Genomic DNA, 60948 nt, shown 5'->3' on the forward strand with positions numbered 1-60948 from the left:
CAAATCTTTAGAGACAAGTGGGGAAATACTCGGCTAAGGCACTACTCGCTCGAGTAATGTGCCTTAGCGAGTATACTCGCTCATCTCTAGTGGGAGCCCTATTATAAGATGACCAGAAATTTCCAGGGTCAAAGCGGGACAAAGGGGTGTGGTGCAGGACGGGGCTTATTACAGTGTATGATTTTACTTCCATTGTTATAAAAAGTACAGGGCCGGTTCAAATTCTCCAGTATTTCTGCCACGTGTAAACATACCCTAAGTCAGCTTGAGGTATGCTGCCATGTGCAGAGTGGCCTCAGTAGTAATAGTGTCCCCTATACCAGCCCCAGCAATAATAGTGACCCCCACAGTAGCCCCAGTAGAATTAGCACCCCCCCCCCTATACCAGCCCCAGCAATAATAGTAACACCCTACAGTAGCCCCAGCAATGATAGTGACCTCCCATAGTAGCCCCAGCAATAATAGTGACCCACCCCCCACAGTAGCCCCAGCAAGCAATAATAGTAACCCCCCACAGTAGCCCCACAGTAATATTGACCCTCCACAGTAGCGCCAGTAGTAATAGTGACCCTCTACAGTAGCCCCATAGTATTAGCGCTCCTCCTAAGACCCATATATTTACCTGTTGGTTTTCACAGCACTGCTGCTCCTCTCAGCGCTGCTGCCGGTGTCAGTGTGTGTGCCCGCAGCAGAGAAGAGATCAGGAGAAGAGGGGAGGAAGATCACAGATGCACACACTGTCGTGTATGCATCCGTCCCGCAGCGCTGCAGAGTGATTAACGGCCGGGGAGCTTCAGCAACCCGCCTGGTAATCACTATAATGGTGACCTGACGTCCACCAGGGCCACCAAGGGGAACATTATTAATACTTGGGGACACTAAGAGGGTCACTATTAATACTGGGGCCACAATTATTAGTTGTGACCACTAGAATAGCGGAGGTAAAAACATACGCTATGATAAGCCACGCCCCTAATCACACCTTTTACCTTTGCCATGATTTTTTATGACAAATGTGGCAACCCAAATCCCTGTCATGGCGCATCATCGCTGCTCACCTGCTCATGAGGTTGCAGTCCAATGCTGCTGCCGGTTACATGGTACACAGCACTCCTATGCTTCTGCTCGCCACTGAGTCTCTGCCTGCTGGGCTCGTTTGCACTGCTGCTCCCTCTCTTAAAGGGCTAGCGTGCACTCCCTAATCCTGTCCCCACCAATCACCAGCCAGCTTATGCTACATTAGTGATCTTCCCGCCACGGAGGATGCCTAAGCAATTAGTATCATAGCTGCTGTGACAAAGCCCCAGTTTCTGTATATGCATGTGTGCTGCCAGCCTTGACTTCAACTTGTTTCCTCACTACATCCCTGTTCAGACCTAGAGGTACCGCACCTGAGCCCAGTGCAGCTTCAGCAGCCTCATAACCAGGTGTATCGGTGTGTGTAACAGCTTGGGGACCCCGCAGCAAGGCCAGTATCCCAATCGAAGGGGTTAAACATGAAAAACAGAGTTTCCCGGATGCATTCACATCTGTCTGCTTGACAATCCCTTGCTTCACACAGCCAAATAGTTCATTGAAGGCTGACTCATACAGTTCCCATTTAGCTTAAATGGGTTATCCAGGTTGTAAAAATTGATGGCTTATCCTCAGTATAGGCCATCAATATTTGATTGGTGGGGGTCTGACTCTCAGAACCCCTACCGATTAACTATGGGAAGGGGCCATGGTGCTTATACATGCTCTATGGATTTTTCAATGTTTATACTTTACCTGCCTGTGATCCTGTTCTACCCAGAATGCTGTACTTTCATAATTGTCATTCTGAGTACTGCATTACTGTCTCATTTAAGTGAATGGGACACCATTGCAGTACTCAGAATAGCCTCTATGAAAAGCATGGCGCTCTGAGTACGAACCAGAATGAAAAGAGATAAAAACATCCAGGTGACCGAAGTGCTCACACAAGGGCCATGGTCCCTGCGAACAGCTGATTACTATGGGTCCTGTGAGTTGGATATCAGATATAGATGACCTATCATCAGTTTTGGTTCACACCAAACCAAACAATTTGCAAAAGTTCATCGAACCAACCGAACGGAACTTTTTAAAAATTCGCTCATCGCTAGTTATTAACATAGGGACCATTTTATATTAACATGTCCTTACTCCTGTCCTCATTTCCAATTCACTGTCTATAGTGCCAGTATTCATTTTCCAATGACCTTACCAAGACTGTTTTGGAAGTCAGCCTTCTCTGGCCAGCTCCAAAAGAAGACTATTGGAATGGATCAAATATTTCCTAATTGTACTCTTGTAAAAGCACATGTTCCGCTATAAGAAGGGAATCTGCTGCCAGCTCTGTCTTTCCCATAACAATTTCTCATTCACATTATATTAGCATCTTCATCTTATACAGTAGTGAACGTCTGACCACCTTACATGTTCAGTTGGCATCTACTGGTTGGGGAGAGAACATCCAATAACCAATGAGAACAAGGAAATGTTGACAGCCGCACAGAGTATATCATGTGATAAGCCAAATTATATTCTTAGTGAAATGACTTGTTCACTCAGTTCATTTGACATAGACAGTGTCATGGTGAGAAGAGAAGAAAGTAGACAAATGGCGAATCACAGGCAGAAATGGAAGCAGCTAAATAGCCCAGAAACATTCTAGTAGGAGAGAAAGATAAGTCAACTCACGTATATAGGAAGCCGTGGACTGAAAAGAAGGGATTCCAGGGGGCTGATGTAAAGCTGTATCTCTAATCCTAAACTCTTGACGTCAGGAGCCCTTGAACCCCCTAAAATTTCTCCCTCCTCTTGCACCCTATTAAGAACTTTTGGTTGGCACTTGGACAGTGTTAGGTTTGAGATTTTTTAATATATTGGCTCCTCAGGCATATGATAAAAGCGATAATATCATCTCAGTTATTTTAGACAGTTACAATGTTTTGTTGGGACTCTATTAAAGGGATATTAATGGTCTGGCTTTGCTACCTCCAAAAAGCCAAAAGGAGTCAGCAGAAGCCTAAGGATGCTTGCGGATCATGTCCCCATGCTAACAAGCACTGTTTGACAATGAGCATGTTGATCGTTGCTTTTTAATAATGTCTACACAATGATTTATCCACTCGTATGGCTATCATTGGTGGGCTTTACATCTCCCTGTTTTCAGCAGAAGATGTGCAGCCAACCAGAGAACATTTTTATGCTTATGTAAAAGACATAATCAGCTGCCGAGCAAGCATTTGTTCATTTGTTGGATGATTATGGGCATATTTCAATGACCTGATGATCAGACAGACAAATGTTGGGGTGAACATTCTTGCCTTATCATTAGGCTGTGTAAAGGGCCCTTAAGAAGTGCAGGGATGGAGAGCGTTTCCGGAAGAGGTTTTCTTTATACCCTGGAGAAGGAAGCTGCCGAACCGCAGATTTAGTCCAGTTTCGTTCGGGCATTGGGAGAGGTATTTCTGTCTGGGCCATAGCCTGGGTCGTCACTGGAATCATAGTACTTTTGTCCTCATAAGTGGGGAGTCCCTGTAGAAAACCCTCTGGCCAAATTGATTCAGTATTAGCACAAGATGTAGGTCTGAGATGAGGCAGTACGATGAAAACTTCTTGAAAGTACAGTGTAGAAACCAGAATCAGACATCTTGATGCTCAGTAACTATAATAACAAGTGTAAACAAGAAACAGCAGACATCACGGCAGTAATCAGGATGGCAGTTCTAAATGCTGTGAATCGGGTCTTCACAATGTTAACTGTAGTCCACAAACATTTCACTGATAAACCGGGGTTTAAATGTAGTGCAGTGTCCCGTAGGGTGCCCCCGGACACATGGCATATGCTGAGGAGCTGGGAGGGCAAGATGCTGGCCCGTCACGGCAGCATTTACCTTGCTTCCTCCTGGAGGGACACATGTAGCCAAGGCCAGGGCAGCGCTGGGCCTCTTCTGGACACCCCCCCCCCTTCCCCCCGCATTGGGGATGCCCAATAAACAGGATAACAGGTGTAGAGGGATTTGTCACAGGTGATGCCACCGTTCCGGTACACCCTGGCATGAACATCAGCGGGGAAAATAAATGAGCCACAGACAGTTTAAGTACCCCAGGTCCCCGGGAACAATCAGGGCCTGGAAATAACTTTACTGGAAACTTCAGCAATACAAGGCACACTTTGAAGAAGATACAGTGCAGGCAATTCAATAAAATTTACAGTAGTACCTCCACATGGTGACCCAGACTTCAGATCAACCAGTGCGTAACAGACAAAAGGGTGTACCTCTACACGGTGATCCAGACTTCAGACGTCCGCATAGGAAAATATAAAATGTATAGTACCTATGCACTGGGCCTTGATGCGCACTTGCTCACAACTGCTCTGGCTCTCACTCTTCTCAGGTGGGACTCACTTTCTTTTCATAAGTGCATTCGCAATTGGAAACCTCTACTCCTTTTCCATGCTTCACTACATAGGGGCTGAAGGTGCCCCCACATAGCTGGACCTCTTGACTACCACTCCTGAAGACATGGAACTCCTTTCCCACTCTCAATCACTCACATTTATAACCTCTCTCATACCACGTGACAAGATAAAATTGATACCTTACAAGCAGTCAGCTCATACTTTTCAGACATTAACCCATCACACACTGCAGCTGTGCAATACACTCAACAGAATGACAAGACATTTTCACAGTGTATCAAGACAAGACATTACATGTATGAAATTTATGGAGGGGGCCAGGGAAGCAGTTCTCCCGAAGTAACAAGAGTCAATCTACTTATATGACCCATTGTCAGGGTATCAGTATGGTTCAATCATTAAACAGTGAAGCTAATCAACTTTGAGGCACATTTGGGCACTGGTTTGGCGACCGCAGGAGCACCAGAGATAGCAGCAGTCTCTGTATTGCAGAAGCAGGACGTAGCGATAATGCTTGTAGGGCTTCACTGATGCAGTCCGTCCTCCATCCTGTCCATAGGGCTATCCGCACAGTATCAGACAGCCCATACACCCTATCTGCTCTGTTCTCTTTCCAGAGATTGAGCTCCAGGAGTCCACCGCTCCCTGAGTCCTCCCCCCTCTTAAAGAGACAGAGCATTATTAACACCATATCAGAAACTTACAAAACCGTAATACAGCAAACATGAATGCTGCCACTTCAATCAACAGTCGTCTGGTGTTTCAACATTTCAGTGTGCAATAATTAGCCATTGATTGCTTATCCTTATCATATGTCATTAATGTATTAATTGGAAAATAAACAATCATGTAATATGTAGTAATAGAAGAAAAAGTCAAATCTCAGCAATGTCAGCATCCATTGTAAAAGGTTCGGCTTTCTTAAATTTCTAAAACATCTGTGGAAAATATATATGAACAGTACACGGCTTGTGCATTTCAGGCATCAGAGCATATGTTGAGTAAGGACTTTGATGCCTGAAACATGTAAGCAGTATGCTGTTCATATGTATTTTACCCAGATACTAGAGATTTAACCCTTTGCAATCCAATTTTGGGTTCAGGGTTTCCTAGGGGGCTTTTTCTTTCTGCCATTATATAACGCTGCCATCTGCTGGCTAGAGCCAGTACTATGGTATGTGACATGCTGAAGAGGCCCCAGACAACAGAGCGGCCAGTAATATACAGTAAGAATACCCTGCCGGACATCTTCAGACATCGGAGCTGTACAGCCTTCAATCAGAATGTCTTCAGACGTCAGACAGTGGATTGGAAAGGGTTAATAAAGCTGAACCTTTTTCTATAGATGCTGGATTTTGACCTTTTCTCTTGGAATTACCAAAGGAAAGAGGCATTTGATGGCTATAATGGCAGTTAATAGGGCATCTAAAAGGGCATCAGCAAGATGGCCTGATTTAAAGGGACCATTAATGGGTACACCTATTTACTGTCACTTAATATTGGCATGATTTATTATGCAGATTGATTCAGAGATACAGGTAGATCATACCTGACAATGGGATATTATAAATACAGTATCTCGGAGGCTTAACCTTGTATGAACTGAACTGCGGTCAATTCCCCAACGTACTATTTCTAGGTTCTTTTGAAGTACATTTTTCTTTCGACAAATATTTTGCTTACAATTTTTCTAAAAAGTTCATGAACAAAAGATGATGTGACACAATGTTGACTGAGCAGTGTGATTTATTACAGGTATTTCATACAAGGACACTGTACTTGTACTTGACATGTCTAAACAATCTACTTTTTTTTTACTGGAAAGGAACATTCAAAACAACAAAGGTTTGCTTATTAATTCTCTTTTGCGTCTCCTGTTACCCGCTTGCTCCACCCAGTCTGGATAAACCTGTTCAGAACTGACCAGATGCCATTGTCTTTAATTCCAGCCTTCTCCAGCAATTAATCTGAAGAAACCAAAACAATTAAATAGAAAAAATATGTATTTATCTAAATTTACGAACAACCCTTACAAAGGCGCCACAGATACAAATTTTCACATCATTCTTCACTTTCCACACTTTAATGGAAGGTTTCATTAGTAATTCTCTGTTTAATGATATCTGTGCAGTAAGATTTCCGTTTCTCTTCTCTTTTTGGTTTTTCTATGAGATGCTGTAGAAATTGCTTCTTAGGGCTAATGTCCACGGGCGTTCTTTCACCGCATATTACGCACACGTGATACACGGTGAATGCAGACAATGACAGTTAATTGACTTTCATTCTTCCATGCACACCAGCGTGTTGATACGCACATGGAAAAAATGCGGCATGCTCTATTTTAGGCTGGGTTCACACAGGATGGAATCCTGGTGGAAATCTCACCGTTTTGGTGCAGTGAAAAACCGCAAGATTTCCGTCGGGAAAGCGCAGCTTCAAAAACCGTGGCATGTAGCCGCAGGTTTTGGAGTGGCTTGGCAGCATGCTTTTCCGCTGCGGCCGGCGATCCCATACAGAGGAGCGCGGCCACAACAGAAAAAACAAAAATAGACATGCTACGGCTGGGAAATCTGCCCCGCAGCATCCGCATCTGCAAACTTTGTTGCGACGGATGGGGCGTCCCATGTGGATGAGATTTTTGACAAATCTCATCCACATGGCTGGCTAACCCCGGGATTAGCGGTCGCAGGCGGATCTGCCGCAGTAAACCCAGCCTTACTGCATAATACACGTGTAGAGCCCCCATTGAACTCTATGAATGCATGTGAATACACAGAGCTTCTGCAACCCATTGTGTAAGCCTTGCATGTGAAATGCTTCTTGCCTAGCAAAATGCTAATTAATCACTGCATATGCTTATTTCCCAGCCTGCGTTTTTTTCATGCGCATATGGAAACACGGTTACATACACAGCCTCCCCACTGCGAGCCAACGATACTTGCTCCTATGCAACATTACGTGAGTGAGCACAGGCGTGGATGAGTGTCCGGCATCGTGTGCCCGAAAGCCGTCCCGTCTAAATGGGGCTTTAGAGGCAGACTCTATCACAGATTTTGCATTAGGGCCTACAAGCTTTAAGTTACACTTCTATCTATCTAATCTATCCATTCTATATCAGTGTTGATTCAGACGAGCGTATATCAGCCGCGTTTTCATGGCCGGCCGAGATATGCGACTATCTGAGACATTGGTTATCAATGCATTAGTTCAATTCAACCAGTGAATTTACAGCGTGTGAAAACATTGCACCATAAAAAACAGAACATACGGGACAGAAATCCATGCTGGCGATTATACGGTGGGTAAAAAGATAGTTCTGGTTCTATCTTTCGACCGATATACGTCGGTGTCTCCCATAGACTCCTATGGGAGCTGGGAGAAAAGGGAGGGGAGGCAGTTTAGCTGCGCCAAACGCTGTAAAAAGCTTACAAGTGTCTCTGTTTAGGCTTTTGAAGTCATTCCAGGGATTTAAGCTGAGTGAGCATTTTCCAAGTGGAGACGTGTTTTTTCACATAATTGTCAAGCCTGATCGTGTGAATGGATGAGAAAATGCTAATTATCTTTGCCCGTGATCGCGCAAAAACATCCATTCATGCGAATTTACGGCGTGGACGAGTGAACGTAAAAACGCATACACTTGTGTTAAGGAGCCCTCATATCTATGGGAGTCTACAGAAGCCGTTAGAAAAAGGGAGAGAGGAAGTTTAGAGGCAAGCACTGCTAAACACTGACAGGTGCCTCTAGTTGAGGCATTTAAAAGTCATTAAAGTAGTTCTGCCGACCGAAGGATTTCGGGTAGGGGCGTACTTAAAGGCTCAGGGACCCGGGTGCAAAGGTTTAGACTGCCCCCCCCCCCCCCGGACCCTTTTTTCCCCTCGCCCCGTATCTATGCCTGAGATCCGTGTGTCTTGCTGCCCTTAGGGATGCATTAGCATCAGTAGGGCAGCTAAAAGCATGTAGATGGGATTCCTTCACGGTTTGCGGGTCACACGCACAGGAAGAAATCGCAGCATGCTCCATTTTCCTCCGGATCTGTCACACGGACGACTCCTGTGGCTTCCATTGAAGCCTATGGAAGCCGTTCGTATCCGCGGCATAGCCGCAGCTGTTTTGTGCTGTGCCATGGATACGCGGGAGAACAGGAGATTTTTTAAAATATTGGTGCGCGTGCACGGGGCACGCTGCCGTTGTGCTGAGCACATCCGCTGACCGGAAGAAAGAAAATCCGGCCTGCACAGAGGGGAGCCCCGCAGCATCCGGAGAGGTAAGTATAATGTATTTTCTCTCTCCATGTCCGCGGGCATGCACGGATTTCACTGCGGGATTCAGCAGTGAAATCCGTGCATGCAAGTGGACAGGAGGCCTAATAGAGAGATAGATAGATAGATAGATAGATAGATAGATAGATAGATAGATAGATAGATAGACACACAGACAGGCAGACAAGCAGATAGATAGATACATACCCCCGGTGGCCGGACCACTTCGTTGGTGAGGAGAGCAGCTCAGCAGGAGGGAAGCAGCAGGGAGATGACATCATCATCCCTGGTCCACTCGATGCTGTGCTGTGCTGAGCCAGTGAGTCTGTGCCTGTGTCCTCTCTGCTCTTTCCCCTACCCCCTCCTCCTCCCCTGTCGTCTCTCCAAGTCCTCCCCCCTCCCTTCTCCTACTCTCCTCTCTGGCTCGTGCTGTCGGCCGGACCGCACTAAGCACGCGGCAGCCGGCAGTGCAGTGCAAAGTGTGTGGTGGAGGGTGGCCTCTGGGCCCCCTCAAGCGCAGGGGCCAGGTCGCCATTGCGACCCCGGCACCCCCTGCCGGTACGCCTATGATTTCAGGGCTGCAGTGTGTTTTCCCTGCAGCCAGCCGTGTAAATGAACAGAAAAATCACAAATAATAGCCACGACTTGGTTGTGGCTAATCTGTGTTCATCCGATTTTTGGGAGAGATAGTCGCGATTTATTTGCGCACCTCACTTTGCCGAGAAATAACATTCATGTGAGAGAAGGCCTAAAGATGTTCGGTGCGGAGCACTCATGTAACCTCGGTACACTGGAGCATTCCTGATCATTTAAGGCCTGTTACTACTCATTGCAGCCAATCAGCCATCAAAATGAGTACAGACTAAATAGCCTGGAGCTTTCATAGAGTTACAGACAAAATACTGCATTTTAAATGGAATATCTGTATAAACAACAATGTTCTTGGTGTAATGCAAATGCTGAATGATCAGTGGCATCTTTCCCAAGTGATGGAAGCTCAGATAGCATTTTGTAGAGTTTAAACCTCTTTACTTGTTTCACCTGGCTGCCCTTATATGCTTGAACTTATTGATCAATTCTCACACAGTTACATAGTTATGAGGTCGTTATTCATCATCATCACATGGAAAAATTAGGTTAAAAAAGATAAAATAATTGTGCTGACTGATTTCACAATATACCATTTTAATGGCTCTTTCACACAAGCACAACTGAAAATCATATTCAAGGGCGCACAAATCTGCTGCTTGTGCACCCGTTCAGACTGCCCGGGTCGGGCACATATTTGCCGTCGGGTGGGGGGGAGACAGTTTAGCGTTGCTAAACTGACTCCCCCTTTCCGCCCCCTCGCCGGCTATCGGCAAAGGGAAGGGGGCTGAAGCTAGTGTGCTAAGCTCCCACCTCCTCTCCACTCCTTGTCGGCTGCCAGCAATGGGATGGGGCGGGACGAGGCTGTAAAGGATATTGCGGGAGCTTAGCAACTAGACCTGCCCCGTACCATTGCAAACAGGGGAGAAGGAAGGGGTTGGGATTTTAGCAGACACGCTGCTAAACTCCCTCCCACCTACCTTCTCTGGCACCTGTCATAGGCTCCCATAGTAGTCTATTGGAACTGTCGCCATATTCCGGCCAAGAAGATAGTTCCTGAACTATCTTTCCTGCTACTTGCTTATCAAAGAGAGACTCAATAGAAAGTCTATTGGCCATGGTCTGGTCCATTGGCAAGGGAAGGCCAGTAATTGCTGGAAAAACTCTTGGTTGCACTTGTAGTTCTTGGCTCTGGCAGACCAAAATTCGTGCCTGTTTTAGCTGCATAAGGTCTCTGGATACAAGTCCAATAACCCCTTTTTATGCAGTAGGGGAAGGCACATTCATGGTGGTTGGGTGCTGAAGGAACAGAAGCTCTGTCAGCTTACTACTAATTCCGACATGATTCTGTCCACTAATATACAACACTAGCCCGTAACAATACTGATTGAGCCCGCTCACACGTGCGGTCAGCTCAGCATTTCTCGGCCAACTGCGCCCCTCACTATGGTGCTGTTGCTCTTCTACTTCCAGTCTTCCATCAGCAATCCCACACACCTGGTTTAAAGAGATACCATACATATAGTTACAATAGACAAAACAATATAGGGGTACACCCAGTCACATATGCACATACAGCACTCCATCATCTTAAAGCAAAACCACCCCTATTTAAATCTGTACTATACACGTAAAAACTGCAGGCGTTATGGGTTCCCCCTCCCAAATTCACGTCCCTCCTTGCTTAGGTCTCAGAATGGGGTCTTTCATCATCCCTTATCATCATCAATAGTAAAAAAAAAAAAAGGCTATTCCACCAAGAGAAGAAGGATACGATGACATTAGGCCCCCTAGGAGCTTATACACGTACTGGAATATTCTGGAACATGCAGCGGAAATCTACATGTCTAATATGCGCGGATTTGAAAATGGCTAAATTCTTCTGCAAATCTCCATCAAAATCCACATGTCATACATGCAGCTTCTGCATGGATTTCCACAGCAAATATTTTGCTGCGTGCTGTGGAATTTTCCGGTACGTGTGAAAGCACTCTTATGCTTATTGGCCTCATGATAGGGTCATTTTAGCTTACAAAGGCTTGGATTTTTTAAAAATAACACAACTATTTGGGTGGAGTCCTATAATATTCTTAACCTGTGACCTACATTGTCCTCCAACATGAAAAACAACTAATTTTTCACATTGTCAACAATTATTAAATTGGTATTTTTAGTCATCTTGAAGAAGGGGAAGTTGATTTCAAGGCTGGTTAAAGCACTTGAGTCATTTGCACTACATACAAGTAGATGTCCAGCCAGGAACCAGACACTATTGGCTATTTCCTAGCGGCGCGTTTTTGCGACCAAACGTATATACGTGACCATCTGAGGCAATGGTTTCGAATGTATTCGTTCACATGGGCGATTTTATGGCGCGTAAAAACGGCAATTCGAAAAAAAACGGAACATATGCGACCGAAATACGCGCCAACGCATATTCGATCGCCGAAAAGACCGTTTGCAAAGTAGGAACAAACGAAAATACGCTTTCTAGCTCTGGTCGTGATCGGTGAAAAACGATCGCTCGGGCGATTATACGTTGCGCTCGTGCGAACGTAAATACACCTACGCTCGTCTGCCCGCACCCTAAGAGTGAAGAACCATTGCAGGTGCAAGGTGGGGTTGCTTCATTGATAGGAGGAATGGCTTTAATGCAGACAGTGAAAGTTGTCTTGGGGGGTCGCGGATACAGATCTGTGTATGCGAGAACAGACAAGTGTACAATAAGACATTGGGGGCATTGACAAGAGTCTGCTGATTTGGAGCAGCATATAAAGAGATAGTAACAGTAAAAATTAAGAGTAAACTTGTCCTTTAGTACCATAAGTCATTTACTATTACATATATCTGGAAATACACTCTGTCAAAAAAAACTATTCCCTAGAAGGAGTTGTCAGAATGAAATTAAACTTTCTCTGTGTGATTGTTACGTTGATATGTGGGATTACAATATCAGGGTAATTTATTTGGAAAAATGGAACCCTTGTAGGGAGGCTCTAGTACCCTGCTGTACCGCCTCTAGCTTGGATGCAAGATGTGATACAGATGAGCAGGGAGGCTCTAGTACCCTGTTGTACTGCCACTAGCTTGGATACAAGACGGGATACAGCCAGCATGGAGGCTCTAGTACCCTGTTGTATCGCCTCTAGCTTGGATACAAGATGTGATACGGGCAGGCATGGAGGCTCTAGTACCCTGTTGTACCGCCTCTAGCTTGGATACAAGATGTGATACGGGTGGGCATGGAGGCTCTAGTACCCTGTTGTACCGCCTACAGCTTGGATGCACAATGTGATACTGTCGGGCATGGAGGCTCTAGTACCCTGTTGTACGCCTCTAGCTTGGATACAGGATGTGATACAGATGGGTATGGAGGCTCTAGTACCCTGTTGTACCGCCTCTAGCTTGAATACAAGATATGATATGGGCGGCATGGAGGCTCTAGTACCCTGTTGTACACCTCTAGCTTGGATACAAGATGTGATACAAATGGTATGGAGGCTCTACTACCCTGTTGTACCGCCTTTAGCTTGAATACAAGATGTGATATGGATGGGCATGGAGGCTTTAGTACCTTGTTGTACTGCCTCTAGCTTGGATATAAGATGTGATATGACTGGACATGGAGGCATACAGGGTCTGTATGGTATTCTGTGGCATATCGGTGCACATTTGCTGTAACTGAGCCTCCTGATCATGTAAACTCATAGGCTGTTGAAGTTTGCGTCCCAAATGGTCCCATACATGATCTTTTAGCAATAAATCTAGCGACCGGGCAGGTCACAGAAGTTTGACAATGTTGGAGACATTCCTGTGACCTCCTTGCTGTTTGTGGCTGAGCATCATCCTGCTGGAGTGTGCCACTCCACAGCACAGGCAGGATTGAGGTGCTGTTCCCTAGGTTTCCAGGCACACACGGCTGTCATCATTGTCCAGACTAAACTTGGATTCATCGCTAAAGACAACCTGGTTTCACTACATAGCAGTCCAATTTTGTTGTTCACAACACCATTGAATACACATAATGGACTCTGTGAGACCAAATGTCCTTCAGCCAGACACCTGGAAATGGTTCCGACAGGGAGCCTGTAATAATGGCACCACCTGTCCCTGGCTGGCGGACAACGAAAGAGTAGGAGGTACTCATGGTTGTTGGACAATCAGATGATCCTCTCTACTTCTGGTCTGTTGAGGGTGTCCTGGGCCCGGTCGCCTTGTGTTCCCTCACGCATCCACTGGTCCCAACACCTAATAGTCTGGTCAGAACAGCCCAGGTAATAGGCAATTCGTCAATACAACCATCCACGTTCTCCTACTCCAATAATGCGCCCCTCTCAAACTCTGTTAACTGGGCAAAATCTCTTTGACTGTGTCGCAGAGGCGTCTAGTGGTCAACAAGCTCTACAAAAGCGGAAAAAGAGATCAACTACACACAAGTAGTGTCAGAGAGCCTTTTTATAGGCCAAGGGTGGTCCACATTTAGGGCCTCAGGTGGCAAGACCGTTCATCTAATCACACCACAACTCTAATCATGTGCATGTCTGCCTGAGATGTAACTGCAGCAAAACGACAACTCCTTCTAGGTGCTTGATTGTTTTTTGACAAAGAGTGTATATGGAGTGCTCTTCGTCCTAAAGTGGTATTCAACCTCATGCTGACTTTATCACATTGTATAATAGTATTATTTATTATATTATTCAGAATACAATATTATAAATTTTGTATGACATATGGAAATAAGTTAAAGCAACACTCTAGGCAAAACATATGCATTGTGTTATGCCAAGGGCAGGGCTGTGGGGGTGGTGATGGACACAAGTGTTCTTTCTTTAATGTTACTTGAATCCTGTGTCATGCTCTGCCCCCTCCACCCCTGCCCTAGGCATAACACAGTTTATCCTTTCCCTTTATTATAGAATTGCAATGCCCTGTGCCGGCCTGTAGTCACACAGAGCACATCAGCTTCTCCTGCGGAAGTGAAAACATAACTTTCCTATCACTGTGGTTTGTGACTACCACAATTCTTAATATTTAGAAGTATTACAGTAGTTAAGTATTTGCAAGAGGGTCAGTTTTGTTTGGCCTTTGACCATTATTGTAGGGCCCAACTTGAGCAATGTGCAGTGAAAGGGGAGGACAAACAGCAACAAACTTGAATCAACTTTAGGCCTTTCACATGGGCTACAAAATCGCAAGATTTTGCAGCGATGCAGCATCACTACAAAACGAATGTATCTCGTGATTCTGTAGCCCATGTGAAAGCGACCTGAGGCCGCATCCACATGGGCGACTTTATCACAATTTTCTGGCTATGCGTCAATGCTACAAATCGCATGTATGTAGAGCCCATGCTTTCCTATGGGTTCTTCCACACAAGCGATGTTTTGTAGCCTGCTACATTGCAAGACTACAAAATCGTGGCATGCTCTAAACAGCCACAATTTTTAATATTTTTGTAGCCCAAGTTTCCCTATGGAGCCTTCCTTTCTGTTGCATCGCATAACACGAAAATGTGGTTTTCGTGCTGTGCAATGCAACTTTTAAAGTAGGAAATCCTATTGTAAAAGCCCTAATCAGAGCCAGCTCTTGATGAATGGCTGTGATTGGTTCATCGAGCGCTGTCTCTAATTGGCTAAGGATCACAGCACTCAGCCAATCAGAGTCAGCGCTTCCGGGAGGCGGGGAGTTTTCAATCCCCGGCCAGAAGAGATGATCAAAACCAGTACTGGTGACCGGGAAGAAGACGCAGCTGAGCCGGACAGTGCTTCTAAGGCAATGTATTCTTTTTTTTCTGCAGCTAGGGCTTATTTCTGAGGTATATGGCTTATATTTCAAGTAGCGACTTTGTATCGCCACAAAATCGCGGTATTGCCACAAGAAAACGTAGCAATATTGGCACGGACCACCAATGCGATATTGCTGCGATTTTCTCACGTCACTATCATGACGCCCGTGTGGATGTGGACTTAGCCTTACGCGTCTCGTGGAGTAAGGCCTCTTTCACACGGGCGACAGTGATATCGCTGCTATGGGAACACGATTTTATAGCATCTTTTTTCTTGGGAAAAATGTAGCTGTGTGTCGCTGCAACCCGCGATAAAATCATGCGATTTCATAGTGAGAAAGTTAATAAGACTCTCTAATGTTAAAATCGCATCACACGAAAATCACAAGTTTGTGCAATGCGATGCAATAAACAAGGAGGCTCCAAAGGGAAACATGGGCTACAAAACATAGCAAATCGTAGCTATATAGAGCATGCCACAATTGTATAGTCTCCCATTGTAGCAGCATACATAACATCACTCATGTGAAAGTACCCATTGGAAACCGTGGGCTTCACATAAATGCATTTTGTAGCACTGTTGCATCGTTACAAAATCATGCGATTTTGTAGCACGTGTGAGACAGGCCTAAGGTAGTGGACACACTTTATGTCTATACATCTTATGATGATATTGCAATTGAGGATATTGCACAGGACATCCAGAGCTGGCCAATTTTGGCAATGGTTGTATCAAGCAGTGGACAAACAGAAATTTGCTAGCTGAGGGCCAGGAGGTGAGATGAGCCATTTTCCCGGCATTTTACCCCAAGCAAGCACCAGGGTCCAACACTGGAACGTAACTTCTAACAGTGAAGATGTTTCTTTTCAGTCCACTTCTATCTGTAGTTAAAGGGGTATTCCCATCTAGGCTTTTCATGACGAAGATGGCAAAACCCGGAAGCTTTGTTCCAACTACTTGGTAGAAAGAGCTGAGCACTTAGCACAGTCCTGTTTCTATAGCTTCCATTGAAGTGAATGGGAACTATGGAAACAGCGTAGCATAGTACGCTATGCAGTTGTTGTAACTCTGGGGATTACGCTGTGCTACTCTATTTCCGTAATGCTCATTCACTTTAATGAAAGCTACAGAAACAGCAGTGCGCTAAGTGCTCCGCTCCTTCCATATTCTCCAGCCGGGTGCCTGGCAGCCATGGCAGCAGTTTCCCATCTTGGATATGAAAGGCCAAAATGAAAATACCCTTTTAAGTCATGTCTCAGGAACTATCATGATATAAGTAGCTTAGTTTAGGGTCAGGTAAGCTTCAGCCCTTTGCATCCGCAGCTAAGAACAGTACGTCGCTCTTCTAATACATGTAGACAGGTAGGAGGTCAGACAAGTTTTGGAGGTATTTTGATAATTTTTCCTGTGGCTACCTTCAATTCTGAGGCCGCTGACCTGGAAAAACCTTGAGAAGTCTTTACATACTAACATACAGATGCAGAAATTATTAACATGACTGACAAATTGTAATAACTCGACTTACAGCGTTGTAGTACATTGTAGTGAAGTTATCAGAACACATTCAATGTCAAGTTAAAGTTTGCTGCATCTGTACATTCAGTCAAATATCCCCTCTATCAAAGGAAGCAAACAACACTATTGTTGGCCCAAGATGAAGCATGGTTTAAAGGGAGAATCCAGCCCAAGTTATTTTCACATATGTCAAAGATACGTGTCAGAAAATCATTTCAATGATTCTACCTCCCACTGTCTCCATACTCTCAGCTCCCTCCTCAGGCTTTCTATGTTCCTTCTTGTCTGGGGCCCCAGATACCATCCTTGGGCCCCTTCTTCAACCGCAGCCCCTGCAGTGAAGAGACTGAATGGAGAGTCAGTCACGCAAGCGCACTGATGCTCCATTCACTTTCAATGGGACTGCAAGAGATACCCAAGCGGCAAGTGCTCGAGTATTTCCGTCAGCCCAATTCAAATGAATGGAGAGTCAACCATGCATGTTCAGCCAGCTCTCCACTCATTCTGATGTCACTGAGGGAAGAAGCACACGCCTGCAGTAACAGGCAGAGGGGGTCATGGTAAAACACCCACCAATCAGCAAGTTATCCTTTATCCTGTGGATAGGGTATAACTCGTAATATTAGTGCAACCCTTTTAAGAACAAAGGAGTCCATGCTCATTTCGCACAGAACGGCGACTTCAACAATATTCTAACCAAAGTGCAAATTATTGAAGTGTAGTGTCAGATTTCCAGTTTGGAAATTTCTGGAGGACCAAGAATAGACTCCACTGAAGTTTTCTTCAGATGAATCTCTCTGACTTGATGGAAGATCACTTTTGGGTAGACTGCCCCTTTGTGAACAATAGGTTCCAAAAGAAGCATTCACATGGACGATTGTTAGATGCGCTGAATCAGCGTGTCTAGCAAAGATAGGGCATGCGAGTGCCAACTCACATGTCGGCTCCAAGGTGTGCACAAAAAAAGTTCTATCTCTGCTGCGTGTTTTCCATAGACTCCTATAAGAGCCTTGAAAGCACGCAACACGCGCCTCAGATTGTGTAAACGCGCAACAGTGCAAAAACAGCGCTGGTCTAAACGAGCCCTTAAGCTGATCCAAATGGAATGTACTCACAAATTGTTCAAACAAAGCAAATAATTTATGTTTCCCACCAACATGTAGCCAAACAGTTCTGCAGCATGCTCACTATGTTATGTGGGAAGCCGGTGGATTTTCACAACACGTTTTAATTATCCTTTCAATTTTTTTAACAAAATCCATACGTAATACATGGTGAGATTTGCATTGGCATAAATTCTACCACAGCTGAACTTAACCTTACTACTTCCTCTACTTTTCTCTTTCCTTAAAGGATATGTCCAGCTTCACAAACATTTTTATTGCTCTGATGCACTTAAAAGCTTAGAGACGGCACACAAACTCTGTACAGTCTGATCCGGAAGGCATAGTGCCTTCCATGCTTATTGCACTTCTTGTTAATCTACTACATACATGTAAGGAAAACGAATGTGACAGATGGATCAGACTACACATTGTTTGCTTGTTGTCTGTTACCATGGAGATATGGTTCTTCATACGAACTCTACAGACGAGAGCTCTACAGACAAAAAGTAGGAGATTTTTAATGAAGGCTATTTGCAAAGTTGCTTCCTTTTTCCTTTTAGATGTATTATAGAAGTAAAAGAAAATTGGCTGTGAAGCTGGACTTTAAGACATTTCAATTGTCCATTTATAGAACTTCTTGGGAACATCTCACAAGCTTTACTGTTCACATAATGATTCATACTCCTTGCGCACATGATAAGAGTATATATTGGATCATTACAATATATTATTTCCAAATGAAGAGAATGATTTACTCTCCACGGTGAAGGACCTCTCTTTTGCTCTCTCTCTCTAGCGCGAGGTTCTTCCCAAGTTTTCTATGCCGGAGTCTAAAACATGTTCAATTAATTAGAGTTTTGGGGATCACTGCACAGACATAAAAAGCAGCGATAAAACGTTTGTGACTATGAGATATCCTTTAAAACGCTCAATGAAATGCCTCGCTCACACAGTTAAGAAAGTCTATTGTGAGAAGTGGTGACTATTTGTCTTTATTGGTGTCATAAAAGTGTATTTATGGTCGGGAGATATTAAGGGGAATGGTAAAAAATTGGAAGACGTAATTCGGTCTTTCAAGCATTTCTCTATTCCAATTTACTATGGTGAAAGGCTATGAGATATTGTCATTTAACCCTAATCCAAATAAAGAGATCACCCTATTAAAAAAAATATGAGTCATATTTTTTACAAGTTCTCAGATTTAACGCAGCCTTGGCCAAATGAAGCTCGGAAACATGCAGGGATTTGAATTCATTAATTCGCAGTAAGTGTATCATTTTTGTGCCCATCAGAGCTGAAACATTTAACCTAAGCATACCAGTCGAATAGCGGCTTGCATAAAATGACATGTTTACAGCAACTGTACCTAAGATTTACATTTTTCGGAAAAAATAATACAAAATACTTCTCTCTATTAGAAAGGAATCCCATACATTTCTGCTACAATGTTTGACCAGGTAGCGAAACACAATAAGCAACTGCAAGGTTCTCAAACCAGTCAAGGATACTGTACACAGCGGTTTCTAAAGAACAATATAGAAGATCTAGGCAACAAAAACAACATAAGTATGTTGAAAACTCAAATAAAATGTATCGGTAATGGGATGAGAACAACTAGCCTTAAAACTACCTCCTGTGTCAACCCATCGCATGAGTTCGTGGAAATGTACCTCTTTCTTATCCTATGCAGGAATGGTTGTCACTAGAGATGAGCGAACGTGTTCTTAACGAACACTTACGCACCCGGACACCGGCTTTTCCGAGGACTTCCGTGTTCGCGCGTAAGTATTCGGGGGGCGCCGGGGGGCGGGGAGAGGCGCGGCGGCGCGGGCGGCAGCAGCGGGGAACAGGGGGGAGCCCTCTCTCTCTCCCTCTCCCCCCCACTCCCCGCCGCAACCCCCCGCGCTGCCACGGCGACCCCCGAACTTTTTTCGCCCGAACACGGAATTCCTCGCGAAGTTCGGTGTCCGGGCGAAAAGGGGCGGAGCCGAACACGTTCGCTCATCTCTAGTTGTCACCTATGGTATATGTACCATGCAGATGTGTCCACCCTTAGTTTGAATTTCATTAGGTTATACAGTATAAACCATCACTTTTATACAATCTAATGCTGCCCAGTAAAAAAAGTATAAGTTAATGTAAACGTTTTTTTTAACACAAGAGCCTATGGGTGATAGATGGCTTTCAGAAGCCATCCATCAGAGGCATCCGTAACAGCCATCCAGTAAAAAATGTATACTTTAAATATATACGTTTTTAACATGGCAGTCTGGAGGGGCGGATGGCTGACAGATGGTATCGGTTGAGCTGTCTATTTGATGCGGATGGCTGACAGATGGTATCGGTTGAGGTGTCTATCCGATGCGGATGGCTGACAGATGGTATCGGTTGGTTGTCTATCCGATGCGGATGGCTGACAGATGGTATCAGTTCAGGTGTCTATCTGATGTGGATGGCTGACAGATGGTATCGGTTGAGCTGTCTATTTGATGCGGATGGCTGACAGATGGTATCGGTTCTTGTGTCTATCCGATGCGGATGGCTGACAGATGGTATCGGTTGGTTGTCTATCCGATGCGGATAGCTGACAGATGGTATCGGTTCAGGTGTCTATCCGATGCGGATGGCTGACAGATGGTAGCGGTTGGATGTCTATCCGATGTGGATGGCTGACAGATGGTATCGGTTGGTTGTCTATCCGATGCGGATGGCTGACAGATGGTATCGGTTGGTTGTCTATCCGATGCGGATGGCTGACAGATGGTATTGGTTGGTTGTCTATCTGATGTGGATGGCTGACAGATGGTATCGGTTGAGGTGTCTATCTGATGCGGATGGCTGACAGATGGTATCGGTTGGTTGTCTATCCGATGTGGATGGCTGACAGATGGTATCGGTTGAGGTGTCTATCCGATGTGGATGGCTGACAGATGGTATCGGTTGAGGTGTCTATCCGATGTGGATGGCTGACAGATGGTATCGGTTGGTTGTCTATCCGATGTGGATGGCTGACAGATGGTATCGGTTGAGGTGTCTATCCGATGTATAGATTTTGCTGTTGATTTCAGGATATATTGGGTTTAGCAGCCCATTAAGAAGGGACACATCCCTACATTTAGTCTTTAGTGGGGTTCCTTGGAGAAGGTAGCCAAGCTTATCTTGGTCCCACACCCTAATTCCCACTAGCAGATTGATCCAGAGAAAGGCTCCCCTTCTCCAGAGGTGCTGCAAGGATGATAAGGAATAGAGGGTGCAAGTGTGGACCATGCAAACAATGTAAATAACAGTGAAAAAACAGCATCTAAGGGTTGGGTGATATGATATCATAAACCAGTATCAGGGGTGTAACTAAAGGAACAGGGGCCCGGGTGTAAATGTTACCGCACCCATACCTAAACCGCTCAAGATACAGTTGCAAAACGAATTTACATACATGATCTAGCCCCTTTGCATAAACTTTCCAAACATGACTTATTTCCTGGACTATGTGAAAATTTGTTTATAGCCCCTTAGGCCGGGCTCACACGAGTACCGTGTATTACACGTGTGTTGTACATGCATTTGATACGCAGTAATTCACAGGCAATCAAATACGCAGTTCTGCTCACACCTGCAAGTAGAAATTGTGTACTATGCAAGCGTAAAAAAGAACACAGCATATTCTAATTTGCTGTGTGTTATGCGCGAGAGAGACCATTGTTCTCTATTGGCGCATAATCAACGCTACCCATATATAATTACATTGCGTATTAACAGCAACGGCCAAGGAAATATAGACAAAAAAAAAGAAAACTGGTGGACTGCGCATGACAGCGTGCGTCAGATATGCTGTCATGCGCAGTACACGTATCGCGATACACAGCGATAGATTCGGTAGCTCCACAGCCGTAAAGCGCTGCATGACCCACACAGCAGTCTATGCTTATGGACGTGTGAGCTCGGCATTAGCCTGTGTTCATGTGTTTTGTTTAATTTTTGAATCACAATTTAAAAAATGCATACAGTATTCAAAAACCCCATACTTTTGAAGAAACTGCATACACTAAAAATACACATGTGGATTTAAACAATACATGCGTTTTTTTTGGGGTTTTTTTAAAACCGCGTGCAGGTTTTGGTTGCATTTTTCAATTGTGTCTAAAGTGTGCAATCATATACAGGAGATACCTAGGTTATACCAGCATGGTGCATATCACTATAAACAGGGAGATGCATACATCAAAATACTGAAACTGGAAGAAAAAGTGCTGCATGCAGTGCTTTTACTTCCGTCCAAAAGCCGGGCAGCTGGGTAGAAAGCGGATGGACCCCATTATAGTTAACGAGGTCTGTCTGACGCTAATTGGTTCCATCTAGAGACAGAGCCGGTCGGCCGTGGGGATTCCCCTCCCCGCTCCCCGAATGGGCACCAATTCTTTTATGTAAACCACTGCAGGTTTGTGTAAACTTTTCATCTTATTCTAAGTGTTACCAAACAAGGGCCAATTAAGTGCTGAGCACCATTGTCTTAGATGTGATGGCATGGTGGTTTGAAACCATGTTATGGATTGGCTACCATTTAGAGTTTTGCCCTTGAGTACTGGCTTACAAAACCTTTATTGGGCTGTCACCTGACGTTTCGTGTCCTTAACATCATCATTACCAAATATGGCAGCGGAAAAAAAAGAATTATAGTCAATGAGTAAACTCTTTAAGTTGATCTTTATAAAGTGGTAGTTCTACTTTGCTATACCATTAGACATTACATTAAACAGTTTCCCAAGAGTGCCCCAGTTCTGTCTCTCTTTTGCAGCATATTAGCATATTAGAGTACTGATGCAGAACACCTTTGGGGAATCTGGAGATATAAGACTGAATACGAGCTGATGAATTTTCAGGTGAGATAGCTCAGCTACAATAAGTCATACAGTCAAGGCAAGAAGAAAATATCCATTGTAATGAATGGACCTTAAAGGGGTTTTGTAATTAGAAAAAAAAATCAATACTTACCTATTCCTCCCCAGGCAGTCTTCTTACCGTATCTTCTCCTCATCTATCTTCTCCTGGCTCCTTCGGTTCCCCGGGCTCACCTCACCGCAAGATGGACAGATCCTCTTCTTCTTGTGATGTAACGTCCATCCTTGGCATTCTGCTTCCTGCAGGTCAGTGTGATGTAGCGTTCTCTGCCTAGCAGGGAATGCCGAATCCTATGCCGAGCTATCATCGCGAGTGCACATGCACGCTGTCTCGCCGTGAGTGTTCGTATACCACTGCCACGAGACAGCGCGCATGCGCAATCCTGGCAATAGCCCAGCATAGGAGTCGGCATTTCCTGCTAGGCAGTGAGTGCTACGTCACTAGTGATGTAACGTACATTGACCTGCAGGAAGGAGATTGCCGAGAATTTACGTAACGTGACAGGTTGAAGAGGATCCAGCCAGCTGGAGGTGATATGACCCAGGAGACTGAAGGAGCCTGAAGATCGGTGAGGAGAAGATCTGGTAAGAAGACTGATTGGGGAGGAATAGGTAAGTATAGAATTATTTTTCTAATTACAGACCCCTTTAGACGTATCCCATGTTCTCTAACCTATGGTATAATAAATACTGGAATTTACTAAATTAAACTTGAGGTGCCTCATGACAAAAAACAATACTAATTCTATTTTGTCCAAATTAGGAACCAATTAGAAGATTTTACTCATTTTCTTTGCCATGATGTACAGATCATCAAGGTTTCTTGTGACCTGCTCCATTGAGATCATCGTACCATAATCAGCTATAAAAACAGTAATGATCTGCCTCATTCACTGTAGAAGAAAAGATATACTATACCACTCCATACAGGCCTCGTTGTGGTCATGAACCGGAGAACTCCAAGACCTTTGGGTCATTGGATACCAGGTAAGAAAGTGCTAGTTTTTAAAATGGATCTTTATGGGGAAGATCATAATGCCCTTAAAAATTGACTGACCAGTAGAGATTTTAGATGTCCATAAAGGCCAATTAAGATATTCTCTGACAATAGTCAAACACTTTTTCCTGACACAAATGAGCATAATAAACACTGACAGAAGGCAGCTGCTACGGGAAGCATCAATGTTCCATGTTGGTATACATCAATGGTCCATGTTGGTATATTCTTTGGTCATTATCTAGTTGCATACTTGAAAAGTTTTGTTTCAGTTCATGATGTTTTCCCCAGAACATCAACTGTCACAGGCCAACTGTCATGAGTGTAGTTGAAGATGGGGGGGGGCATAGATAGCAGTACCTGATCTTGGAGCCCGAGAGAGTTCCTTTGCCCTATAAGAAGGAACTAGTATTATAAGTGGTAGGTGGGAGTCCTGTTAATGATTTTACATTGATGTCTAGAAGTTACACTCCTGACTTTCTGAATGACAAGCTGGTCAGAAATTAGATGTCTAGTCTATAGCCACCTTACTTGTAGACTATGCTGCCTCCTAGTGCTAGACAACTGCAGATGTGCTGGGAGAAAAGAAGTGGATGTGTAAGGAGTGGAGGAGCCTTCATCAGTTAATAGAGGGCTGTCCCCATTTTATTGCTATATTATGTTATGCTATCTACTGCTTTGCTTTGTGTATAACTTTATTCTACTCATAATTTTTGGCAAAAAAGCCTTTTGTTTTTAACTCCTCTTGTTGCAGTGTTATGTAAGAGGGACCAATGTTGTGACATGTAGTTATTCTCAGGTGTGTAGTTAGTGACTATACTGCAACCAATATGGCGCTGGGAAATAATGGTCCCAGATGCCATAATTGATGGGGAACTCAATGATAGCTAGCCTCAACCAGTGTGAGAACACAAGGGTAAGAACATGCCCCATGGCTCATGTGGATCTGTAGCAAAGCTATTACGACATAAAAGAAGCATAGTTTCGCTAAGACATGGTTGTTACAAAAGTGTATAATGTTGACAGAGACACTGTAAAAAGCTGTGATAGGAGTGTGGCGCAATTAAACCCAGGAAGGATAGCTGGTACTCGCTGGCGTAACTATAGGGGATGCAGGGGATGTGGTTGCACCCGGGCCCAGGAGCCTTAGGGGGCCCATAAGGCCTTTCCTCTCCAAATAGGAAGCCCAGTACTATGAATAAAGCATTATAGTTGGGGGCCCTATTACAGATTTTGCATTGGGGCCCAGAAGCTTCAAGTTACACCTCTGATGCTACTGGAGCTGTCGTTCGGCAAACATCCTTGCCTAGAGCACCTTCTCTAGGATGAGAGATGCAGCAGAGTGGATCAGAAATATTGAAGCTGAAAGTAGATCTGCAAGTGTGGAGAGGTCAAATTTATCCAGATTGTGGCAGTGTGTCTGAGACAGTTGGGGACAAAGAGAGACCACCACCCAGACAGCAAGTAACTGGATGGAGTGGATGAGGGAAAATTCTATTGAACTGTTGCACTGAATACTGTCTGCATTGTAAGACTGTCCCTAAGTTTGTATATTACTGATGTATAAAGATTAGAGATTAGCGAGCACGCTCGGATAAAGAAGTTACTCGAGCGAGCATCGCTCTTCTCGAGTAACTGCTCATTGGTCCGAGCAGGCTCAGCGGGGTGGCGGGGTCGGGGGTGAGCGGAGGTTAGCGGGGGGGGGGGGGAGAGGGAGAGTGAGAGAGAGTGATAACTGCTTTATTCGAGCGTGCTCTCTAAAGACTGTCCTTAAGTGGCCGAAACAGATAAAGACTTCTTCCCAATGTTGGCTGTTTCATTCATTAAAGGAGTTGTCTGAGACCTATAAGTAATATTTATTCAGTTCCTAATGTTACCACTAAGACTTTCGTAGTATGGTTAGTATTAAGACTGGGTTCTGTATAGCAGATTCGCTTGATGGTCATGTACCTGGGCTGTCAAATTTCCAAAACTTCAGCACAACCAATGAGTCTTTGTGGCTTGGTGTGTACATCAGCAGCTATATCACTGGTGGTGAACTGCGCATGCACCAACATTCTTCTCAGGGCCTGCACATGAGCAGCTCGCCTCTAGTTATGTCCAGTTATGTAACTACTTAAGTACATGTACACAGCAAGCCACAAAGGCTCATCGGTTGTGTATGTGACGTCAGCGAAAGTTGGGGAAATTTGACAGCATAGTGGCGTTATCATCAAGCAAAGGATAGGGATCTATATTTAATGGTAAGTATATTGTAAAAATGTTAGTAGTAACATTAATAGTGGAATAATTACAATTTAAAGGCCTCAAACAACTAATTTAAGTAAAGCATGTTATAAAGAAAACATTCCCGGAGTCTTGTACCTCATTTTCCGATACTATTTCAGGTACTTGACCTGACTGGACTTTACCGAAGGATGGGAAGGGAATGAAATGGAAGGGAAAGGAAGGAGTGAATGAACATTTGGGTGCACTCCAAGGAACCCTCAAGGCCACGAACTATGAAATCTTCCCATAGAACTGTTTCCATTGAAAGACAGAATATTCAAAGATAGCTCAGGGCAGTCATTTGGACATCTCCCTTCCTTTATGAACTCGTTACACTTTTGGCACATATGAATAGCTTGAGCTCATCATCAGATCTAGTTCCTGCATATATTAGAGATGAAAATCTAAGCAACCTATTAATCAGGTCCACTGACATAACCATAGGCTTGTCTAAACCTTTGTACAATGCTCAAGCATGCCACCTAAACCGACGGTTCACATTTAAGCCAATAGCCCAATGCAAAAGGGATTTGGAGAAAGGCCAGAATAATCTAACTCAGAACATCTAGACATCAATTGATAATGATAATTATGAATCATTATTATTATTAAGACTGTTTTTGGAAAGCTTTTTCCCATAGGCATAAACTGGATTGTACAATTTCAAAAGATCTTTGTTTCACAATGCTTTCCTTATAAGTGCCGAGTAATTCAGTCAGTCTGTCCTGAATTTTTAATGAGATCATTGTATATTGTTTTCAGTTAGTCATGTCGACGGACAACCTTGTAGAGAATACAAACAGCAGAAGACTTTCATGTTGGTGAACCCTCACTACTATAATAGGGAGTTGCATATTAGGGGGTGGCAATTCCAAAATATGTCAAATAAATTAAGACAATAAGTGTCCTCATAATTAAGATTCCTACCCTTCACAAGAGGGCACATTTCAAGCTATGAGATATACAAATTCTTCTGCTGATGGATTCATAGATTAACACAGGGAAATTTCAACATGTCCATAGCATAGTTTCTCCAATATATTTTCTTAGCTTATTTTGATCACTCCTCCTCTAAAACTGACCACATATGTGAGATAATTAGAAATCTCCTCTAACTCCACTGTAAGCATATCCAACTGTGTTGTTCAAACGGTCATTAACCTTTTATGGTGACAGTGGAAAGACAGCTGCAAGGCACTTGCATCATGGAGAAAAAATAGGACTAGATGAGTTTAAAATCCAATTTGTCCAGTCATTGTTCCCAAAAACAAAGTCAGCATCAGTCAGTTGATCCTGCAAAAATTGGTGGATTCCCCTCAAAAAGCTCATGATTTTCAATATTACATTCATGGCCTATTCTATAACCTATCATAAGGGTAGACCGCCAATGTATGATCTGTGGTGGTCCTACATCTGAGACCCTCACCAATCAGCATAATGTAAGGGCAGTGGTGAATGCTGAAGCTCCATCGCCTCTCCACTTTAGTACCCAGCACAACAATACCCATCAGTGTGTCTGTTCCTGGTACTGAAGAGCAACGGACTGTAGTTAAGCTGCAGTACCAAGCACTGCCAAATACTGCAATGAAGGGGCCACTGTACTCCCTCTGCCTCTTTGTTCTGCTGATGGATGGAGTCCCGAAGATGGGATCCTCACTGATCATACATTGATGGTCTATCCTGGAAAATCCTGAGCCTATGGAGGAGAGCACAGCAATTAACCACACACTGCTCTAACTTTTAGGGTTGACAGGTAATACTGACAGTCGAAATGAGCGAACTTTTCAAACATTGAGTTTGGCCGATTCACTGAATTTTGGCAAAAAGCTTCGTTCAGTATGAATTAGTTTGAACCAGAACTTTACCAATACCTTTAAAGAACTGTGGGGGCGGCAGTCAATGTGGCTCAGTGGTTAGCACTGTTGGCTTGTAGTGCTGGGGTCCTAGATTCAAATCTGACCAAGGACAACATCTGCATGAAGTTTGCGCTCTCCCTGTGTTTGTGTGGGTTTTTCAAAATAATAATCACCACATATGGTTCATATACAGTATTTAGGGCTCGGTCAGACGAGCATTTTTTTTGCACACCAATAGGAGCGCAAAAAGAGGGTTTCTAAAAGAACCAATGGGTTCCTATAAAAGCACTCATATAGGAGAATGTTAGGTGTGTGAAACGGCGCGCACCTAACAAAGATACGATCTGATCTATCTTTGGTATGCTGCGCAGGAGTTTCCATTGACTCCTATGGGAGCAGGAGTTTAAGGAAACTACTGCGCGGAGAATAGATTCACCGCTGCACACAGCAGGACATTTAAAACATGATGGCCGGAAACACATTTTAAATGTCTCGCTGTAAACTCCTGTTAGTCCCCGCAGGGATAAGGGAATTCCCCGAGGGTTGCAATAATCCCCGCGGGGGCTTACAGGAATTCACAACGGGACAATTAAGATGTGCTTCTGGGCAGCACCTTTTAAATGCCCTGCTGTAAGCAGTGGGGTATTCCTCCTGCCTCGCTGCTGGGCAATTCCCCAGCAGCAAGGGGCAGTAGGGGACTTCTGTTCCCTCTCTCCACAAGGGATTTCCCTATAGTGGGGAGAAAGAGGGGGACGGGGTTACAGGGCTTTCCCACAAGGACTTCCCCTAAAGCCTGGTAGGAGGGGGCGGGGTAGAGGGATCTAACCTCTAGCCCCGCCACCCCTATATTTGCTATAGGGATTCTCTGTGAGAAGCCCTATAGCCCCATCCACTTTCTCTAGCCCCGCCCACTCTCTCTGTGCTATGGGGATATCCCTCTGAGATCCCCCTAGCAAAAAGAGAGTGGAGTTATGGGGAATTTTTCCATAGCAGGGAAAGAGGGCAAAGCTATAGGTTAATCCCCCATAGCTCCACTCTCTCCCTGCTATAGAGAAGTCCCAAAACCCTGCGGGGCTTGTTCGCTCTCTCCTCCTGGAGCAGCTGCACTTTTTAAAGCGCAACTGCTTCAGTGAATGAACGATTTTCATGCGCATGAAGTTCAGGTCTTCTGTGCATAAAACATTACCCAATCATGTTGTTTAAACACATGCGAGTGGCGATTTTTTTTCTGTACACCTATTGGTGCGCAAACAAAACGCCCGTCTGAGGCCTTATAGAAAAAAAGAAACACAAATGCGATGAAAGCCTACAAACTCCAGATGTTGTCCTTGGTCAGACTTGAACGTAGGACCCCAGCACTGCAAGGCAACAATGCCATACATTGAGCCACATTGGACCACCACCATCTTCTATTTATTTTAGCAGGTTCGCCTGGGACAAAACCCATGAGGGTTCACTCTAAACTGAACTTTTAGCAAAGTTTGACCTGAAACATAGTTCAACTGGTTCAGTTCGCTCAACACTAAGTGGCAGGCTTATTTTACATGAAGAATCAAACATGCAGCAAGACACTTTCAAAAACAGCTGCTACAACACTCATCATCCAGCACTAACATTTATCATCATCCTTAACTTTTTTATATAGTGGTGAAAAGTGGATTAAAGCAAGACGAGACTCCTACTGCATGAGAATATAATCTACATTATGTAAAGATTATTGTATAATGAAACAAAAACAACTGCATCACCATGACTCATGTTGTTATAATTCACTGGAGAGTGTCTGTCGTCGCTGCTGGCGAGGAGTCTCAGCTTTTACAAGACTCTTAAAATTACGCAAAACAAACAGAAGCTCTGGATTTCCAAGCAAGATTATATTCTGCTCCATCCTGTCCATTGACTGCAAGACAAGTCTGTTTCACAGCAGCTCTGTGCAGTATACCAGGGCAAAAGAAAACAATTTAAGGGGTTGTCTTACAACAGAGAACCCATGAAAACCCCAAGATTTCCTTAGAGGAAGATACATGAATAGTGCAAGTCTGTCAGCACAAGCAAGTTTAAGTTTGTTATCAGCTCTGGTTCATGACGAGATGACCCAAGGGGCGCCCCTCTATGATATCCATTGGCCCTAATAGGGCATAAAGACTGTGGTTTTATAATGGGACACCCGATTGGATTTAGGGTATTCTGATTTTCTTGTTTTTCTTTATAATTCTTTGCAGTTTCCAAGAACTCTGTTTGCTATCAATGCATGGGAATCTTCTGGGAGTATATGAATTGATCCTGATCGTGTATGATCACTTTGAATCGATAAGCACCCAGTAGAGAGACCCTTCCCAATGTAGTAGTGTCCAGTGATGGAGCTACACTTTCCCCTGGGATAGAAATTTAGTTTGCTGCCTTAGACCTGTGTTCAAATACTCCGGCCAAGGTAGTGTGTGTCATTGGTGCTACTTCAGGCACCCAGTGCCATTACCCAACAGCCCCGGCCCTAGCTACAACTAAAGGCACATACCTATACCACAAATGCGTCAGTAGGTCATGTTGTGGTTGCGAATGGATATTTTTAATGTAGATTAATAAAGTTTAGGATTTTAACTTTCCAAACTTGAAGACAGCCGGCTTTTTCTACGGCACATTCCACCCCTAGCTACACCTCTTGTAGAGTCCATCATACGAGTTCTGTTAAACCTGGAAACAAGAATAGAAGAAAGCCAAGGTGGTAAAATTGTGTCATTGGCCTTCTTCACATCCAATTGTAGCACTGCCCCCTACTAGGCTTCAATGTAGATGCATGGACTACCTCTTTATCAGAAACCCCTCTAAAAACTATATAAAAACTGATACTATGTTCCGTTTAGCAGCAATGCGTTAATGGGTTGAAATTTACAGATCCTAATCCAGGCCTTAGAAACCGTAAACATTCAAAAATCTGTAATTATGTGGTGCACACCTCATTAAAAAGTACCATAATTGTTGAAATATTTTATTGAAGTCCTTTTTATTTCCTTTACTTTTTTTCTATATTTTTATTTGCGACAGGTTTACTAGATGATAAAACTTGTCTTGTGGTTTTGCAGAGAGCTGCCAAACAGCTTGAAGCGAAGAACAGTGGGCGGGGTCAGCCGTGGACATGAAATACAGTGAAAGCATTCTTTACTGAAACCTCATTCTGAAGGCTTAAGTCAGGCTTCCTGCCAAAGCACTCCAGGCCAAGACAAATAGCCAATGTGGGTGTTTTATGCACAAATATGATTGAGGTTTTAGTTGAGCAGGATAGATATCTCTTGTGTTATCCTGTAGCTTAAAGCCTATTGCAGCTTTCAGGTACTAGCCGGGGCCAATGCTAGGTGTAATAAAAAAAAAAATCATGGTGGCCTAATGGGCTACCACTAACATTTTGGAAATGTAACGATACCAAGATACAACCGCTCATTACGGGGTCAATACATCAGTGGGTGAGTATATATGTTTGGAAGTGGTTATGTGGTTTAACATTGAAACTTTCGAAATCCTTCCACGAGGAGAACTCTTTAAGTAAACCACCAAGTAACCCTTACATTCGAAATAATTGGCTGTTTGCAGAGTAAATTGGTTACGTAAAGTCAGGGAGGTTGTTACAGTACATTACATAAATAGGTAAAAAATGTAAGTTTTATTTATTCTTTAATGTTTGACCTGCCAAACCTATTACTCGTAATTCTTACTTTGATTAATTTGTCTTAAAATATAGCTATAACACATTAATTACTCAGTTGATTACATGTCGGGAACACTTCCATCAAGGCTTTTATTCAAAATTAGTTTTCTTATATTGTTACTAATTATGAAAATATAGAAGGTATAGATTTTTTTCCCCCTTACCTATCCTACTGGGCAAATGGGCCTTAGCCCCTCCTGGTGCTATTTTGCCCTTTTCTCCCCTTTCTCAAAATAACTCCTCACTTATTTTATACCAAAAGATGTAGAAATGTCACAGACTGGAGCCACCATAGCTGCTTTTAGGTTCCATAGGTTTTATTTGTAGTTTGTAAAGATGGAGACACATAGATCTGCATAGGAACTGTATAGACAAATGGAAGAATATTTTTGCCAAATGACTTTATGAAAAAATTGGTTGCAAAGGTACATGAACATCAGAGGTACTTATGGACATATTAAAGGGGTTGTCCCGCGACAGCAAGTGGGGTTATACACTTCTGTATGGCCATATTAATGCACTTTGTAATATACATTGTGCATTAAATATTGGCCATACAGAAGTTATACACTTACCCCCCTCCGGTGCTGGCGTCCCCGTCTCCATGGCGACGATCAAACCTCTTCTCTGGTTGCACGAACAGTCGGGCTTGCGCAGGGAGGAATCCTCTGCTGGATGTGTCCGGGCTCACAAGCTGCGTCCTGGTTCCTCCCTCTTCTCCGCGTCATCGTAGCTCCGCCTCCATGACGTGGTGCCGATCAGCCAATGAGGTGGCTGTAATCGGCAGTGGAACGCAGACTGGAGAAGAACATCCACGGTGCACCATGGGAGAAGACCAGTGGCGCCATCTTTGAAAGAAGAATCTTCAAAGCTGCAGATCGGGGATCCAGGTAAGCGAATTTTTTTTTTTTTAAATAACAAATGGATGTAATTTAACTGTCTGCTAAGGTGGGGTCTGCGGGAAAAAAAATTTTAGGTTTCGGCGCGGGACAACCCCTTTAAGTACTGTATATACTCGAGTATAAGCCAAGTTTTTCAGCACATGTTTTTGTGCTGAAAAAGCCCCCTCGGCTTATACTCAAGTCAGGATTAAAAAAAAAACTCCATACTCACCTCCAAGCCGGCGTCTGTGTCCCCGGCGGTGGTGTGGCAAGCTGCTTTAAAATTCTCCCCGCTGTCATCTCTCTGCTCGGCTTTCAAATCCCCCGCCATCAGCGCTGTGAAATGAAGCGCTGTGATTGGATCGAGCGCCGACCAATCACAGCCTATCACAGCACTGATGGGGGGAAAGACAGAGCAGAGAAGAGAGCGAGGAGGTTTATAGCTACTTGCCGCACCGCCGCCGGGGACACAGACGCCATCTGGGAGGTGAGTATGGAGGTTTTTACCTAGTATATACTCGAGTATAGCTTGGCTTATACTCGAGTCAATAAGTTTTACCAGTTTTTTGTGGTAAAACGTATTGACTCGGCTTATACTCAGGTCGGGTAATACTAGAGTATATATGGTAGTTACTGGTTCAGTTTTATCCACACACACTCCCTATAAGGCTAATTCTACATGGGCGATCGTGATTTTGCCAGTAGAAAATTTTTATCTTTATTTATTGGGATTTGTGAGCCTCAGTGATGCTTTTTGTGGAAAATAATCTTGCATCACATCGCTGTTGCCCGTGATTAGATTGCGCAATTTTTTATTGTGCAAGTCAATGGGACTTCGTAATGTTAAAAGCGCATCGCAGCGTTGCGATAAAAAGAAGCCTCAATAGGAATACGTGGGAGATAAGAAATAACACATCGCAGAAAGATAGAGCATATCACGATTTTTTTATCCTCTCAACATCGCATCAGTAAAAACATCGCAGATGGGAATGAAACCATTGTAAATCATTGGTCCCATATTCTACTTTTTTACTATTGCAGCAGGTGAAAATTGTGTGACTTTCTCGCCCATGTGAAACCCCCCTAATTGTTACTTCCATTCAGTTTCTCATGGCAGTACTAACCTTGGTAATAGGTGGCAGTGTTAGAGATGAGCGAGCGTACTCGCTAAGGCAAACAACTCGAGCGAGTAGTGCCTTATGCGAGTACCTGCCCGCTTGTCTCAAAAGATTCGGGTGCCGGTGGGGAGCGGCGGGGGAGAGCAAGGAGGAATGGGGGGGAGATCTCTTTCTACTCTCTCTCCCCCGCTCCCCCCTGCTCACTCCTGCAACTCACCGCTTTCCCCCGCCGGCACCCGAATCTTTTGAGACGAGCGGGCAGGTACTCGCATAAGGCACTACTCGCTCGAGTAATTTGCCTTAGCGAGTACGCTCGCTTATCTATAGTGGCAGTACTTAGCCATATTTTCCTAAGGCCCAATCTTGAAATAAAGAGACAAAGTATCACTGCCAATGCTAAACAAATTCTTGAGCAATTTCAATACCAAGGTTGCTCCTAAGGCCTACAGGATTTTACTAGTGAAGATACATGGATGGCCCAAGTCTGCTAGAGATTTTTTGGCTGCTGTCCACTGGAGGTCCTGCACTCATGCAGAGGTTCTGAGGTCCTTAATCGGGCATATGGACTGCGGTTATCCGAATGGGCAACTCCTTTAGCTCATAAGGGTATTCTGTTTTACTTATTTTTCATAGTTTTTAAGATCTCTGTCAATGAAACTAAACCCTCTATTTTCTTCAGGGGGATACGATGGCCTTAAAATGGGAAAGCACTCAGTAGAAAGTGCCTTTGCCTATTGCGCCATTACCATTCTTGGTGGTGGGGCAATAGACAAACTGAGCCAATTGATAAGACATAAGTAGCTTACGTAAAACGAACTCTGTCATGATATTCAAAAATAGAGACTCCAGGTCTCCAATAGAAGCGAATAACAAAAAATGATGCAACCCTACTCACTCGTGTTGGGTATAATTCCACTGTTGCAATCACATGTCTGAAGACTTCAACAACAGACCGATAACCAATTGTTGCCTAGCTGACTATACCCTAAATTTTTGTCAATTTTTTGTAATCTTGAACATAATCCTTCAGCACAATCTACAAATGATATACTAAGTGTCTTTATGGAGAAGAAAAATCTTTAATCTTAGTATCCCTGTAATTTTCTTCATTTTTTCCTCCCCAGACTCTTACAAGAAGCCTCCAAACTGTGGAGATTTACATTTTGTGCAATTGTTATTCAGCTTCTGAAGCCAAGCGAGAAGATGGCTTCGCTGTGGTACAAATACACTGCCTTGATCATGGACAAGGAAATGCAGAGGGAGGAAAAAACAAATTCCATCAAATTTAAGACATAAATATGATGATGTCCTAAAATTAAATTGGTGAGCGGAGAGCGAGTCGCTGAAAGCTTTTTATTCTTTTGAACTATTATAAACGTAATATTATTCTCCGGGAATTTTCTGAACCTTGCGATGGATCAAAGAGTTTTTTTTTTCCGTGGCTGCAGTCAATACTATTTCGTTCTAAAATAGGTGCATATGAATGCGCTGGGCATAGAGCTTGTATTTGCTGTAACAAACGTTCTCTCGGAATATAATGCTACATTTATATTATTACGTATGTAGTTGTATTTTGCATACTGTTTGACTGTTTATGCTTTTTTGTGAAGAGCAAGCCATGAAATTTTTTATCATAACAAAAATCAGGTTTACTGGGCTTAGGGAAAAGCAGCAAGCAGTGTGATCCAGAGGAAGAGTTTTATTGTAGTACTCAACAGCCGGGTCAAGACAAGAGAAGCAAAAGATCAGGAACAGCAGTGACTGTAAGGAGTCCGAAAATTGCTGGGTGTAAACAACCTGAAGATTTTTGCTTGTGTGGTAGATAGGAATGTGTTTATAGAGATGAGAATAGTTGACAGTAAGGTGTCTTTCACATGGACGACAGCGATATTGCCGCGAGAAAATCGCAGCAATATCGCAGCTGTGTTCTGTGCAATATCGCTGCATGCCGATATCACAATTTTGTGGAGTTGTTGGACAGTATTTCGGGGGCACTTGAAATATAAGCCCTACCCCCAAAATAAGCCCTAGCTACCTTAGAAACCCTAAATAATACATTTCCTAACAGGCACTGTTTGCTCCACCGCACTTCTCCTCCGGCAGTTCTGCGGCACTTGTTTATAATCTTCAGCCACCGCTTCCTGGTCAGAGAGTTGAAAAATCCCACCTCCAGGAAGCGCTGGCTCTGATTGGTTCTTGAGTGCCGTGGCTCAGCCAGTCACTGCAGTGCTCCATGAACCAATCACTGCCATTCAATACGATAGCTCTGATTGGTACATCGAGCACTGCACTGATTGGCTAAGCCACGGCACTCAAAAACCAATCAGAGGCAGTGGTTCTTGGAGGTGGGATTTTTGAACCCCCTGACCAGGAAATGGTGGCTGAAGACTACAAACAAGTGCTGCGGAACTGCCGGAGGGAAAGTGCAGCAGAGCAGGTAGCGCCTGTCATATAATGCAGCTAGGGCTTATTTTAGGGACCAACACTAGGACTTCCTACTGTAAAAGTTGCATCGCACCACACAAAAACTGTGATTTTGTGCAAAGCAATGCAAAACAAAGGAAGGTTCCATAGGGAAACATGGGCTACAAAACATCGCAAATCGCCTCTGTATAGAGCATGCCATGATTTTTCTTTCTTGCAATGTAGCAGCCTACAAAACATTTGGAAAGCATGGGCTTCACATACATGCGATTTGTAGCACTGTTGCATCGCGAGAAAATCGTGCGATTTTGTTACCCATGTGAAAGCGACCTAAAGGAAAGGACGTTATGATCAGAGAGTGGAAGAGAGGAGTTTGCCAAGTCAGAAACAGAAAAAAGACAGAGGAAAATCAAACGTATCGCCATCTTTGTGTGGTGTGTCAGTTGTAAGAAGCCTATGGAGGAAGTTAGCGATGGGGAGGTTGGGTCATCAATAGAGATGAGAATTGGAATTTTACAGGATAAGAAGTGTGGGACCCAAGTGGTAAAAATTATCTGGACACAGGCTAGGAGTAACCAGAGGTTGGTGGATGACCACCTCTCGCATGGAGGGTGGACAAAAGAGTCTAAGAGTGTGAACCTCAAAAGAGGGGAATCTGAGCGAGGGCAACGCGAGGAACAGTGGAGTTCCTAGGTGAAGGAAGACTTAGTAGAGAAGGTGGTCTTCATGGGCATTATGTACTGCTTGATGAGCCCTTTATTTTACAAATCTATGGAGTTCCTTGCTCATGAAGGGCATCAGAAGACACATACAAACCCCTCAGCTCAGAGTTACAGGAAACTCCAAGTAGCACAGATGGTCATCATGAGCATTATGTACAGCAGAGAACCCTTGATGGTGTTCTGAGCTCATGGAGGACATCAGAAGACATGAGCAATAAGATTGGCCAACAAAGCACCTTTGGATAACTTTAGATTCATCTGTAAGTCAATCTTCATGCCCAAAAATACCACGCTCATCTCAAAATTTGTTGCAAAATTTAATAGGACCAGAACAATTACAGAGAGAACGGCTGCCGCTAAGCAATACTGAAAAACCACCCAGCCATATCAATCACAGCAATACTGTTTGCTTTGTGAGGGTTTTTGAGAACAACAAAGTTTTCTTTTTTTCTGTTTAGACTTAATCTGTGAAAGCCAAGGAAGGCTTGAGGGGGATTTTCTAGTCCTTTGTTTTTGCTGCTTACTTGTCTTTTATTTTTAAATTCTTACCACTGTTTCTCCAAGGTATCAATAGAATTGATCTACATCGATGTACACAGCACTTCCTGAAATCTAATATTCCCTTTGCAAAACTTTAAGGGAACCTCACCTGTAATGTTACAACATCAGCCGGAGGACACGAGTGAGTCTCATGGGCTACCGGAGCACTTTCCAGATCCTTATTAAAAATTTGCTTTATGTATATACTTCCCTTGAGTGTAGGAAAAGCAATAGCTGAAAAAAAAATCACAGAAAAAGAACAATGTTAAGTTTACAAATATATTGTATTGACGAGCTATGTGTTGTTAGGGTACACCTAGCTGTAGGAGCTCAATATTAAAAAGGAAGAAGTTGGTTGGTATTACAGCTGTTGTATACTGGAGGGGATAGGACTTTCATTTCGGAGGTGCACTTTAGTGTTGAACATCTGCAGTTCCGAAGCCACATCACGACCATTTCTTACCTGAAATGCTACATTATTAGGGATTTGAATTCATCCCAGTTACTTCTTTTCCAAACAATGGTAGCTCCATTGTTTGGACAAAATTGAAGTACATGTGTTATTACATTGTAAAAACTATTTGGGATTTTTTGGAGCGTGATTATATGAAATTTTGTAGGATATTGTGTAAGGCAGTTTAGGAGCTCCCTGTTCCCTCCACCCAAAAGACATGAGGTGGCTGCCTTGTGCACAGACACTTGGAGGGAAGCCCCACCTCCCCACAGCACATTTCTGTCCAAGAGCCTAATAAGAAATGATGCTGAACTCCTAGTTACCCAACTAGCGTGTCACCAGTGTCATCACCACTCTTTATGGGTTGTGTCGGATATTGCTACTCAGCCTCATTCAAGCAATCTTTGTTTGTTGTCAGAGGATTGGAATATTTTAGTTATATCCATTGTCTGCAAATAGTGGCCGCAAAGACATGCTTATATGGTGGCCACTAAGGGACATTAGACTAGGCCTCTGTGTTTTTTCAGGGAAGGGAATAGCCGAGGCTTAACTATCTATTAACAGATGGGCTCCTGTTCTAATGAACCGGAGCAGAGAAACCTCCAATCCTGCTATATAACTCCTTAAATCCCATGGTCAATAGTGACTCCAAAATGTAAGTGATTGACAGAGGGAGGGAATTCTTTTGGTTAAACTTTGGCCCCTTGCGATGCGATCACAGAGTGCAAGGGGGTTACCATGGCAACCAGAGGCTTGACGAAAGTATCTGGATCTGCATTATAACTCAGCCCATTAGACCCTGCCTCCAGCAAAGTCTACTAGGCTGCTGTTGTAGGCATACTACAGTGCACTATGCAAGTAGCGCAGTGTAGTATGCCAGCAATCAAATGATTATATCAAGACCTCTTGAGAGACTACAAAATTGTAGGGAAAAAAGTTAACGTTTAATTTAAGAAAATACAGAGTAACAAAAAAATAAAATTTTCCCACAAAACGCCTTTTTTTAATTGAAAAAAATAACAATAATTAAAAATAGACTGTAAACGGAAAAAAAAAAGAGAAAGAAACTCCCTGGGCTCAGAGTGTCCCAATGAGGCTTACATTACCAGGAGACAGTCATATATAAGTCAAACAGATTGTACGTATTGGAGGATTGTAGACACAATGAAAAAATGGTCAGAGAGATGCATAGATAAATACAAATGTATTTAGTGAAGGACAACGTAAAGTGCAACGCGTTTCGGAACTGACACGCTCCTTTTTCAAGCACATGACTACAGAGGAGTGAAACAAAGAATTGTGCATACATGAACAAATGAAAAGAGGAGGGAAGCTTTGTAACATTGACTGGGAATTGTAAGCCAAAGCCAGAAACCTGCTGCACACTGATGAGGGGCAATCATCCCATAACCGTTGTCTGTGCATGGTTATCTTTTACTTTTGGAGAAGATTCAGCTTTAGCTCACAATTTCCAGTCATTGTTACAAGGCTTTTTAAAAAGTCTAACATTGACTTGCAGGAATGCTACCTTCCAACAGGTGGTTCTGTAGATGTATTGTTCCATCTTCCCATTCACAAAGAGGATAGTCTAGGCTGGATAGAGAACAAACCATAATGTTCCTATTTACTGACAGTAAATGGTGAGATACACAAAGTACAATAGAAAGTAGCATAACTTTTAAAGGGGTTGTCCCATCTCGGACTTCACCCCCAAAGTTATGGCATCGATGGCCATGTATGTGCACTTCCATTCACTTCAAAGGGAAATAGTTGAGTGCTTGAATTTGGCAATCTCCGGTGGTTCTATTAAAGAGATTGGAGTGAAGGCGTACATGTGCAACCACAGCTGCCAAAATTTGGAATGTGCTGCTGAAACAGGTTCCATAGGTTTAGAGGATCTGTCCAGTTTGGAAGGAAAACGGCTAAGTGAGACATGACATACTTCCAGCATTCAGGGTTATCAGACGGGTGGGCTGTCACTTGCCTATAATACAGTCTGTCATTGGGTTACCGGAGAACGAGATAGCATACTGATGACAAGGCATAACAGAACCATACTTCAATGCTTGAACAAAACTTAATTTCTTATTCATGCCCAACTGGAAACGGGCAGTGCAGGTGGCAGATGTACAGAGACTAGCTTTTCCCTCTATTGGACCTTGTTATTATACACCGCAGCTATTCGTTTGTCCATCACTTCAACCAGTAGATCGGTTATCTCCTTGGAGAACTTTCATAGTGTTTGCGTGAACCTTACTTTGCCAATGCATATGGTGCCTTCTTCATCCTTACTCAGCCTCCATCCTTTACCAGTTGCATCACACACTGAAATGAATACTCGGCGCAGAAAAGCAAAACTCTCCTACTTATCATTTCGGAGCAGTCTATGTACATGTCCCTTATGACTTGTCTATTCTCGCACTCTGTAACCCACCACCAGTCCTACTTAAAGAAATATATCACTATTTTACTTTACGGCAATAACCAAAAATAAAGGAAATAACACAATAATGAACAAGGCTAGTTTACCCCTCTTATACTAGGGCTGAAATCCCGGGTTCCTACAATTCAGACCCCTACCAATTAGCAAGTTACCCTTTATGCTAACTTACTGAGATGGTAACACCCTGAAAGTATACAATAATGAAAGCTTTATTTTGATAAAACGTGATGATAATCTCGGTAACCTTAGCGGTGGTCATAGATCTACAACCACATACTGGTCCTTCGTTTCCCAATTTCTGTTACAGGCTATAAAGCGTTCTGGATGAGAAATGAGAAAAAATCCCCCATGACTTTTATATTTTCATCTACATAGCAGAATTTCCTACGGTTCATATAGTAATTCACACATGATCACAGTGCACAGTAAAAATATCTTGTAATATTCCCGGTGACTCCTGAATGTTGCTTGAAAAGCTCAGCTGGTAATATAAATGGTTGTAATTGTCAATGCATTGTCAATCCAGAAGAGTGCAAATTTAATTAAGAATGCCAAAGGCCTTCATTTGGGGCCAGGTAGCTGAGCTGTAAGCTTTTTGATCTCAACCTCTCCCTGTAGTAACGTCCACACTGGCACAAAGGCTTCAGGGCAGGAGAACAAAGGGAATTTTATGTGTCTGAATTCAGATTCTTTCCCTTTGAAATGAAGCGTCCAGAATGGGCAATAAAACTGTGAAAATGGATTTCTGGCCGCATTTGATGTTAAGCCTTTAGTGTCAAGAGCCAGATTTTTTTTTTTACTTTTTTTCTTTCAATGGTCTTGAGGGGGATTTGTCCTATAAATTATTTCTTACAGTTTGTGTTCTTACTGTCCCACCCAGTCTACGCGTCTGATCTGGGAGAGAGTAGAACAAGCGTCTGCTGCTCAAACATGCTCTCTTATTTTCTTTGAAACAAAACTTAGAAAATCGCAGCATTAAAGCATTCTGTAAAGATATTTTGTAACGTCTTTATCTGATCAGCGGCGAGAACGTGTTATTATAAAGTGTTATATATTATTTAAAGGGCCGGTGGAATATAACTTATTTCTGCAGGAAGACCCATATGCTATGGAAGGAAGGCCTCGGAGCAAAATGAAGATGGATCCTGTCCCCAATCTGAAATTGGGCTCATCCTTAGACTGCTAGAGGTAACTAACAAATACCCCAACTCTAAACTACTTGTTATACATGTCCTTAAAGGGGTTGTCTGGGAAAATAAACTTACCTGACTCCAGTTTGGGTCTAGCGGTACACCTCTAGTTCTGGCCTGACTCTGATAACAGGTTACATGATATAGCTCTTCCACCCCTCCCGAGGTCAGTGACGTACTTGTAGGGTGCTGGCTGCTTGGCTTATTTCGATAACAAAGCCTTTCTCTATGATGGCTGATGCAGAGAACAGGGCAGGCTTACTTGTTGAAATGAGCCAGTCAGCCAATCCCCTGCAAGTACGTCATCCACACCCGGAGGAAGGAGGAAAATATTTACCATATCACGTCTTCCGAAGTTGGAATCAGGATGAAATTGGAAGGGCCAGTAGGGTTATTTCCTTGGCAATGACTTTAAAGGGAGCCTTCCACTTTCATGGAAGTATTCATATTATAAAATTGGGGTGACATGCTGACAGAGTTATACTAGTGAGTGTAAATATATCTACTAAAGGGCCCCAAAAATACTGCATCAAATGATGGGACACGCAAAATAAAGAGCTTCCTCCTTCTGTTGAGCCATGTGGCATATCACATGATTGCACTCAAGTCTCACTATTAGGGATATTGTGACACATGGCATGACTCATCAGAAAAAAATGGAATCACATGATCAATCTCTGAACTACTGATTGGTTGAATGGGATCAAGTGATGCAGCATGTCAGTCCACAGAATCAGCATGGTTACATAGGGCTTCAGGTCAACCTACATCATCATCTAGCTTCACTTTTAGTGCATGTTCACATGGGATGGATTTGCTGTGGAAAATTCATGCAAATTTTCTACAGCAAATCCACAGGGGATTCCTCAGAGGAATTCCTACGTGCTCTATCACCTTTTTCGCTTGGCCTCGAGCGATGGCATCTCAACCCGTGTGACTGCTGAAGACAAGTTGGCTGCAGCGGTCACGTGTTTGTTCAACATGTCCTCACTGGAGGCCAGAATGCAGAGACTGGTGGGAACAAACAGGTGGATGTTGTTGTGATGGTGCGGTAGTAACACATAGCAGCGGAAACTGTTCACTGCAGCAAATAAATTTTTGCCTGAACAGCAAACACTTATTACATGATATTTATATGTAAACATTTATTTTATGATACAGTCTAAAACATTAAAGGCTGAAAGCAGACGTGAGCCTAAAGCCTGCTCTGGCCCTGTTTCATATACTGGGCTAATAGCCCCTAAAGGATTTATCTTTCTGTAGCCATAGCTCTTTTTACCCAACAACACCAACTCTAACTCGGTGGCAAGGTACCCACTTGGTAGGCCTTCTAGCACTCTCACCGGTCTCTCTCGTTTCTGGTCGCTTTTTTTCTCTATCTTGGTCTTTCTTTGTCACCGTTTTTGTTTCTGCAGAGGAGTCCAGATACATCTTAAGAGAACCCTGGTCAGCATACATATACTATTCGGGTCACTGAATATTTAATTTCTCACTTTTCTTGGATTGTGGAAGCTCTTCTCACCTCCTTCTCACTGTATAACACCCAGGGGCACCCTCTTGCTTGTCATATCTCACTTGTATCTGAGTTGCATCGGCAATGCAGAACTTTACAAGACACTTCAGTTCTGTGTCTATTGTTCTGTCCCTGGTGTCCAGGTTGGTATACACACACTGGCTGTCACGACACTCTTTCTCTTTCCAAGGTGTCTGCCAACATACAAACACTGGTCATCAACATATCTCAGAGGCTCGCATTTGGTAAGACACAGGAGCATTCACTATCTTACTGCTCACCGAGACTCACTGCTTCGTGTCACTTGTCTTCATTGCAGACCTTTACCAAACCCACTGCCTCTTGGTGACTAGGGAACAGCAGGGAGGGAGTCCCAAGTACCACATGCATCATCTTCAGTCACTGCTGGCCCCTTGACACTCCCCAGCATGGAAATATGACTTAGACCTCTCTCCTGTGTTGCAGCCGACCTCCGCTACTTCAACTCTGCTTTTTTTTAGTGCTGTATCTCAACTAAAATAAAAAGGCACTGTCAAGTGTTTTTATGCTATCTCTGACATGTCACAAGAAGGGCGGATCTTAGCCCCTTCTACTCTCCCTAATATGGGTCTTGTTCTTTTGGGCAGTGACAATCAAGCTGCTTCACCACTGCATTATAGTGAAGACGGGGCTTATTCAACTTGGGACATGGAGCTCCTCACAAGCTCTCTACCTGCCATGACTAGTGGGCGATAGAGAGCTTGTGAGGAGCTCTCTACCGCCCAGTAGTCATAGCAGGTAGAAAGCTTGTGAGGAGCTCCATGTGCCAAGTCCCGACAACCATCAAAGTGACAGCAGCCGCTGTCAGATTGGTGGACGAGCAAACGTGCTCCTCCACCTTCTTACAAAGAAATCAGATCTGAATCTGTATGGAATAAGGAGAAGATGGAGAAAGTGAGTAGAATGTTTTGGGTTTCTTAATTATTTTAGTTTCCTTTTTTTATTTCCTTACCTGCTTATATTGCTGCAGATTGGCAGGTAATCCTCTGTAAAATTTGCAACATTTTGGATCTGTTGTGGATTTTAACTTCAACATTGAACTTAATGGGGAAAATCTGTGACCAATCTGCAGCATAAATTGACATGCTGTGTATTTAAAATCTGCGTGACAGGTCAATTTATGGTGTAGATTTTTTTCTGCAGAGTGTGAATAAGATTTCTTGAAATCAACTTTGCTTGGACACTAATATGCCGCGTATTTTCCATATGCATGTCTGTGGCCAAATATCTTTGTAATATAGCTATATTTAATTTACTGTTGATAGATTGTTATTCATATTATGGGTCTCTGTTTAGTATTTGAGTTCATAATTAGATACAGTTGTAAATGAACTATGGTCTAATTAGCTTTATAAAATTAAAACAACAAAAAGGCCATAAAGATGTGTCCCACTGATGTTGGATTTTACATTAGCTGACTATAACGCCAAAGTCAGCGAATGTCAATCTGCTGTGTTATCTAGTTAAAGAGACTGCCTAGAAGCTAAGCATATGGACTCAAAGTAGCTGATATGCAGAGTCCGAGGATGTAAGTTTTAGACTTACCTTCCCCTCCATTCCCTTCGTATCAGTTGTCAAACCTGCCGCTGAATACTAGATGGTGTGCCGATGTAGTGTACCAGAAGCGTTCAGTGCTGGGTGTGACAGTTGACACTGGGGGAAACGGCAGGGAACGTAAGTATAAAACTTGCACCCCCGGACTCAGTGTGTCAGCTACTTAAAGCCCATAAGCTTAGCTTATAGGGCTCAAAGTAGCTGACAGATTCCCTTTAAATTAATCTCTGCTTCTTATAACATTAGCAGACAAAGTATACCATCATCGTAATGTATCTTCACTATGTTTACCTGGAAACCATCAACAAGATGACACTGACAGATCTTTGATTCTTATTATGTATCGCTACTTAGCATTCTTTGTGGAAAAAAACCAGAAAGCCAATACTAATCAAAGGTAAAGCTTCTCTTTATTGATTAATTCGGCTCTGCTACGTTTGTCCGTCAGGGCTTGGGAAATTAATAAACCAATTTGCATGTTTTTAGCTTAGGAAAGGAAACTAGAGAAGTCCATGAGTTAACCCAGAAGACAGATTCTATACTCTATAGTCCAAGTGCGCACTCCCATTGGCCGCCACAACTGGGTGTGTCGGCAAGATTATGGTCCCATTGGTGGTCACGGCTCCATATAAGGGAGCCAACATGATAAGACAATCCTACATAGCAGAGGCCTGATAAGGATACATTAGAGCAGGACCTATTGTAGGGTCATTTCCATTCCCCATGCACCCATATTCATAGTTAAAGCATAATATAGTATAACAGCCCTGGCTTCTCATTTTCTCAGCAAAGTGGATTGTGACACCAGGTGAAGAGAGTGACAGAAAAAAACATTTTTTTAACACTGAAGGTGTAGACTGTCCGGGATTATCAGAGGAGTCAGCTCCAGCCTTCTGATTATCTGTGATTTTTCCAATAGTTTGATTGACAGCACTAATCCACAATGGTGCCTCCTTGTCTACAGAGATTGCATTTATTAGAAGTCCCACGTTATTTGCAAGTTTATATATAGAGAACTTTGTAAACTTTCTAAAAACCCTTTATTATCCGTGGTATCAGTGTCTGAGCCTCCAACATGTCTGACCTTTGCTCAATAGCTAGAATTTTGTTTTTCATCTACACCCAAAATCAGTACTGTAATCATATACTTAAGAATATGTGGGCACTTATGCCACTTCTCCCCCAATATCTGGACCCCATACAGATAAATCCTTCAGCCCTTCTACACTGTCTATGCTTCCCGTTTGTACCCATTGTATACTTTTGGTGGGCATATCAAACACAGAGGCCCAAGTATCATGTGATCCGAGGAAAGGTGAAAAAACAATATTATGATAATTGAGGACTCTTTTGGCAGATCCATGGGAAAGGCAAATCTGAAGAGTAATCGGGCCACTCCTGATTCACTTAAAAAATGGGTTACACTTTCAAATAATGGAGCAGCTAGGTTTGTTCATTATTAAATTATGCAGGTCTTCTTGTGTAGTGATGAGTGGACATCAGATAAGAGCTTACAGTCAAGAGTCAGGGACAGATTGGGAACCCAAAGTGGCTCTAGAAAAAAATTATAAAGTAACCTCATCTTGTGGTGGTGTGAACACAAGTAGACAGGGGTCAGCAAACCAGCAGCCAAAGCTATATTGACATTATGGGGGAGAATCCTATGCACAGAAAACATACCTTATCAACATTGAGGCTAGGGATTGGCCACAGCGATCATGTGACACGATCATGCTACCCGAAAGTCAGTAGGGGACAGGAGCGGTGAAGACTGCAATGGCTGGGAGACACGTATAGGTCTTGTTTCTATTCTATTCAAAAGCCTATGCATCAGCCCAAGACCTGACCAGGCCATCACGTTTTCTCCAGGTGGATGCTATGGGCAATCCACCCCTGTCAAGGTTAGACCTTTTTGGGACTTTATTGATCACAGTCCTGGTGGTCTTCACAGCCGCATGAATCCAGCTCCGATAGGTCTGCACTAAACGGACAATCTTCAATTCAACAGTGATGCAGTAATTGAACCTAAAAGAATAATCTGGGAAAGGTGTAGGACAATTAAACAAGACCATGGTTACACTGTGACTGCCTAAGGGTGCCGCGGGGAGGAAGGAATCCTCTGCCACAGCTGTCACAGCTGTGGCAGAAGTCCGCAATGTACTCTCTATGTTTTCAATGGGGCTGGTGCTGCTGCCTCGGCCCCATTGAAAGCACTGAGCGATATCGCAGAGTTTTTTCTGCGCTGCGAGGCACTCGCTCTTGCATCGCAATAAAATATATCGCTAGTCGGTAGGCACCCTAATAAAGGGGTTGTCCAGGATTCAAAAAAACACAGCAGTAATATTAAGCAGTAGCTTCATATCTGTCCATGTCTGGCTCTGCACAGACTATTAAAAATATGTAGTAGTAATTTTTTTTATTTAAAGGAGAACTGCTCTTTAATTTTTCTGCCATGAAATTGGTATTTTGGGGATTTGCTGTAACTCATTTGTTGTCCAACTAGAAAATGGCCTCTGTTAAAGCAGTCCTGATTTCTAAGCAAATGGAGGCATCTCTGTTTATCCAGGTTACAGTTTAGATAATTAAACTTTAATCGTATTCTCTGCCAATATCCTCCAGCAGTGTAGGCTCAAGAAAAACACTGTTAACTTAAGCCTAGTGCCTAAGTCTCCCACTCCTCCTTTCCCTCCTCCTCAGATGACTAAATTTATTGCCAGCGTGTTAGGACACTGTGTTGGGAATGTCCCTGGAAGATGTTGTTGCCTGATTTGAACTCTCCATTTTGCTGTGGGCATTATCATTATATGTTATTTTAAAAAAAGGACAGGATGTACAGTGGCTCGTCGAGCAAAGCTATCAACTCGTGATGACTGGATCTCCACCAGCTTTAATAACAGATCCTTTGTGTCACTTCGTCTGCTTAAATCATGAGTCTATAACTTGGTATTGAAAAAGTTTTGCACCCGTACTATGGCCGCGGTCTTCCTAGGTTGTAATGATATAACGCGTAATATAATTTTTAGTGGTGCAGTAATCACGCCTTTAAGAGTTAAATCTTCACCTGTGCATGTCAAGGTGAAGCAGGAAGCTGGACACCAGCCAATTTCTTGCAAAGTACTACAGAATCAAGACTGAAAATATTGGCCGATGGCGAATTTCTTGCCTGTACTCAGTCCTGCCTTGTGTCATCCAGCAAACGAATATGCTGAGGAAAATGTAATAAATGCACATATTGTAATCCAAAGATACAATAATGCTGCATTATACTGTATACATACTATACCTATAGCATTCATTATTGCCTGTCAGTCATTATCAATGACCGATCCTGCCTGCGAAAAATCTAATTACCATGTAGCAGAGGTCTTCACTCCCGTTGTTGCTAAACTACAACTCCCAGCATACCCAGTTGCAAAACTACAACTCTCTGCACACCCTGAGAGTCTGTAGGGTTGTAGTTTTGCAGCAGCTGAAGATGCACAGGTTGGAGACCACCGCTATGTACTGTATTCCCCCTACAACTAGTGAGAAACTCTATTGTTAGTTACATCTGTTACATCAATGCATTCAGAGACATACTGAAGACTGGTAAAGCTGTCTGAACTGTAATGATGGTCACATTGGTCGTTACCAAGAATGTACATGCCATAGAGACCATGTGATTGTCATGAGGCCATTGGAGAAAGGGGGCTGTGTCCTGGTTGCTCTATTGAGCAGAACCCCTTCCCAGAAGAACTGCATTATTAGCAAGCAAGGAGATAGAGGGTTGACTCAAGGCTTAAAAGATGTTCACATCACAATAGAGCTTCCATCTAGAGGTTCCATCTTCGGTTAAGAGTAGGGATGAGCGAACGTGTCCGTTACGGACACATCTGCACCCGGACACCGGCTTTGCCGAACACTGCAGTGTTCGCGCGTAAGTGTCCGGGTGCCGCCGGGGGGCGGGGAGATGCGCGGCGGCGCGGGCGGCAGTAGCGGGGAACAGGGGGGAGCCCTCTCTCTCTCCCTCTCCCCCCCACTCCCCGCCGCACCCCCCCGCGCTGCCACGGCGGCCCCCGAACTTTTTCGCCCGAACACTGAAGTGTTCGCAAAGTTCGGTGTTCGGGCGAAAAAGGGGCGGAGCCGAACGTGTTCGCTCATCTCTAGTTAAGACCAAAATCCCCAAAACAGGATCAGGATGGAATCCCTGGATGGAAGCTCTCTTTTCTGTTCTCGAATGCTACTGAAAGTGAGATCAATAGGTCTTCATTTTGTCATGTTTTGGTTAGCTTCTGGCATTCTGTGCTGGAAAGAATAACATCGTTTACCAAAATGCTGGAAGTGAAGGGAAAACCTGGTGAGATGGAGCAATCTAGATGGAAACTCAAACATGGCGTGAACATATCCTTAGTATTAAAAACGGGTGGATTAGGGAAACAAACACCAGGCACTACTGTTACGGGTGACAAAACCAACCACCATAAGGAGGGCCCTCTGTCTTCCAAGTACAGTACACCACTCCGTGCCCCCCCCCACCCCCCACCCCCTTCCCAGCTTTTAGAAGAACAGACTCAGATATATACATTTTTGCAACATTTTATATAAAGTCATGACTAAGCATACAGCACTACCATATTTTATACTTTCTCACAAATTGTATCCGGGTTACTTGACTGCAATTATGTCTTTCATTCATTGAGCACAAATTAAAGGAACACCCAGAATTGTGTTTGGGGGCACGGTCTGGGGGGTCCACTATTGTTCCTGGCTTTTTATGACCACCTCAGCAGTTTGGATATTATGTTGCTGCAGCAGTTCAGAAAACCACAAGTCTTTATTATTTCATTTTTATTAGAATTTCAGGATTAAGAGGTTTTGCTTTTGGTGTTTATAATTGATTCCCCTTCCCCCTTCTCCAACTATAACTGCTGCGTACACCAGAACACAAGTCAAAAGGTTTCAGGCAGGATCATAAAATGAAGCATTTTGAGAGCAAATAAAGAGAACATTTTTGTGGCTTTGTGAGTTTTACTTTTTACTTATAGGGCATTGACCCCCAATCCACCAACATGGGGGTAACCAATAGACCTATAAGTAACTACATATAGATTGGAGACAGTATTAAGAGACAGTTATAATTAGTCGCTGCAAGCAACCGGAGTCTGAAATGAGTCTCCTGTCTCATCAATGGCTCATGCTTCATACTAAAGCTTTGCCTATTCCGACATGCACTAGCACAAACCAACCACAAGCTTTCTAGGAAGTCATTGCATGAAGAGTTGACTTAGTTTACTGCAAAGACAGAAAGATTACAAACTAAAGAAAAGAGAAAAACACATTTTACCAAACAAAATTATTCTAAAAGGCAGAGGCCTAACTTGAAGCTGCTGGGTCTTAATGCAAAATCTACAACAAGGCCTCCCAACTACAATACTTTAGTCATATTACTGGTCTCCTTAAATAGGGTAGAAAGACTTTAAGGACACCTAAAGCTCCTCGCCTGGGTGCAACTTCATCTTCTGCACCCATAGTTACACCACTGCCTAATGGAACCTACCCATTTTTGCTATTGAATAACCTGGTACCTCCTGAACCATTTTGATCTCTGATGGTCCAACATCCATACATTGTTTTATTGAGGATAGCTGATATAGTGTATAGTAGGTGCAGAGGTTGCAGTCACACAAGGGCCTTAGAGTCTAAGGGTAACCAAAAGGTTCTTAAGGCCCATTTACACACATCGATTGTCGCTCAAAAGATGTCTTCTCCAGATATGGAGAACAGAGCTGGATTGCTCTGTTCTTCATACCCAGCCAGTCATCAGTTGTATCCGCTGTGAATCCCTGATAAGGCTCATCATTGTCTGTCAGCATGCTGAAAGACAATGATGAGCGATGGCTTAATGCAAACTGCACGATGTAAGTGCAGTTACACGCAACGATTATCGCTCAAAAGACAGCTTTTAAGCTAATTTTGAGCGATAATCGTTGCGTCTAAATGGGCCTTTACTCTATTTGTAGAGACCAGTACTAAAAGTGATGCGTCATAATTGGGGGCTCTGTTAAAGATTTTATGATTGAGCTTTAAGTTACCCCTCTGACTGGTAAGATATACATATCAGTAATAATTACAATAAAGGAAAAATTCATGAAAAAACCTGGACCGCCCTATGCATGTCAGAGTGAATAAAGGAGCATGCGGAGCAATACAAGTAAGGACGAATTAAAACTTACGTATGAGAAAAGACCGATTTAGAATTTCTTCTAGATATACAGTACATTTTTATAGCTCTATAAATTTTGTTCCAATGTATTTCATAGCAGTCAGATCTCCATTTTTTTTGTTTCAGACCTCCTAATCCTTAAAAAGCCAGAGAGTTAAACCATGACATTCAGGCAGCCTGCAGCCATCACCAGTGGGAGCTCCCTGCATACAGATGTATACAGATCTCATTGAATACAATAATTAATGTGCATGTAGTAAACTCCTAATCTTCCTCTAGTGGTGGCTACAAGCAATCAGACATTTTTCATGCAACTCTATGGTAATGTGAAGAAACGAAGGGGATTTGGAGCTCTGGGATTTGGAATTACGCAACACAGAATTTAAGACCTAAAAATGACATGGTGTTAAAGGGAAGGTATCATCAGCAAATGACCTGTTATATAAATCACATTTTTGCATTAAACATATTTTTAAAGAATTTATGGTCACTTTTTTATTTTCAGTTCTGCTCTATATGTTTCCTTAAATCCTGCATTTTTTACGTTGACAATGGAGCCCAATACTAGTTTGTCACTTCCTGATCTGTAAAAAAAAGCTTTGCAGCAGTCATCTCACTGATATCACAGGCAGGATTATACTGAGAGGTAGATAGAACAGTCACAGCCTATACCTATTGTGAATGGTGGATCATATATTTGACTATGCTAAAGGACTATCCTTAGCATAAGTCAAAAGTAATAAATCAGCATGGGTTTATGGCTAAGGACATCCGTGGATTAGCTATTCTCTAGGCGGTGCACTCTTGCCACAGCTAATTTCTGCAGGAAGCAGACAGCTCTGTGCACACTGTAGTGGTGAGGCTTGGTATTGCACATACATTTTCCATTGAAATGAATAGGAATGTGACCTGGAATACCAAGCCTAGCCACTGCAGTGGGAACGAAGCTGTCTGCTTCCTGCAAAAATCAGCTCCATGCATGAGTACACTGCCTAGAGAACAGCTGATCAGTGGGGGTCCCAGTCAACTGACTTCTGCTGATCTACTATTAGGACTTAAACAGACGACCATGTTTGTGAAATTTTTTACGTGCATGAAAATCACGCATACAAAAATGCGCCTAAGTGAAGCCATTGATGTCAATGGATTCGTTCTCACAGGCGTGTTTCCCATGCACAATTCCTATGCACGAGAAAAGGGTACTATTTTATCTTGTCTCCACCACAAGTATGGGTGGAGACCTAGTGATGGACTGTATCTGCCCAGTATACGCCCAGAAGCTGCTGATTGGCTGGCTGGTGCAAGGTCCTAGCAGTATGGAATCAGTTTTGGCTTGGATGGAGGGTTAGGGTTTGTTTCAGTGTTAGGCTTATATTATTAGCTGTACATGCTTCCATGTGAGAGTGGGCCGCATTAACATGGAAACATTTATAGTTAATAATGTAAGCCTAACACTGAAACTAATCCTAACCCTCCATCCCAGCTAAAGCTCATTCCATGTTACTAGGAGCTTGCCGCCTGTGTCACCTCATCTCCCCTGCATCGTTTAACCCCCCGTGCCAAGCTGTTAGTAGGGCCGTGGCAGTCCATCCAGCCATGCAGAGAATGGCGTTCTTTTCAGCCGCACAGGAGCAGGACAGGAGCAACTATGACTTCAGCAGCACTGGAGGACAACGGCAATACCGATCATTGTACCCATGCCACTGCGGCCGCGCAGACTGATAGCGCAGAAGCCGTGAGCAAAGAAGGGAGACAGGGGGATGTGAGTGGCAGGACCCCAGAGGCCAAATATGCCAGTATGAGTGATGGGAGCCGGGAGGCCGGAGCCCGAACATGAGGGGACAGAAGAGGATCCGAGTACAAACCACACCGGCGGGGTCACTCACTGCAGCCGGTGGGGATTAGTTACAGCAACCCAGCACAAGGCCAACGAACGGTGAGTGCAGCCAATCAGGAACTGAGGGCGTCACCTGGTTATTAAGCAGCCTAACACTTGTCTCCACCAATGCTTGTGGTGGAGACAAGATACAATAGCACCTGAGAAAAGATAGGTTTTGCCCTATCTTTCTTGCACGTATTAAAGGTAGATCGATCCTGCCTTATCTTTCTTTTTTTCCGCACGCAATAGCACAGAGTTTGAACTGTTAAAAGAATAATACTTTTGACTTGTTCATGCGCAAATACACTCCATAGTGGTGAGCGTATTTGCGCATTCGCTTATCTGTCGAAGCCCTTAATGACCTATTCCAAATACAAACTTCAATCAGCTACAATTGGACAACACCTTTACATAAGTGGACACTTCGAAAGTTGTGAACCTATAATGCGAGTGTCTGTTCTCTAAGCTGTCATGCGACATAGATTCCTTAATTCTAGGGAATTCTCTGCTGTGCCTGCACGTTCTACAGTCTGCGCTGGCCTCTATGTTTTAATCTTATCAATTTACTAATGATTCTTTCTCCTACTACAGGAAAGAGGCACAATGACAAATCCACATTAAAACAAGCGGAAGAGGCATTTATATCATTTATATCAAATGATAAAAAACCTTTTCTTTTGGACAGTCAATTAATTTATAATTCATTAACCTAGTTCTTACAATATTTGGTCTGGAGGTAATTTATGGCGTTGAAGACAATTTAAGCACTTTAAATGTTTTGCATAAAAAGAGCATCTTTAAAAGGAATCTAGAATTCTGCAGCGATTGTACTAATGTACATCAGTCAGCGTAAATGAATATAGTCTGAACCAAAGTCTGCACAGAAGATAGATAGATAGATATGAGATACATATAAATGAAATAGATAGATGATAGATAGATAGATATATAGATAGACTAGCTGATATACCCGGCTTCACCCGAGTTAATTTGGTACTGGTGTTTATCTGGTGTTCACACGCAAAATCTTATGAAGTCCTGGTGACTTTAGAGATACCGGGAAAAAAATATGGTTCTTTGTGTTACCCAGGAAACACCATGTGGAGGTAACCATGCAACGTTTCCTTTATATAAAATGACATCAGGAAGTGAGAGAATTAGATTACATACGTAAAATTTGGACGCTAATTCTTTGCTTAGAATTGAATAATTGAGTTGGGACCCATTAGCTTTTCCTATTTATGACATAATCAATGCCCGTGCCAAATTTCAAGTTTCTATGACACCAGAAAGTGAGAGAATTACATTCTGTACGTAAAATTTGGACGCTAATTCTTTGCTTAGAATTGAATAATCGAGTTGGGACCCATTAACTTTTCCAATTTATGACATAATCAATGTCTGTGCCAAATTTCAAGTTTCTATGACACCGGGAAGTGAAAGAATTAGATTCCGTACGTAAAATTTGGACGCTAATTGTTTTGCGCTTAGAATTGAATAATCAAGTTGGGACCCATTAGCTTTTCCTATTTATGACATAATCAATGTCCTTGCCAAATTTCAAGTTTCTATGACACCAGAAAGTGAGAGAACTAGATTCTGTACGTAAAATTTGGATGCTAATTCTTTTGCGCTTAGAATTAAATAATCAAGTTGGGACCCATCAACTTTTCCTATTTATGACATAATTAATGCCCGTGCCAAATTTCACGCTTCTATGACACCGGGAAGTGAGAGAATTAGATTCCGTACGTACAATTTAGATGCTAATTCTTTTGCGCTTAGAATTGAATAATCGAGTTGGGACCCATTAGCTTTTCATATGTATGACACAATCAATGCCCGTGCCAAATCTCAAGTTCCTATGACACCAAGAAGTGAGAGAATTAGATTTCGTACGTAAAATGTGGATGCTAATTCTTTTGCGCTTAGAATTGAATAACCGAGTTGGGACCCATTAGCTTTTCATATGTATGACACAATCAATGCCCGTGCTAAATCTCAAGTTCCTATGACACCAAGAAGTGAGAGAATTAGATTTCGTACGTAAAATGTGGATGCTAATTCTTTTGCGCTTAGAATTGAATAACCGAGTTGGGACCCATTAGCTTTTCATATGTATGACACAATCAATGCCCGTGCCAAATCTCAAGTTTCTATGACACCAAGAAGTGAGAGAATTAGATTTTGTACGTAAAATGTGAACTTGATAAAGACCCTTGGATGGAGGGTTGAAACGTCGTGTGGGCATAATAAAGATTTATTCTTTTATTTAACCCCTGGAGTGCTGCTCTCATACATACTTTGCTGCTAAAATGTGGACGCTAATTCTTTTGCGCTTAGAATTGAATAATCGAGTTGGGACCCATTAGCTTTTCCTATTTATGACACAATCAATGCTCGTGCCAAATGTCGAGTTTCTATGACACCAGTACTGGCCTGTTACCACCATCTTGCCAACTAACTCCTCCGTGCGGAGGTATGCAGTGTTTCTCCTGCCCCATTACCCTTGGCTAGGGATCAATCTTGTGAACCTGAGACTCTATTTCAGTAACATCACATAAGGAAGCATGAAGAACCAAGGGGAAGACACAATATTCGTGAGATACATTACTTAGTTAGTTGACAAGAGTCAAAATGACCTTGATAGAACTATGTGATGTATTCTAAGGCAAGGTTTTAAGAATATTCCATAAATGGGAGATTGATGGGAGTGCCACTTATTAAGAGTATGGTTGCCCTATGAATACTGTTGAGCTGTGGAAGCTGACTAGTGGTGGCCATGAGGAGGTTACGTAGGCAGGGAATGCTGGCCACATGGTTTATTGAGTTATAGTCTGGGATTTGTAGAAACAGCCAAGTAGGTCTTCCTTATTCTCCTCCTTTTTGCATTGGCTGCTGACCATGTTCTGTAGATAAATGGGAGTCACAGGTGCCCCCTTTTCCCAGTATGTTAAATTTGAAACATTTATGGCATAGTCTATGAATATGGGTTGCTGAACTTTCATCCAAAAGTCAAAAAGATTGGCTGGTTCTTCCCTCACTCCTGGGGCATGGCTAATCATCCAGCCATTGCATTGACTAATGGTGAGGCAGAGTCTAGGTTCACTACCCATCTTTAAATTGATATTTGTATGAAATGTATATAATAGCTTCACAATAATTCAGGTATGTGCCATAATTTCATTATTTTTTGACCATTTTTAGACTCTTGTATGTAAATTGAAGTTTGTCTTTGTTCAAGGATGATTGAATGCTAGTAAAAATATTGACCTTTTCTGCACAGATTTGAAGCGATCGTCTGTTGTTGGGCTATGGCAAAGAGAAGACAGAGTTTTCTTCATTAACTTATAGCCCTGAAGGATATTTTACAACCGTACAGATGGCCAAAGAAAGAGAGAAAAATACAGATATTAAGTAGAGTTGGCACCGAGTTGGCAGTGACAGGATGCCAATGAAAAGAAAGAGGTGAATGGAATATGATACAGGATAAATTGCTGAAATCTTTGCAGAATTCGAGAAGGCCCAGTTCCAAAAACTGCATACGGTACATCAATACTGATCCTAGAGAGAAGGAAGAATTGATGGGAGGTGTTTCTTCACAGATTCGCTTAGTACTGTTATTTAACTATATGATTTATTAATGTATAATGTACTTATCCACAAGCTGTGGTACTAGTGCAATTATATATGTGACCATTCTTTGATTTGCATGCCAAGAAACAATACAAAATGATTGAAAAGTCACATGTAGCCTAAAATGGTACCAATGGAAACTAGAACTATTCCCACAGCAATCTACAGCAGGCAATGGTCACATGATTTGGCTGCTGCGGTGGGTATAGCTTGGTCACATACATAGAATGACCTTAGCCTAATACCGATGATACACTGCCATATTTTGGCCTCTATTTTCTGTGACGGCCTGACTGTGGGTCTCCTGACTTGAACTCTAAACATCATAGGAATGTACAATGCTTGGAGTTTGGATCAGGAGACTTACGGTCAGGCCATGATGTACTTATCATCTCAGACCACCAGCACACTCCTTGGTGGCTGGATTTCACTAGAGTAGGCTCCACTGGCACTGTACATGGCCACACTGCACATGCACTCATGCATGCACATACACGCACGCAAGCTCAAATTCATTCTAGAACCAACAACCTTCCTTTGAAGGGTTTCTATCTATCCCCTTCTACTAGTATTGCAGCACAGTGCTTAGTGTCAAAATGCTCACTACTGTGTCAGCGTCAGGCTCTGCCTAAAGGCCCATTTAGACACACCAATTATCGCTCAAAATTCGCTCAAAAGCCGTCTTTTGATTGATACACATTGTGTCTAAATGGGCCTTTAGTCTGCACTAAATGCTAGAACCTCCTGCAAGCTGGTATCATGGGTGGTAGTATCATGATGCAAGATTCAGGATATGGTGCAGCAAATGGAGTGACCAAAGTTATCCATATTTATTTAGGAACATAAGCTACTGAACAGTTAAATGAGGAATAGTAAAATATTAGGATTAACACTTCATTGTTCCATCACATAAAATATGTTAGCTTAGCCCAACGAAACATGTGATTAAGCATGTGGCTAAATAGGAATGCAGGTCCACACAGTCTCTACTGAAAACAATATGTCTGTCCGTAAATCCTGGTTCAAATTATATTCCTGCCAAAGGCCTGTGGGCTGTCTTTTAGCAGCCCCTCTGATTTACACACCTATAAGATGGGGCCCACTTACGGTTTGTCAGCGGGGGATTCTTTGCTCTAGTTTGTGTTTCAGCTGTTCTGCTGCTCTGCTCTTATGGATGCTGGGACTGGCACAGGTGGGCTCCTCCTGGCTCTCACACAGCTCAACTTCTCCAGGCACCAGCATTGCTCAGCTTCACAGCAACAACTCTTCAACTCTCCTTGCTTGCTCACAGCTTCCTTGCACAAATCTACAGGCAGCAGCAGTACTACCACTTACTTCAAGTCCCTGCACTATGTCTTTCTCTGTGACACAGTGCAGAGGCTTTAATATGGTGCCTGGGGCACCCAGAGAGTTCTGGCTGTTTTTCAGTGTTTTATAGGTGGGGCTTAGTGGGGTGATGTCACTGGGGACAAATGTTAGCACCAGAGCTCCCAGCAATAGAACCTCTTTGTAAGAGGGAAGCCAACTACGGTTCTCCACCCCAACCCCGAAGTTGTATGTTGGGGTCATCACATATAGTGGCCCACCAGTCCTTGACACCCAAGGTTAACTGGTGGAATACAAAATTGCTTAATTGCATATACATGAAATCATCCATATAACACAAGAGAAAACCCAACCCGCACCCCCATCCTTACAGAATTTTACAGCTACTTTTTTCTCAGCCAGACCTATATGTGTGGTCATACACTTCATGTATAGTCTTAGATCTGAAAATGTCAACATGCATAACCCCTTAAAACCATTGTTAGTCCTATTCAACACCTCACATGGCACCACAAAACATTGGTTGGAAGTAAATCAGATTCAACATTAGGAGATGTTCACATCATATTTTAGTCATCCATCAAGCATATACGTTTTAGTACAGAAAAGTATTCAAATGTATTGCTTGATGTATCCATATACTATATTTAAGACTATTCATAATTGGTCAAATGAAGTTCAAAAGTGCATACTTTTGACAAAGTTTGACCTACTTTACAACGAGCTTACATACTACAAGTAATGGGGTGATGCAGAACGAAAAGGGCTGGAGATGTGCACAGTATGGTGAGGTGGGGAGTGAGGGATGCTATACGCATAAACAATGGTCAGATGTGCAGCCGCGTGACAGCAGAATCGGTATGACTGCAGGGGCAGTTGATGGTGGCTAGCAGGGATTGCAGTCAGTAGGTCAGGGAGCATGTTATCAGGCGGAGTACAGAGGGGTTTGGTTTAGGGGATGTGGTATGCCTCCCTGAAGACGTACATTTTTAGAGCATGCCTGAAGCTTTGTGAGTCCTGGATTGCCCGGATAGACTTTGATTGAGTGCTTTGAGTGCGTTCCAGAGGACTGGTGCTGCTCTGGAGAAGTCTTGGAGACGGGACTGAGAGGTTCGAATTAAAGGAGCGCTCAGTCTGGTTTCGTTAGCAGAGTGGAGAGCCTGGGCTGGATGATGGATTGAGATGAGGGAGGCGATATAGGGTGGTGCTGCGCTGTGGAGGGCTTTGTAGATGAAGGTAGTCAATTTAAATTGAATTCTGTATTTAACGGGCAGGCAGTGCAGTGACCGGCACAGGGCAGAGGCATCCGAGTAGCGGTTTGTGCCGTAAGATGAGCCTGGCTGCCGCATTCAGGATGGATTGGAGAGGGTAGAGTCTGGCGCAGGGGAGGCTGATCAGCAATGAGTTGCAATAATCGAGCCAAAAGAGTGGATGAGGGCAACAGTGAGCGTTTTTAGCAAGTCAATGATGACAAAAGGGCAGATTCTTGCAATATTCTTGAGGTGCAGCTGACATGTTCAGGCCAGAGATTGGATATAGGGGGTAACGGAGAGTACACGTATGCATAAAATTGTATACATTTTTTTATGTACGTGTAATATATAAGTTAATTCACATATTGCCCATGCTTCTGGTCTATTGTTGTTTTCCATATGTTTTCCATTGACAGTCATGTTAAAAAAGTCTAAGTTTCCATACGCTTGTATTGTGGAACAGAACAGCATATCCTACTACGCTTTTCCCTCTCACACACACACACAAAAAGTTCACAAACATATGAGAGGTCAAATGTGGTCAAAAATATTATTTTATTAATTACATTTGACCCATTCTAGCTTGTGAGCAATACGTATTTATTCTTTATTTTTTTTATAAAAACGTATACGATTCACGAATGCTTAATTCCTAGTGTGAACGGCCCCTTAGTCTGATATTGACTGAGATGACTGTAGACAGGTGTGCTGCTGTTTTAGGTAGACACATGCTTACCTAATCCAGGACATCCCCTTTCCTTTTAACGCCAATATCTCATCCATCTCGTAAACCTCATGTTTATGATGTAACAGTTTCATACAATGTTCATTATACCTCTCAGATGTTATCACCAAAGAAAGTCTGGGAAATTCTATCACCATTACGAATTAAAACCGTTGGCGAGATATATTGTTGCCCGAAGGTAATTATGCCCATAGTTTTGAACACTTAGTCATACTTGGCTCATATATTAAAACAGGCAAAGGGGAATTACATTTGTCTCATAAGCACTAAGTAAGTGAGTTAGTTTGAAATTAGAAACAGAAGACATTTGCCAGCACATTCATATAGGGGTCCACAGAAACGTACCTCCTCGTAGAAGCAGATCAGATTGATTGGCAACAGTGACCCCTCCTAAACCTGTGCTGATACGGAGCTATACAACTATTTTCCTTGAGGTGCTTGGGGATAGCATCTCTTCGGGACCTTTCACACATCATGGAATATTCCACAACAGCGATGCGGAATATGCCCTTCTGCAGAATATTCTGCCCCAAAATCCGCAATGCTAACATGCGTAATTGAAAATAGCAGAATCCTGCCATCAATTTTGCATTAAAATCAGAAATCCTTCAATAATCAGAAACTCTTAGAAACCCTTGAAACTGTTTACCCACAATGGAAGTTAGACTTACCGGCATACAGTTGCTCAAATAGTTGTCAGCATATGAAAACTGTTGTTTGTGTGCTTTTCCACAAAGTGATTGTTGTTCACTTGTCCAATTTCGCGGTCGCTGAAGCGCGCACCTCCATGCAAAGTGATTGGTTAGTTCTTGAAAGACCAACAATTGTCTCTTTACACCAGCCAATAATTAATCAACCAGCAACTATTTTTTAGTGAGCTGAAACAAAGAAAATTCTCTGTTGGTTGCCATGTTTACACAGAAAAACTGTCACCTACATTCGCTCTATCAAGCGACTATTCGGATAAGAGTTGTCCAGTGTAAAACCACCCTTAGTCACTAAGATGGGTCATATGAATGATAACCCCCCTCCGTCTAGGGAAGGAATTCATTTTTCCATATTTTGTCTCTCGAAAAACTGTGACTTCACTTCTAAAACCAGTAGCTAACATTGGCTTGTTTGAGATATAAATGTGCAGATAATTGGATGCATGTATCAAGGATTCTCACTAAAAAGCTCATATCTCTTCTTGGCTGTATCATTTCTTTTATTAAATGCCACTTATTAAAAGCTGTTTATTGAGACGGATGAAGGTAAGAAAATCACTCATTCTAGAACTGAATGAAAGCGCCAAACTATAATTAGATATACTTACACATGAGCAGGCGTGATACATACGACACGATTCACCTGGTTCATTGCTCTCTGGTATCAAGTATTATACTACAACCTATGGATAAGATAGAAAGAAGTACTGTATGTGCTCACATATGATTCACAGCCTTTCTTTCTTTGAGCTGTAGTAACATGGGGAAGTAGTTTGAACAAGCCCACTATGACAATCTTATCTTTAGTTGTATATATCCATAAAAAGACAAGCCACACCCTAAGGAACTACAGTACCAACTAATTTATTAAAAAGGTTTTTCAAACTGATAACAGTCTTACAAAATAATAAAATAGTATA

At 43.0% G+C, this 60948-nt stretch overlaps 1 long non-coding RNA gene across 1 annotated transcript; it reads right to left on the minus strand.

Annotated features, from left to right (window-relative positions):
- Positions 1–30236: 30236 nt before the first annotated feature.
- On the minus strand, positions 30237–60693 carry LOC136631530 (uncharacterized). Its single transcript, XR_010793047.1, has 4 exons — positions 60637–60693; positions 59993–60199; positions 37197–37321; positions 30237–30393 (listed from the first exon to the last, which is right to left on the minus strand). It is a non-coding gene; the product is annotated as an uncharacterized lncRNA (long non-coding RNA).
- Positions 60694–60948: the final 255 nt, after the last annotated feature.

Source organism: Eleutherodactylus coqui, chromosome 6 (genome assembly GCF_035609145.1).
Source record: "Eleutherodactylus coqui strain aEleCoq1 chromosome 6, aEleCoq1.hap1, whole genome shotgun sequence".
Classification (NCBI taxonomy): domain Eukaryota; kingdom Metazoa; phylum Chordata; class Amphibia; order Anura; family Eleutherodactylidae; genus Eleutherodactylus; species Eleutherodactylus coqui.